The sequence below is a fragment of the Zalophus californianus genome, chromosome 10, assembly GCF_009762305.2.
Source record: "Zalophus californianus isolate mZalCal1 chromosome 10, mZalCal1.pri.v2, whole genome shotgun sequence".
Classification (NCBI taxonomy): domain Eukaryota; kingdom Metazoa; phylum Chordata; class Mammalia; order Carnivora; family Otariidae; genus Zalophus; species Zalophus californianus.
In genome coordinates, this window is record NC_045604.1 from 112,119,768 (window position 1) to 112,184,818 (window position 65,051).

Genomic DNA, 65,051 nt, shown 5'->3' on the forward strand with positions numbered 1-65,051 from the left:
GCCACGAGGGTAATGCTGTCTCCAGGTTCCTGGCTTGGGACTCAGGGCGAGCAGCTTCATGTTCTGGGCTTTGGTTTCCTTGTGTGTAACATGGGGGAGTGATGACGGTTCCCTCGTGGGCTGCAAAGATGAGCCGTCTGGCTCCGGCCCGGCGTGTTTGTGCGGATGGCTGTGCTGTGTCCTGTATGTAATCTCGCTCCTTGCATGAGGAGAGCCAGTGAACGCAGCTTCCTGCCTTGTTGATGAGCCAGGGTTGCGGTTTGGAACCTCCGTCTTTCCGGCTGTAAAACGGGGACGCAGGGCTTAGCGAGCATAAAGCCCCCGAGGGTGACACGGGTTTCCAAAGGGCTCGTAGTTGGTGGACCAAGCCCGAGAGGAGCCCCAGGTCCCTCCCGTGATTCTTGGCACAATGCTCATTGCAGTGAGACCTCGCTGCCGGGCTGGGCTGAGGGGCTGGGCTGAGGGGCTGTGGGGAAATTCGCCCCACCTCGGGGGGAGGGTGTCTCCGTGATTCCTTTCCATCTGGGTGCCAGTCTTCTCTCATATCAGCCTGGGGCCGGGAGACCAGCCCTGTCAGTGCTGCACACTGGGCACGGAGTAAGGAGGCCCTGAGCAAGACGAGGCTTGTATGCTGGGACGTGGGCCGGGATCCCTGGCTGCCAGAGGCCATGCCTGCTGATGTATCGGTTCCGGGGCTCTCTGGATGGGCAAGGCTGCCAGGGAGGTGGTTCCAGACAAGCGAGGGGTGCTCACCTCCTCACTCTGGCTGGGTCTGTGTTCGGCTCGCTCTGTGGACCCCTCAGGGACCACACCAGCTGGCATCTCTCCACCGGGCCACCTTGAAAGCAGTGCTCCCGAGGCTTTCCCGTGGGCCAGGACCCAGGAGCCAGGTGTCTGCAGGGAGTGGGCGTGGGGCTGGCCATGCAGGGGAGCGTCACCCAGCCACATCACAGCAGGCGCCAGGGAAACCCGGCCGCTGGCTTTCTCTTCTCCCTGCCAGTTCTCATGAGTGCTATCTCCATGGAAAATGTGAACCTCTCGGGAAGGGGTCCAAACGCGGGGGACGCCATTGTTCTGGCTTCCGCCCCAGCATCTGGGGACCCGGCCCTGCCTGGCCTTCCTCCTGGCGCCCACAGGTCTTGGGACAGCCATTCAGGAGCGTCAACCCAGCCACCTTCCTGGCCTGGGACACGGAGCCTGGGGAGTTCTGGCCTGGCCTGGCCTCCCACCCCCTTCCAGATGCCTCTACCAGATGCTTCCAAGCAGCTTTCCCGGTCTCTGTCCTTCACTCACAAACTTGACTTCACCGGAAGGAAGGAAGGAAGGGCGGGAGGGGCGGGAGGGGCGGGAGGGTTGCAGTCGTATTGTGTGCGTGTGTAGGATCTGCATAATGATTCTGACCGTTTTTAAGTGAGCAGTTCAGTGGCGTTCGGTACATTCACAATGTTGTGCAGCCACCACCTCTCTTCCCAAAATATCCCCATCACCCCGAGCAAAAACCCCAACACCCATAACCAGTCACTCCCCGTTCCTCCCATGCCCGCCACCCCAGCCCCTGGCAACCACTCGTCCACTTTCGGTTTCTAGGGGTTTGCTCACTCTGGACGTTTCTTAGAAGCGGAATCACACGAGACGTGGCCTTTGGGGTCTGGCTTCTGTCACTCGGCGTCACGTTCTCGAGGTTCATCCACGTTGTAGAGTGAGTCTGTGCTTCATTCCTTCCATGGCTGGGTAGAATACCCCGCTGGGAGGCTGCACCCCATCTGTCCACCCGCGGATGGACACGTGGGTGGTTTCCGCCTCTCGGCTGTCGAGAACAGTGCTGCTATGCGAGGTCGTCTTACTGGCTTCTCACCGGCCCCTGAGCTACGCATGACTCTGCCCGTTTCAGCCCCGAGAAGGCGAAGCCTCACAGAGGATCGGAGATGGGCGTGTGGGAAAGTTAACTTAGGAACAGGGGAAAGAAGAGATTCAGGGCTTGGAGGTGAAGTCCTGGGAGCCCCAGAATGGTGCCCACTCACGGAGTGCACCCGGGAGCCCGGCTCCTGATGCGGTCTCCAGACACGGCCTCCCCCACGCCTCCTCCGCAGGACATGCGACGGGTGTTAATCCCGTCTCAAATACAGGACACTAAGGCTTATCTGTCTCCCACCTGTGTGGATGAGGAATAAGTGTCTTCATTTCTGAGCCTTGAAACCCCTCTCTCCTGCCCTTTCCCCCTCTGTGATGAGGGCACCTGGCCTTGGGCCGGAGGACACGGTGGGTGTAGACACTCCAGGGGCGCCTGGCTCCGGGCTGCTCAGCTGGGGACTGCCCGCTATCTTCCTCGCCTTCACGGACCGGCCGTGCTGAGGCCTTCGGGGCTCCCGGCCCCGGGCCCCCATGGTAGAGGGGATGGGATGCCCAGCAGCTTATCGCCCCCCGGGGATGCCCCAGCTGTTTTCCTAGCTGGGAGACGACTAGCTGTTTCCTCATCCGCTGCCTTCTCCTGAGCCACTGCTGAGTCACTCAAAGTATGTCCCTTGGCGCCCTGGTCGGTGCCCTGAGTAGCAGACTGAGTCCTCCCTGACCTCTAGGCCCACTAGGACCCTCCTTCAGGTCATTCCATTTCTGGCCAACAGCACAAGGCTGAATCTTTGTTCCTTGGTTGGGTGGTGATTCTCACGCCTCCAGAGCAAGGTTGGGCCCTGGGCCTCACTTTCTCCATCTGTAGAGTGGGGCCAGAGTCTGGCCACAGTCACCTAGGACAGGCAGGAAATACCACTGTCACTCGAGCCAGTGCCACCAGACCCACGGAGGGCGGGGTGGGGACAGGCCTTCCTGTGCCCTTCCCCCCCGACCCCGTATTCTCCCTTTCCCCTTTGCCCTTCTGGGTGCAGGAACCCCATCTCTGCTCCTGTCTTCATACGGTGTTTCCCCCTGTGTCTCTGTATCTCCTAGCTGACGTGTCCAAATTCCCTCTTCTTATGAAGACACCACCATTGCATTGGGGCCCTCCTTAATCTGGTATGACCTCAAAACTTGATCACATTTGCAACGGTCCTATTTCCAGATAAAATCAGTCACAGGCACCAGGAGTTAGGACAGGGACATATCTTTTCTGGGGGGGGGGGCACACAAGCCAACTCAGTACAGCTGCGTTATCATTTCCTATGTTTGGGTCAGGATTTCTGGCCTTATCAGCGGAAAATGCACAATATTTGGAGGCTTCTAGAAACACGGAAAAGAGCTCATAGACTCCATGCCTCTCCAGGGCACCCTGGTGGGCCGGCCACACTGGTGTTGGGGGCATGCGAGTCGGGGTGAAGCAGGGGGTCTGTGGCTGTGTGACCTGCTGCTTATAATCAGAAACTATGCCCTTTAGGGATGGAGAATATGACCTCTCTCTTTCTGCCAGGCCATTATTCCCCAATGGGGTGGTACCTAAATAATCCCGAGGGTAGAAACCACAGTTTTGCAAAGGCCTCTCCTATGCCCACAGGCCTTTGCAGGAGGCTGAGTGAGGCCACCCAGCTTTATTACAAGAAAACAGACAAGTCAGGGCAATCAGGTGAGCAGAGGGACAGGCCTTTTGGGAAGCCACTGCCCAGTTATCTGCAAGAGCCCGGCCCAGCCTGCCGGAAGGGGCCCGTCTGCCCACAGAGCTGGCTGAGCCAGAGCAAAGTAGGTGGCAAAGTCCCAGGTGTAGGGAAGGACCTGTTTCTCAGAATGCAAGAGGTCCAGAAATAATGCCGCAGGGTGGTGACAAGCCAGAGCCAAGATGATATGAACCTACTGCCCTGGGGTGCAGAGAGAGGGGCGAGCCGGGGCCAAGTACTTAGAGCATTTCCAGCCTCCTCTGTTCTTGGGGCTCCCAGCTCGACTTTAATAAGCATGATGATGCCTATTAGGAAGTGCGGCTATGTGGCTCCAAAGTCCACGCTGGGCCCTCCCTGGCCGTTGCCTTCACTTCCAGGCTCAAGGAGGCCAGGACAGAGCACTGTCTTAACAGAAGACGCCACCTTCCCCACAAGGGTTGGCCAGGCAGGGACTGGATCTACGCGTCCACCCCCTTACACACTCTACTGGGTCACGCTTTGATGTCCTGAGCACTTAGACTCATTGTACTTCCCTTTCACAGACAGGGGCATTGATGAACAGAGAGCATATGTAACTTGTTCAAGATCACACAGCCATCGATGACCAAGTCCGGCTGTGAGTCCAGACCATCGTTATTTGACAGACAGGCTTGCGGGCTACACAGGCTGCGTGCGGGGGAGGCCGGCCCAGCCCCTCCAGGCCGACCCCCGCAGAAGCTCAAGGAACGTGCAATGGTCGAGCCAACGAGCGAGCGCCCGGAGAAGCACGGCTAGGCGAGTGGACGTGCTCCCAGGGTTGCAGCTCCCGCCCCCACCTGCGGGTGGAGAGACTGCGCCCCTCGGCCGCGGGAAGGGGCCCCCTTGGTGGGCGGAGCCTCGTCCAGCGAGCCAATGGTGGGACCGGGGGCGGGCGCGCGGGGGGGCGGGGCCAGCGGGCGGTGGGCCGGCGGACAGAGGGGCAGGGCCGGCGGTCGGCGGGCCAATGGCGGAGGGGGGCGGGGCTGGGGGATGGGGCGGGGCCGGCGGGCGGCGGGCCAATGGCGGCGCGAGGGCGGGGCGGCGGGCGGCGGGCGGGGGCGCGAGGAGGCGGCTGCTGCGGCGGCGGCGGCGGCGGCGACGGCGGCGGCGGCGGCGGCGGCGGCGAACAAAGAGGCGGCGGGCGCGGGCGGCCGAGCGGAGCCGAGCGCTGCCGAGACGGGCCGAGCCGGGCCGGGCCGGGCCCAGGAGTGTGCGGGCGATGCGGGCGGCCAGGCGGGGGTTGGCGGACCCCTGAACCCCTCGCCCCCTGGCCAGCGAGGGAGCCCCGCGGCGGCACGCGCCCGAGACGGCCAGCCCGCCATGGCCGGGGTCAGCTACGCGGCGCCCTGGTGGGTGAACCTCCTGCACCGGCTCCCCCACTTCGACCTGCGCTGGGAGACCACCAGCAGCCAGTTCCGGCCCGAGGACACCGACTACCAGCAGGTGACGCGCCCCCCCCCCGGGTCGGGGGTCAGGGCCCTGGGTCACGGCCCCTCCTTTCGAAGGTCTGAAGACTCCCGAAACCCCTCTCCCTAATCGAGGGTCTCGGGGGTCCCCCTCCCCGAGGGTCGCCGTCGCCCCCATCCTCCTGGAGGGTCACGGCCTCTGCCTTCTTGTGAGTCACAGCCCCCTTTCTTCTCCAGGGTCTCCTCCTGCGTCCTGGGGCTCCCCTCCACGAGCGTCTAAAGACCCCCATCCTGCATCGAGGGTCCACGGCCCTCCTGCAGATTCTAGCTTCCTCCTCTGGTGTCACTTAGGCCCTCCTTTCTGGGGTCATGTGCAGCCTCCTCACTTCCCTCCCTGGAGCCCCCTCTGCCAGCTGTCAGCTCCAGCCCAGGCCCCTGCCCAGCACCTGGGGCAGCCCTGAGCTGGGGCCCTGCACAGCCCCCAGCCCAGAGGAGCCCCGGGCTCTGAGACCAAGCTGATACCTGAGAGCACAGGGTGCAGCCGGGAGGGGATTCCTCCCCCCCTCCTCCCCCCCCCAAGCTGGGGAATCCCATGCCCTGCCAAGATTTTGGTGGGTGAGTGAGCTGGGCAGATGCCAGCCCTCTCTGGCCCGCAGTGACCCCCTGCTGGATGGCCAGGTGCAGTGACACCTGGCCTGCCAGGAGCCCCTGAGGAAGGGAGGCCCGGCCACAGGAACCCGAGGTGGGCCTCCGTCAGGGAGGCTGGAAAGGGGCTGAGCCTGGGCAGAGTGGGGAGCAGTGGAAGCCTTTGCAGCCTTCTCCCCAACGGGCCTGCTCCCCCAGCCCTGCTGATCTGTTTCCAAGCAGACTAGAAGGGGGCCAGGGGTTGCCCAGGCATGCCCAGAGACAGCAAGATTTTTATAAAACTCGACGCCCACATTCTAGAAGCCCAGCCTTGGGGTGCTGACCAGTGTGGGAACAGCACCCTTCTGTGCTCCCCGGGGCCTTCCTTATGTCTTGGCTCTGTCACGTCCGTTCCCTGGCACCCGCAGGCCAGGGGCCATGCTTTACTTTAGGAAGTTCTCTGCCAGTTATCAGTTGGGAAGCTCTGGGGCTGCCCCTGGGGCCACCTGGGGTGTCTGGGATCCGCACAGAGCTGGCCTGCGGGCTGCACCTGCCATGCTGCCAACCTCGGTTGGGCCGGCTGCTTGCCCCCCCTGCCCTCTGGGGCTCCTGGGATACGTTGTGGGGAGTGAGTGAGGGGCGGATGCCTACAGCCTGTGGAGGCCTCCAGAATGGTGGCTGCCCCCCCCCCCCCCCCCCCCCCGCCACTCAGTCTGACTCCCTGCAGGGCCCTGTGCCGCTGAGAGGTCCCTGGTGTCTGCCCCCAGCTTCTGTGAGTACTGTTCCCTCCTCCGCTGTGGGAGGGCTCTGACTCACTCTCCTGCCTCCTCTCTGCGGAGCAGAATTAGCCACTGAATAATTCACGGCGTGGAAACCAGCCTGTCTCCATCCCCCGCCGCCTCCGCTCCTGGCTGGGGGCTGTAGAATGAGCCAGGCCTGGACATACATCCTGCCCCTGCCCTCCTGTGCTGGTGCTTTTAGGCGAGCACTTGAGCTCTCTGATCCTTCATTGTCACATCCCAAAATCTGGGCTGGCCCACTTTCGTGGGGTCGCAGTGGGGGGTGCAAGGGCCCTGTGCCCCTGCTCCATTTTTGGTTGCAATAGACAGAGCTCCTTTCCTGCATGGCTGGGCAGTGGGTCAGTGCGAGCCATGGCCTGCAGCCCCTTCCTGTCTCCCCTGGTGGAGTATTCCTCGCTGCGGTTGGGGGGCAGCTGTTCCCATCCCATTTCCCTCTGGTGGGTGATAGAGCCCTCAGCCTCCTGACCCAGGCACCCCCTCTTGGCCTGGGAGCCTGTTACGCAGGCCCCCACCTGGGCTACCGGATCTGGCAGCCCTGTACCCCCCCATGTGGGCTGGGTCCAACTGGGGAGGAGGCCTTCTGCCTTCTGGACTACCCAGGGGACGAGTGGGGCCTCAGTCCAGGGAAGAGGGGGTGTGTGTGGCATGAGGAGACCAGCCTTTGCTATTTCCTGCCCCCACCATCCACTGCTGGGAGCCCTGGTAAAATCCACTGGAAAACCCCATGAGCTAGGCCGTTTTGGGACACTGTGTGGGGCTGTCTCTCACCAGCCCTTTCTCACACAAGCCTGGGAGAGGAGGATGATCGTCTCCATTGTACAGATTAGCAAACCGAGGCTCAGAGAGGGGATTGGCTCAGAATCACATAATGAGTAGATGGTAGGAGCCAGAGTCAGTCGTGGGAGGGTGGGGGCCTCCGGGGTCCCCCTCTGCCGGCCCCCTGCAGGGGCTAGGAGCCGACGCAGGGCGATTCTGAGGGCTCCCAGGGTCCTGGCTGGTCCTCCACTGGGGACTTTGGAGCCTCTGCAGGAGCAAGGATGGCATTTCTCTTGGGGCTGAGGGTCTCAGGTTCCCATGTTCCCAAGGCTGCCATCCTGGAGAGGAGGTGCCCCACGGCCTTTGCATCCATCTCTTGGGGGCCCGTGAGGTTTGCTGAATGGACAGATTACAGGGAGGGTGCCACTGTGGTTTGTGTGGGGGCCGATGGGATCTGTGGGAAGGCAGATACTGGAAGGAGGCAGAGAAGCTTCTGGAGTTTGCTCTGTGCTACCCCACCCGCCATCTGCCTGGCAGGAGGGGCTGCTGATCTGGTTCCCCTGGGGCTGGGCCCAGAGCTCCCCGCACCAGGGGTGGCTCAGTGGGGGGGGGGACTCTCATTTTTGGGGGGGGCAGTGAGGAGGATTGCAGGCCCAGAGGAAGGAGGAGACTCCCTAGTGGCCATCACGGCTGAGTGGAGCCGGCTGGGCCCCGTGTGTGGGGCCTGATGTGGCCTGAGGCCAGCCTGCTCTGGTGATGGTAGGGCCTGTCCTGGCTTTGGGCAGGGGTCCCGGAGCCTCCTCTTCAGGCTGGAGAGTGGGGGCCCGGGCACCAGCTCTGTTGCTTCCTACTTGTGTGACCTTGGGTGCGACCAGCCATCTCTCTGGGCTTCCCTCAGGGTGTCTGCCCCATCAGTCCCCACCAGCCCTCATGACTCCCCCTCCCAAGCCTCTCCACACCCCTGCGTCCTGAGACAGAAGTCAACTTCACTCCCTTTGCCCTTAGCCTCTCTTATCGGTGCTTGTTCCCTCTGCCAACTCGGGGTTGGTGGGGGTGGGCTGGAAGCTATGAGGTGCCAGAGGCATCAGGACAGGGCTTTTAGGAGCTCAGTGGTCAGGGAAGGCTTCTTGGAGGAGGTGCTACCAGGCCTGCCGTGGAGGGTGTCAGCTAGGCCGTGAACGTCCTGAGACCCTAAAGATAAGACTGAAGTAGCCACGCATAGACCTTGGGGAAGACAGTTCCTGGCATCAGGAAGAGCACATGCAAAGGCCCTGAGGCAGAGAGAAGCCTGAGCCTCAGCCCCAAATAAAGGAGTCTGAATGTCCTGCCTTGGGATGTAGTGAGCACTCTGTGCCTGGAGGTGCGTGAACCCAGATCTGGTGTCTGCTTAGAGGGCATTTTGAGCTCTGGGTCCTATGACCGTCGGGGGCCAGTGGTCTCCTAGCTATGACCACAGACTCCAGCAAGTTCAGTCGCGTCCCTGACTGCAGGCTGGTGGTGGCATAGCAGCCGTGCCCTGTGGGTGGGCCAGCCCTGTTCTCACCCTCCTCACTGATCCAGAGGTTCAGAAAAGTGTGGGTCGCCTGTCTTCTCATTTACAAAACTGATAAACACTCATGGAACATTTGGAAAATAGGAACAAGCGTGAAAAAAACCCCCAAAAAGCCCCTCTGGCTGGATTCTGTCCATGCAGAGTCCTGTGGGGTGGGTGTCACTTAAAACTACATTCACACCGTGCGCCCTTATTGTCACTGCCTTTTGGACCCTATTGTTGGCCCTTGGTTCTTGACGCTTGGTCAGCGTCCCATGGTGACAGTCAGGATGCTGAGGCTGCAGGTGACAGAAACACACCAAATGAGACAGAGCTTACTGAGGAGTGGGCGGAAGCTTCTAGAGTACCCCGTGCACGGACAGAGCTGAGGAGCTGGACGTTGGGGATGCAGGGGTGGGGGGACAGGGTAGCCCCTGTGGAACAGATGGACTGTTTCCTTGTTGGCGGGGGAGGGGGTTGGGGGCGCGGCCTTTGGTTACCTCTGTGACCAGGTCTGCACCTTGGTGGCAGTGTGGGTGGGGGAGGTCATGGGAAACTTGGCATTGCTGTGGAGTCAGCATCATCGGGCCCCATCCTTCTGCCTGGTTTTCAAGGGTCTGGGGAGGTGGTGAGGAGCCCGTGTCCCCAGTGCTGTAGTGCTCTGCGCAGGGGACGGGCAGGAAGGGACATGAGCTGTTTGGCCCCGGCCAGGGGCCCTTGGGCAGGCTTTGGGCAGGCTGCGCTGTGGCTCTTAGCCCGGGCCGCAGTTGCGCTGCCAGAGGGGCCCCTGCTGTTCTTTTTCCCAGCATTTCTCTGGGCGGCCACACAGTGGCCCTCGGGGTGGGGGTCATGGCCGCTCTAGGCGCAGAGTCTAGGCCACTGGCCAGCCAGCATCGGTGGCTGCTGGTCCAGCCTGCCACCCTCCCTTTCCGTGGACACAGCAGCCCCCGTGCAGAGACTTCCTGGGCCCCCCAGCAGGGGCTGGTTCTGGGGAGCACAGTGGGTGTTGGGACTGGGCCCCCTCCCCCCAGGCAGCTCTGCTGAGTCTTTGGGGAAGAGGAACCAAATCCGCAGCCCAGGGACTGGGTCACAGATATGGGAAGTTCCCCCCATGACCCCCGCCCCAGGACTGGGGCATGTGACCAGGCTGGTGGTAGTTGTGGCAGAACCCCAGGAGTGCCTGCCCTTAGCCCTGTGCTGGGCCAGGACACACACACAGCCCTCGCATGGCTCTGCGGAGCTTCTCGTGGTCTTGGGGAGGGTGAGGACTCAGACCCACAGACAGACCATGGCAGCTCGGTGTGGTGGGGCTCTGATGGGCCATGCTGGGCCCGGTTGCCCAGAGCAGGGAGCCACTCACGCTGTCATTGGTGGGGGCCACCGTCCAGAGGGTGCCCTGAGCTAAGGTCCTAAGGAGGGGCCCATGAATGCCAGGGCCTGCCCTGGGGTCCCTGCCAGAGATGGGATGGCACATGCCCTCCAAATCGGGTCTGCCGTCTGCCCAGCAGGGCTCCTGGGGCGTCCGTGGCACACATCTGCCGAGACAGCGAGTCTGCTTCATGCTCTGGATGGGGCTGTGCGGACTTTGGTGGGTCTCAGTCAAGGCCAGGCCTCCAGGCCAATATCAGGGGCAGGAGGAGGGCTGCAGAGAAGGCACCTGGGTATGGGGTGTGCCCCCAGGAGCAGGACCAGGTGGAGGGCCCAGGCTGCGCCAGGGCCTGCAGGGGGCGGGTGGGTTGTGGGAGAGTGGCTGTGCGGGGCCCCTCGTGAGACTCCCCTTTCCACTGCCCCCCTGCCCAGGGGTTGGGTTGCTAGGTGCCCAGATGGGCTCGTGCACACACACAAACGGCCCCCCTCGGGCCTCAGTTGGCAGGCCCCTTCCACTCCCCAGAGGAAGCTGGCTGAGGCCAGGGTCCCCACAGAAGAGGCAGGTGGGCTGTGAGGGGTAGGTGTCGACCACAGGGGCTCTGTTTTGTCCCACAGGCACCCGTGGTGGTTGGGCCTGTCCCGTACTAGCCGAGGGCGTGGGGTAAGGCCGGCTTGCCCACAGCCTGAGTGGCCACTGCCTTCTTCCTCTGAGGAGGGTACCGGCCCACGGTGCCCCCCACCCAGTTCTGTCTGCTCTGGCCCCGTGCACTCCACTGGGTTCCTGACTACCGTGAGGGCTGCTACGGAAGTTCTGGTGTGCGGTCCAGCCCTGGCCCCCGAGTCTGGGGTTAGGCTGCACCCCCTGAGCCATATCTCCCTGGTTGATGTGTGTCCTGGGACTGGGCTCGGGCTGGCCCAGTGATGGGACAGGGCCCGTCTGGTGGCTCTGGGCTGTCTGTGAGGCCTGTGGCCTGGGTCTCTAGGGGTGGCCGGTGGAGAGGCGCTTACAGACAAGCCTGGGGAGGAGCGGAGGACTTTTCTGGGTGTCATGCTGGGAAATGTGTTCGAACGCCAGGACCAAAACAGACACCCTCGCCGTGGGGAGGGCAGCCCCTGTGCCATGCTCTTGTGTGACCGTTCACTCCATAAGCCTGTGTGGCACGGGCACCCAGAGGGCAGCGGGTGGGGGCTGGGTTGGGGCGTGACCCGCTAGAGCTTCCTCGGGGCCTTCCGCCCAGGTCCGGCCTTGCCACGCCTCTGTCCCCGTGGTTCCTGGAGGACAAGGGCGAGTGTGGTGTGTACCCTGTGGGGACATCGGGGCGCAGCTGCTGCATGTCCATGTGAAGCCTGGTGCTCCAGGTCTCAGACCTCAGCGTGGGGGGACTCGGACGGACAGCTGGGCCCCTTCTGGGCTCCTGCTTGGCCGGGCGCTGGCTGTGCGTTCTCCAGGATGGCCACGAGCTCACCGTCATGGAATTCGTGAAACCCAAGCCCAGCTCAGTGGAAAATCTGTTTTTAATTTCTGGTCGGCATCTGGGAGCTGCAGCCAAGTGTGTTAGAGGCGTGGGGGGCTGCGGGCCGAACAGCCAGCCTGGCGCCCAGCTCCGCTGCACGGCCAGGGCCCTCGGCACCCACTCAGGCTGGCCCGGGAGGTGAGGCGGGCCTTTTCCGGGGCTTTCCTCAGGAGGCCTGTGTGGGCTCAGACACTGCTTCCTGCGTCACTTACGTGCATGGCCTCTGTGTCCCTTCTGGCCTCAGGCCCCTGGCCTGGAAGGTGGGTGCCGCCCCCTCCCCAGGTGGTCGGGGGACCAGCGAGCCGTGTGTGCGGCTGGGCCACAGTGGTTGCTGAGGCCGAGAGCCAGCCGTCAGGGAGCGGTCAGCCCTGTGCGCTGGGAGCCCTTCCCGGCAAGGCACCCCAGACACAGAGGAGCCAGGGCTGCGGCCCAGCCCAGCCCCAGGGCTCCAGCCGACACACACGTGTGCGTTCCTAGATGGTGCCTTGGGGTTTGGGATCCCGCCAGCCTCCTGGACACCCTAACCTGGTCTCTTCCTCTGGAGGAAGGCCCTTGGCCGTTCTGGGGCTGGGGTAGGACGCCCCCCTGCCCCTGGAAGCAGTGGAGGGGCATGCTGCTCCCCTCCCACCGCACCTGTCTGCCCCCGCCCTATCCACCAGTGCCCCTCGGGACACAGGTGGGCAGCCTGGATCCCCTGCCTCCCATGGTGCCCTGATGGTGCGCTCTGACACGTGTTTCTGCACCCCTGGTCATCCGCCTGGCTCCCAGGCCCTCCAAGACTACGGGGCCTGCACTGCCGGGATTCTGGGAGACGCCTGCCCCACGGGGGCTGTGTGTCTTGTGCCCTGTGTCCCCATGTCAGGCCTGGTGCTGAGTCTGGATGCCACACATGCTGATGCGCTTGGTCTCAGGCTGGCCCCGGACCGAGGGCCTCCCCACTCCAGTGAGGCAGGGGTGACCAACATGAGGACGTTGGGGTGTGGGGCAGTGGGGTCCTGGGCCCCTGGAGGAATTTGGACTTGCCTTCTCTTTGGAGCTTTGCCCTTTGCCGCTGGACGAGCTGCCTCAAAGGGAGGGCTGGTGCAGGGAGGAGCGGGGGCAAGCTGAGGGGCAGGCCTGCCGACCACGGCCTTCTGCAGGGGCACCCACCTCTGCAGGCTTTGGGGCCTTGCTGGCCCCTCTCATGCCATGGTGAGAGGGGGAACCTCAGGCACAGAGGCTCCTCTCCAGGGAGGGGGTGTGTGGGGAGATGGTCCACTGGGGGTCCCAACGTGTGGTCCACATGTGACGTGCTCCTGCACAGGCTTGCATGTGGCTGCGACCGGGCTTCCTGTGTGTAGCCGGGGTCCTGTGTGGCTACCCTGGTCTGTTGGCCTCGGGCACATTGGTGTGGCCTGCCCTGGAGCTGAGCCTGACGTTGTGCATGGGTCGGGTGCAGGGGCCCGGCCACTGACAGGCCGTGTCCAGGCCAGTGGTGGGGCGTCAAAGGGACGGGCTCATAGTCCTCAGCTCCTCACACCGTGGTCTCCGTCCATGGATGGGGCCAAGCCTCCCGCTGCAAAGCTCTTAGTAAGGTTTGGTGGCACACTGTGGGCCCTCCCCTCCCGGGGCTAGTTGGGGCCCCCAGTACCCCAACTGCCAGCAAGCCTGGGGCTGAGCCAGGGATCCCCCCCGACCCCGTGCAGGGAACCAGCTTAGGCTCACACGGAAAACAGCTGCTTCCCTGGGCCCGTCTTGCCCCCTGCTCGCCTGCCAAGGCTGGGGTCTTGGGTCCCTCGGGAGACCTCAGACCTGGGCCAGGGGGAGGCTCTAGACCCCAAGCTCTGGCTCGTGGGGTGTTTCCAGAGTGGGTGGGGGCTTTGGGGGGCCTTGGGGCTCACAGGAGAGTGTGTGGGCACAGGCCAGGGCGGGGGCCGTCCTCTGGCAGGGGCTGCAGGGGCCTTGGGGGGGGGGGTGGTCCAGGGCTGAGAAATGAGCTGGAGGGGCGGGAGGGCCACACGAGGCCCCACTGCAGGCGCCCTCACAGAGCCCAGCGTGCTCTTAGCGCTTCAGGTGGCTGGCAGCTGGCACCGTGGCCCGCGGTCAGGATACGGGCCTGAGCATCTCGCCTCGCCTGACCGAGCGCTGACATCACTTCCATCACAGACGGAAAATTCCATTTGGTCAGAGCCCAGATGCTGATCAGACATTTCCCATTCTCTTTCTGAATGGGCCCAGGGGAAGTGAAGGGGACGCCAGCCCCTGGCCAGGGGAGGCGGGGCTGCCATGGGCACGCCGGCCGAAGAGGAGACGGGGCCAGAGGTCACGCTGGGCGCCCCGTGCCCGGCTCGGGCACCCAGCTGGCAACAGGCTCTGCAGCTTCGCCGTGATGGGCTGGACCGCCCCCCCCCCCCCCGCCACCGCCGCCGAGCCCCCCTGTGTGAACCGGGAGGGTGCTGGCACCTGCCCTGGGGCTGAGGGGAGCTGTGGTGGTCCGGGCCCCGGAGCCCGCCGTCCTGCCAGAGACGAAGCTCCCAGCCGCTCAGACCTTGGGGTGGGGAGCCAGGGGGCCAGGTCTGAGTGCCAGAGGGAGCACCGCCCCTGCTAAATTGATGAGCTCAGGAGGCCTTTCCAGCACTCCCCGGGGAAGGTGTGGGCAGACAGACCCCACTCCTGGTCAGGGGGCTTCCTGGAGCTGGGCAGACAGACCAGCAGGGGACGAGGTAGCACCCTGGGTGTGTGGACGCCTGGCTCCCAGTGGGCAGGGTTACAGGGGTGATGTGGGGGTGGCAGCGGGGGCACCCGGGCTTCTGCCTGTCATTGCCTCCAGGGAAGCCTCTGCAAAGTCACTTACCCCCTTGGTACCCAGCTCTGAGCCCCAGGACACAGGATCACCGTCAAGCCTGGCCCTGGGGCTCCCTGGGCAGTGGTCATCCCCTAGCCCCTGCTCCTTGACTAGGCGCCGTGAGGCAGGGCTGGGATGGGAGTGGTGTCCTCCGCGCCTGTGGCCGTGGCGGCTGTGTCCCCAGGCAGGTGGCCGTGTGTGAGGCGGCCTTCCCCTCTTCCCAGTCACAGCAGGTGGCCCAACACCCAGGTGCTTGGGACCCCCCCTCCCTGCCCACGACCCCCAGGAGCTCCAGCCACAGGCTGCTGGGGAGACCACAGGGTGACCGCTCATGTGCACGTGTGAGTGTGAATATGGGCGTGAACGTCTAGGAACGCATGGGTGCGGGAGTGCACGTGTGGGCATAGATGTGGACGTGCTCAGCTTGTCCTGGACCCCCCCCGCCCCAGCAGCCAAGGTGTCCACTTTCTGCCCCCGTGCCGCCCACCGGGCAGCAGCCCTCGAGACCCTGACCTTTCCTGGGGGACCCCCGTGGAGGTGCTGTTCTGAATGTCTCCAGGGACTGGCTCCTGCAGTCCTCACGGACCCCGGCCAGGAGACAGAGGTTCCTGTCTCCACCCTATAGGTGGGGAAACTGAGGCATGGAAGTTGAAGTCACTGACTCACGGTCATGTCTTTGAGCCAGGCTGAGCAGCATTAGAACCTTGGTGCTTTGGTTCCCAGCAGGCTGGACCGCCCCACGTGGGCCTGAGTTTTAGGGTGGCTGGGGGGGCGTGCCTCTGTCTAACTGAAGGCAGTTCTGGGCCTCCTGGTAGCCAGCCAGGGTGTGCCTCTCCTCCACTGTGGCTCCTGGGGGACTGGGCGCCAGCAGGGCCTGTGTGACCACGCCACAGACTGAGAGGGGCCCACCCCACCTCGGCTGCCGGGGGCCTTCTCCTGCAGGACAGCCCCGGGGCCAGGGGACGGTCACATCGCCTCACAAAGGTGAGACCGGGGTGCAGAGTGCAGCAGGGCCCGACTGCGCGGGAACGGTCACGTGGCAGAGCTGGGCTCGGACCAGGGGCCTCCCACGCTCAGCTGGAGAGAGCTACTAACAGGTTTCTGGTTCTGCGTTTTAATTATAAAGTTAGTACAAGTGTGTGGTTTTCAAGCAAAGAAAACCCCAAAAGACCCACAACAACCAAACAAACCAAATCAAAGCTGTAGGAGAGGGCTCAAGGAGGGTACAAGGGGAACTTCTGCCCGCAGGGGTGCGGCCCCTCCCTGACCTTCCGGGCAAGGACGAGCCGGCTCAGAGAGGCGCCTGGCCACGGTCAACCCACAGACTTGTCCCGGCGTGCTCCCGTCCTGCCCTCTGGCTCTGCGTGGCCCAGCTCGCGTCCGGCAGGTGCCGCCCCCCGCCGCCCACCAGCCTGGCAGCTCCGGGGGCTGCGAGCAGTATCTGTCGGGGACCTGTGGGGCCTGGCACCTGCCTTGGCTCCCAGAGGCGCGGTGAGCCCCGCCTGGCTCCAGATGTGAGGGGCCTGCTCGGCCGGCCGTGCTTCTCTTGCCTCAGTTTTCCCATCTGGCACATGGGAGTGGGTGGTCCTGACAGCCCTGAGGCAGTGACTGGGCCTGTCGTCACTGTGAGGGGCCGGGTAGGCTCTCGGGCCCTGTGCCTCTGGCCCCGGCTCCCCCACCTCGGGAGGATGTGCGTCCGTGTGCGGATTTGAACACCCGTTCCGAGCCCGCCCTGTTCTCCGGGGCGGGGGGGGGGGGGGGGGGGAGGGTCCGGGCAGGAGAGGAGGTGGCACGGTGGCAGGGTACGCCGGCTCCAGCCAGGGCCGAGGGAAGGCTGTTAGAACCCTGGGAGCCAGGGTCAGCAGGGCCTTAACGGGAGCTCGATCTGGGTGTGGTGTGGCCTCTGAGGGTGCGGGGCAGGGGCGGAGACCCGGTGGCCGTGTCAGGCCATGGTGACTGGGGGCTGGAGGGTGGCCTTGGTCGGTGTCAGCACAGATGTCCCGAGCGAGCCATGGCCCCAGGGGCCGTGTTGTGTTCTGCCCTTTGCCTCTGCCCGACGAGGTGGGGGGGGGGGCAGGGCCTGTGGCACCTCGGGTCAATGTCCGGCCCGTGCGTGGGAGGCAGACCCAGGGAACCCATTCGACCGTGCTGTTGCAAGCGCTCTAGTGTTTATTGACATCCGGTGCTGGGCAGGGTGAGGGCAGTCCTGATCCCAGGACCGGCGAGGCGAGCCCCTCCCTGGCTGGCCCTTGGCCCCATGACACGCCCGACTCTGGCCTGGAGACCCCTGCCTGCGGCCTGGGTCGTGGGAGCACCTACCCTCTGTGACATGAGCGCCCCTGGCCTCCGGGAGCCTTGGGCTGAGGAGGTGGCCCGAGGCCAGCTCCCCTCCCCCCACCCACGCGTGCGCAGGGGCGGCCAGGGCCCTTCAGGCCTCCTGCCAGTGCAGGGGCGGTGGGCGGCTGCACCCCCGGCCTGCAGGAGGAATGGAGGGCGCCAGCCCCGGATGGCAGCCCTCGGGGCACGGCCGTGGCCTGTGACTGCAGCCCCACGGTGCCACCCTGGTCTCCCCCAAGATGGGGCCCCCACCCTGTGCCTCGTCGTGCCGCCCGGCTCCTCAGTCCGCAGGGCACCAGTGTTGCTTTGAAGCATGGCTGGAGGTGCAGGCCCTGGTCAGGTGGGAGGTGGAAGAGCTCCACCTCAGGTATGGGGGGCTGGCCAGGGATGGTGGGCCTGGTGGGAGACCTCTGGGACCAGCAGGCTCCTGGGGGGGGGGGCGGGGAGTGCCATCCTGCCTCCGCTGCCTGGCAACCATCTCCTGGGAGACGTGCTGGGGGCCAGGGCTGCAAGGTAGCGGTCCCAGGGCCTCTGTGGCTGAGCCTCTCTTCCCAAGGGTCCCTGCCGGGGGGGTGGGGGGCCGGTGGGCGTTCCACCCCCCAGGGCACTCCAGGGACAGCCACGTTGCTGAGCGTTCAGACATGGGGAGGGAGGGTGTTTCCAGGTCCCCCTGAGGCCCAGTGTCTCTGCGGCAGTGCCTGTGAGGGCAGCTGTGGGGTGCCCAGCGGCCACACCACAAATCTGATGGTCCCCGTGGGGTGGGTGCCGCTGTGTGTTGGGCCTTCTGCGTGGCACTTTACCACCCCCCATGCGGTGCACATGGTCAGGCCACCACCCCCACCCCAACACAGGACGTGGTAGAGGTCCCAGCGGGGCCATGATGTGGGCACATGGGTCCTTCCTCCATATCTTCCCTGAAGCCAGTTTCTTTACCAGTGAACGGAGGTGACGCCCTGGGCCAGGCGATAGGGAGAGCGTGGTGCCCAGGGGAGGCAGGCCTGGCCCGTGTTCCAACAGATGGAGGCCCAGCCCACAGTGGGTGTCCCTGCTGGATCAAGTGAACCACTTCCCGTGGGGGGTGCCGACCTCGGTGCCAGGAGGGGGCTGCCGCGGGCACATCCTCCACCCTGGCGACTCCCGGGTTGTGGCTGGAGAATTCGGGGCCCTTCTGGCTTCCCAGGGCCCGGGGCCTCGCAAAGGCGGCCAGGTCCAGAGCAGGGTCCACGCTGAGGGGGGAGGACCCTGGGAGGACCCCACGGCCCTGCCCGCCCGGCCCCTCCGAGTGTGGCTTGGGTGCGGTCCTGGTGGCTAGTGCAGGGTTAAGGACGGGAGTCTGGGGGATCGCAGGCAAGCACCCAGGTGTCCCCAGAGCTGGAGGACGGTTCGGGGGGAGTGCGCCGGCGCGCGGTGTTACAGGTGCGCGGAGCCGGGCGCGCGCCCGCTCCTCCAGCGCCGCGTCCCCACCTCGCACAGGCGCTGCTGCTGCTGGGGGCCGCCGCGCTGGCCTGCCTCGCCCTGGATCTCCTCTTCCTGCTCTTCTACTCCTTCTGGCTGTGCTGCCGACGGCGCAAGAGCGAGGAGCACCTGGACGCCGACTGCTGCTGCACCGCCTGGTGCGTCATCATCGCCACGCTGGTCTGCAGGTGAGCGCGGGGCGGGACGGGGCCGGAGGGAGCTCCCGGCGGGCAGGCGGGCAGGCGGGCAGGCGGGCAGGCGGGCAGGCGAGGGGCCCGGCCGCGCCCTCACACGCCTCCCGCCCGCCCCCGTCTCAGCGCCGGCATCGCCGTGGGGTTCTATGGCAACGGGGAGACCAGTGACGGCATCCATCGGGCCACCTACTCGCTCCGCCACGCCAACCGCACGGTGGCAGGGGTCCAGGACCGCGTGAGTGGCCGTCCAATGGGGAGGGGGGCTCTGTCCCTGCTCCTAAACCCAATGTCTGCGTGTGTGCCCGAGGGGTGGGCATGTGCTGGGGGCGGGTCTGTGCCCGGGCTCACCGGCCCCCGGCCCGGCACAGGTGTGGGACACGGCGGCCGCTCTGAACCGCTCGGCGGAGCCCAGCCTGCAGAGCCTGGAGCGGCAGCTGGCCACACGGCCAGAGCCCCTGCGTGCAGTCCAGCGGCTGCAGGGCCTTCTCCAGACGCTGCTGGGCTACACAGCTGCCATCCCGTTCTGGAGGAACCCCAGCGTGTCGCTCGAGGTGCTGGCGGAGCAGGTGGACCTCTACGACTGGTACAGGTGCGGCTGGCCCTCTTTTCTGCCCGCCCCACCTGGCCCCTAGTGCCCGTGGGAGGGGTGGCCGCAGAGCCCCGGGGCTGAGGTTTTAGGGGTGGGAGGGGCCGAGTTCCCCAGGACCTCTTTTACAAGAAGGCTGATGCCAGCCCCTGTAGTCCCCATATTCCTGAACTGCCCCTGGATGTGCCTCTGGGCCCCAGGTTGTGTCCCTCCGGTCCGCTGGGCCCTGCCTGAGCACCACCCCCATCCCAGGGCGCCACCCACACCCTCTGTGTGCCCACAGGTGGCTGGGCTACCTGGGCCTGCTGCTCCTTGACGTGGCCATCTGCCTGCTGGTGCTGGTCGGCCTCATCCGCAGCTCCAAGGGCATTCTGGTTGGGTGAGTCTGTGGGCCTGAGGGGCGAGGGGGGACAGTGGGGGAGGGCACCCAAAGCACCATCTTCTGAGTCAGCCCCGCTCTCCCTTCCCCGTCTGTGCATCTGGACACTGGTCTGCCCAAGGGTGGGGCCCCACTCTGGCCCTCCTGTGCCCTTGGCCTGTGCCCCCAGTGGTGCGCACATCTGCCCTGGCGGTCCTTGGTTCCTGCTGGGCTCCTCCCCCTTGAGTCCGCACACTGTAACCAGAGACACCTGAGGACCTGTGCGGATCAGCTAATCGTGGGGACGCCAGAAGGTCAAGCTGGAGGCTCTGTCCTTGGCCTGGAGACGGTCTGGATTCAGAGCCCCACTGTGCCGCTCACTCAGCCGGCCACCTTGGGTGGGTGGCCCCCTGACACAGACACTCCGTCTCCTCATCTCAAAGATGAAGACGGAGATGGCTCTTCTGTAGGGTAGTGGTGAGATGTTCTCCTCCCCCGCCCCCAGGACAGTTGAACAGCCGTGTCCTGCCCCCACGCGGGCCAGGCACTGTGGGTGACAGTGCTGCGGGAAAGGGAGAACGGGGTGGGCAGGGCAGTCCGCAGTGCCCTGGAGGCCTGGCGGGGGAGGGGAGACCGGAGCAGAGCCCGGGGGACCCAGGGACGTCTGACCGTCAGCACGTGGCCTGCAGTGGGGAGAGTGTGAGGAGCAGCAGGGAGGCTGGGGGGCTGGACTGCAGGGAACGGGGAGACAGGTGAGGTCAGGCTTCAGGTGAGGCGGGAGCCAGCCAGAACCCTGCCGGGTGGTCCGAGGCAGCACCCTGCAGGGCTTGGGCCCCACGGGGTCTGGCCCAGGCTAACAGGTCCCTCTGGCCACACTCTGGAGAGCCGGGCGAAGGCCAAGACCCGCTGCCTGCCAGGGGGAGGGGGAAGCAGGAAGACCAGCACCCTCCCCCCCCGCCCGGCCCTACTATGAGCCGCACCCCGGCCTGCCCCAGCTGGGAGGGAGGTCTGTCCGTGCCTGGCCTTCGGGTGGCTCTAGCTAAGGAGGAGTCACAGCCCTTGTGTGGGCACACCCCCAGATGTTCCCCAGGGCCCCGGCCCTCTGGCCTGCAGCCACCCCAGCCTTTGGGGGGTGCTGATTGGCTTTCTTTTGCCCCAAGGGTCTGCCTACTGGGGGTCCTGGCCCTGGTCATCAGCTGGGGCGCACTGGGCTTGGAGCTGGCCGTGTCTGTGGTGAGTGGCAGAGGGGATGTGTGATCCCGGTCTGTTGGGCTGAGGCATGGGGAGGGGGGAGGAGATGTCACACGCCTCTCCCCTGGGACGCCGAGGTTCCACGAGGAGTGGGGACCTTTCTGTGGGCACACAGCAAGCCAGTGCCTCCCCACATTTGTATTTTATATATATATATATATATTTTTAAAGATTTTATTTGAGAAAGAGAGAATGAGAGACAGCACGAGAGGAAAGAGGGTCAGAGGGAGAAGCAGACTCCCCGCCGAGCAGGGAGCCTGACGTGGGACTCGATCCCGGGACTCCAGGATCATGACCTGAGCCGAAGGCAGTCGCTTAACCAACTGAGCCACCCAGGCGCCCCTCCCACATTCATATTTTACCTTCTGGAGCCGAGAGCAGACCTGGGGCTCAGGCTCTATCCGGGAGAGCTGAAGGATGGGGGACCTAGCTGGGTCACCCCCTCTTCCTTACCTGCACCTCCCCCCAGGGCTCCAGTGACTTCTGTGTGGACCCCGACACTTATGTGACCAGGATGGTGGAGGAGCACTCGGTGCTGAGTGGGGGTGAGTCTGCAGCTGTGTCTGAGCCGGCAACCCGGTGGCCAGGCTAGGGAGACCCAACTGAGCGAGGCCAAGGCATCCCCTCCCTCGTGGGCCCTCGGTCTGGGGGAGGCAGGACCCACACAGATCAGGAAGCTAGTGAGTGAATAGGAACACCTTCTGTGAGTTGGGGGCTGCTGAGAATATGAGGCTAGGTGCTGTGTGAGGCCAGTGATGGGGGTGGGGTGAGGGTGGAGGCAGGTGACGGGGCCAGGGGGGGCAAGTGGTGACAGACCGCTGCAGAGCAGACAGCGTGGCCTGCTGAGGAGGTGGCATTAAAATTGAACCAGAGGAGGCTGTGTGTCTTGTGCCAAGGCCCTGAGGCAGAAACAAACTTGATATGTTTGTGAGGCAGAAAATAGACCTGTTGTGAGAGGAGAGGGTGGGGAGGCCAGCAGGGCAGGAATTTGGGCTTAATTCTGGGGGATCCGTTGGAGGGTTGGAAGCCCTGAAGAGACATGGTCCACGATTGGATTGCCTTTTCAAAGCTTCCTTCAAAGCTGTTGGAGCGACAAGGAGGTCAAGCAGGAAGGCAGCGAGGCGCCCCTCCAGGCAGGAGATGGAGTGCCTTGAGCCCGCGGGGTGAGAGGTGGATGGGGACGTGCAGCAGGATGGGGCTCCTGGAGAAGCACGGTGTAGGGAGGGAGCAACCGAGGACTCTGCTCTCTGCCTGAGCCACCGTGGTCTCAGGAGCCCTGCACCGAGGCGGGGTGGGTGGGGAGCAGGTCTGGGGTTGGGAGTCCGCAGTGTGCTGCACGTTGGCCATCGCAGGAGGCAGATGCATGTAGGACTCTGGGGCTCGGGTGCAGCCAAGCTTGTGGGTTTGCCCTGCTGCCCTAGTGCTGCGGCTTCCTTGAGAGTAGGGTAGGGGGCTGTTGTAAGTGGCCTTAAGATCCTGGCCTCACGGGACCGTCTTCCCTCTTTGCCTGAGAAAGCCACAGGGGTGAGCACGTGGGCTGGTTTTTAGCTTCTCTGGTTGAAGGAACAGGTTCCACCTAAGCCTGAGGAGCCCCCCCAGGAGGGAGGGTTGTCTGCTCCCCGGCCTCCCCGGCTCCTCACTGCTCAGGACTCGTGGGTCCTTAGCAAGCACGAGCAGCCCCCAGCCTCAAGGGAGCGTGAGCCCCTGCCTGCGAGCTACAGGCCACCCCTCCCAGGGCCAGGCAGTGCCAAGGCCGGCGTGCTGGCTCCATTTACAGGTGGCCAAAGTGAACTGGGTTTCATACGCTCGGTGGGAGCGCAGGCCTGATGTGCGTGCCAGCTCTTGCCCCAGGCCCCGGGGGCCCCCAGAAGGGAGGCCTGGGACTCCAAAGCAGTGTCGCTGCTTCAGGTTAAGGGCCCTGACCCCGCCAAGCGGGCCTGCGGGCGGAGGGCCTCGTGGACATGGGGCCAGGCAGACAGGGTCTGAGTTCCCCCTCAGCTCCAGCCAGGCTCGGGTCTTTTGAGGTTTTCAGAATCAGAATTGTAAGTGAACCCCCATCTTTGAATGTTGGACGCCAAATTGACACACGTGTTTATGGGGAGTAGACAGGCAGGCCACCTGAGTCCTGGGCCCCCCCCAGCTGCCACACCCAGGCCGTGTCCCCTCCTTTGGGGGGCGCTGCTCCAGCCTAAGAACTGTTATCCCAGCTTGCCCCAGCAAGCCAGGAGCAGATGCATCCCCGTGGCTCTTCTGACTCCTTGCCCACCCCTGGTGCCGCGTCTGCTGCCCCAGGGGGAAGGGAGGAACAGGGCTGCGCCCCAAGAGTTGATCGTGCATGCTGTAAGGACCCTGCTTGTAGCAGAAGGGTCTGGGCCCTGGCCCTGGGCTCCCTGCAGGCCACATCTCCTCGCACACGTGCTCGAGCACACACAGGGACAACATACAGACGCGTGCACACACGGGCATGCGTGTCTGTTCACGCACGTGTGCAGAAATGCACACACAGGCACACACGCAGACCTACATGTAGATACACAGTTATGTGCAAGCATGTATACCCACACACGTGCACACGGATGCACACCAGCACACACGTGCTTGTGCACACACAGACGCGCACAGCACATGCACGCGGCAGGCCTCACGCAGCTACCTGGACCTCTCTCTGCAGACATCCTGCAGTACTACCTGGCCTGCTCGCCCCGTGCCACCAACCCCTTCCAGCAGGTGAGTGCTCGGGCTTCTCCTGCCCCTGGGAGGCCGCACAGGTCTTGAGTCCCACAGCCCCGATGTCTGCAGCCCCTTAGCCCCTCGGCCCCTCTCAGACGTCATTAGATTCTGGGACCCGAGGAGCTGTTGGGGGGCAGCTGGATGAATGCCATGTTGACATCACTAACTGCCCCTGGGGTTAGCGCCCTGGTGCCCTCGGCGCAAGTCTTTTGGGGTGGACTGCTTAATGCCGTCCAAATACCTGGGATTCCTTTCAGTTCTTGGGTTGCCCCTGGCCACCCTGCAGGGCAGAGCCAGCCGCCTGGCAGGCGCGGAGGGGCCCAGGGATGCCTCACCGCGGGAGGGGTCCGGGGCCCACTGTGGAATAACTAGGCAGGTGTCATGGTGGAGTTTGGAGGGAAACGCTTTGGCCCACTGCCTGTCGCTGCACATGATTGCATGGCCCTCGGGGGTCCTGAAGAACTACCCCTTTGAAGTCACTGTGCTTTTGGAATCTGTATTACCTCTGCGTGTGTGGGGACAGCCTCACGGGGAAGAGGGAGCAGCTTCCCCGCCCCGGGCCCGCCTGAGCTGGGTGCGCGTGGGGCTGGGGGAGGGGGGGCCGCCCCAGCTGGAATCAGCCAGCCTCTCTGTGGAGCAGAAGCTGTCTGGCAGCCACAAGGCGCTGGTGGAGATGCAGGACGTGGTGGCTGAGCTACTGAAGACAGTCCCCCGGGAGTCCCCGGCCACCAAGGTGAGTGGGCCGCACGGTGAGCAGCGCCTGCCCCGGCGCCCCCAGCTCAGGCAGCCTCCTGCTGGGACCCTGCCAGGGGTCTACCCCTCTCTCCCACCCTTCGGTGGAGAGGCTTCTCCTCCTCTCCTCCACTCGCCCTTCATTGCCCTGGGGGCTTGGGGTAGGTTTCTAAAAATAATTCTGCTCTTTATTTAAAAGTAATACTCTTCGAATTAAAAAAATAAAAAGGGGGGCGCCTGGGTGGCTCAGTCGTTAAGCGTCTGCCTTCAGCTCAGGCCATGGTCCCGGGGTCCTGGGATCGAGCCCCGCATCGGGCTCCCTGCTCGGCGGGAAGCTTGCTTCTCCCTCTCCCGCTCCCCCTGCTTGTGTTCCCTCTCTCGCTGTGTCTCTCTGTCAAATAAATAAAATCTTTAAAAAAATAAATAAATAAAAATAAAAAGGGAAAATGGGGACAGATGTAGGAAAAAAGTAAGGTCTGCCCCCCGCCCTTGGGGGTGTTCCGGGAACTGGGGAAGGGGGGCGGTGGCTTTTCCCCTGCGGTGTTCTGGGGCCTGAGCATTTCGTCCACATGTCTGTTACTGCACTCCTGACCAAGCCCAGCGTCCTGGGGCCGGGGGGGCCAGCCCGTGGGGGTCCTGCCCGTGCGTGCGCCACCACAGAGCGTGGGGGGCCGTCCATGCGCACAGCTGGGCTCAGGCTCCTCTCGTGACCCGCTGGACCTTCTGTAACAAGCTGTTCGCAAAATCCGAGTTAAAAAAAAGATGGACACGTAAACATACATATTAAAATTACTTTCTCTTATTATTTCTGTTTGGGCCAGGGCTCCTCTGGGTACTTTGCGAGTGAGTGGGGAGGTAGCCGGGGCTGCCGCAGCGGAGCTCCGCGTACTGGGGCGACTTAGACAGCAGGGACTCACTCCCTCACGTGCTGGAAGCTGGAAGTCAGCGAGATCGAGGCCAGGCGTGGGCTGGGCTGGCGTCTCCTGAGGCCTCTGTCCAGGGCATGGAGATCTCCCCATGTGTTCTCCCCGTGTCCTCGGGTGGTCATCCCCCTGGGCCTGTGTGTGGCCCCGTCCCCCTCCTCTTACAGGACCCCAGTCCCGTGGGATGGGCCCCCCCCCACCTCGTGACCTTCCTCTCGCCTTAATTACCTCCTGGAAGGCCCCGCCGACAAATACAGCCCCGTTCTGAGGTATTTAGGGTTAGGAACGCAACATAGGAATTTGCTGGGGGGACACAATTCAGCCCCTGTTGGTGAGTTGTTATCCTGGGATCCGCTTCAGAATCACAGGGCGCTCTTTGAACACGCGCCACGTAACACAGTGTTGGGTCTGTAACACAGCGGCTGGTCTAGAGGCAGCCCCGTCAACCCCAAAGGGTTTCTGGGAGGCATCTTTCCGTGGACACGATGTGGGGAGAGGTCCCCGTGTACACGCACACACACACACACACAGGCATGGACGCGCACATGCACAAACACACGCACACTGCAGGACCGGGCTCGCTCTATACAGAGCATTTGGATGACGTTTTGTCATCTAAAATATCATGAAAATTTTCCTTTTAACTGTTCCTTAAAGTAAGATTTTTAAGAGAACCAGGGCCCCATCAGGAGCTACGTGGGTCTTTGCTGTCTCTTCTCTTTTGACAGGCATCCATGGGTCCCACTTTCCCTGTATACTCATGTGCTCAACAGTCCCTCCAAGGCCAGGACACAGACTCTGGCCATCATTTCTAGAAGCCCAGGGTCCTCAGGGTCCGTGCCAAGACCCCAGGGTCAAGGGTGGTCTTGATGGCAGAGTGTGGGTGGATGGGCACCCAGAGGGCTCCCAGAGGACCTATGCCTGCCTTGCCCCCCACCCCCGACCGTGGTACTGACCTTGTGTGCTATGCCCCTCCCCAGGACCCCTTGCTCCGTGTCCAGGAGGTGCTGAACGGCACAGAGGTGAACCTACAGCACCTCACCGCCCTGGTGGACTGCCGCAGCCTGCATCTGGTGAGAACCAGCCTCTGGAGCCAGGGCACGGCAGCTGGGGAGCAGGGTGCAGCTGGGGGAGTTGGGAACAGAAGGGTGCAGCTGGGAGGATGGGGCAGAGGGTGCAGAAGGGGGTCTGGGGGGCAGAGGGAACAGCTGGGGGGGTGGGGACATCACCCATGGGTGGCTGGCCCGAAGCCCGGTCTGGAGCCGGGGTGGTCAGGCCGCTAACGGTGGGCTGGGCTGAGGCTCTGGCATGGCTTGTCTCACCCTGCCTTCCCCGTCTCTCTCCTGGTCTCTGCGGGCCGTGCTGTCCCCGTGCTGTCCCCATGCCCTGTGGCCTCAGGACTACGTGCAGGCCCTGACGGGCTTCTGTTACGACGGCGTTGAGGGCCTCATCTACCTGGCCCTCTTCTCCTTCGTCACGGCCCTCATGTTCAGCTCCATCGTCTGCAGCGTGCCCCATACCTGGCAGCAGAAAAGGTGAGGGGCTCAGAGCTCACCTCAGGCCACACCTCAGGCAGGATGTTTTGGGGACATGCCTTCTGGACACCCATACCCTCGTCCCCAGAGACAGGAGCAAATGCTTCCTCACCTCCTGACGCTCTCTGTAAGCCTCTGCGGTGCTTGGAGGCTGGCGAGTCCGGGGTGAGCAGCCCCATTTCACAGATGGAAAACAAGTCTACAGGAGCTCCAAGCCCAGGTGACATGTGAGGCCAGAGCCGGGGGGTGGAGCCAGGTGTCCCGGCCGCCAGCTCGGGCTCCATGCACCACGCCCTTCCACACCTCTGGCTGGCCTCGGGATGTCTCCTCCGTCTCCCTGCCCCTCAGTGCACATGTGTGGGGCTTGTGCATGGAAAGAGCAGCTGTCCAGCTGTGGGGACTGGGAGCTTCTGCAGGGCTAGAGGGCCCCAGGTGTCTGTGGCCTCCATGGCCCGTTCAGCTGGGTGACCAGGATGGCAGCTCCTACTTCCCATGGGGCTGTTAGGTCCTTATCTTTGAAGTGGGGGTCCTGGCAGCTCCTTCCTCAGTCTCCCTGATCAGTACTGAGTTGAGTGGTGTATTTAGGAGCCAAGCCCCTTCCCTTGCTCGGGCCCTTACACTTCATCTCCCAGACTCACCACCTCCCCTCCCGTTGGGCTGTGGCTGCACCTTGGTTGCCCAGATCAGCTGACAGGTAGCTCAGCTCAGATTTCTTCCCTCTGTCTGGATTTCTGCTCTATTGTTTTCTGTGGTAATGCTGCCAGTGGTGGTGATGGTGGTGGTGATGATGGTGATAATGATGATGATGGTGGTGGTGATGGTGGTGATGGTGATGATGGTGGTGGTGATGGTGGTGATGGTGATGATGGTGGTGATGGTGGTGATGGTGGTGATGATGATGGTGATGGTGGTGATGGTGGTGATGATGGTGGTGGTGACGGTGATGGTGATGGTGGTGATGGTGGTGGTGATGATGGTGGTGGTGATGGTGGTGACGGTGATGGTGGTGGTGATAACAGTGGTGGTGGTGATGATGATACTGATGGTGATGGTGATGGTGGTGATGGTGATGGTCACCATGATGGTGATGATGATACTGATGGTGATGGTGGTGATGGTGGTGGTGGTGATGGTGGTGGTGATGGTGGTGATGATGGTGGTAATGATGGTGGTGGTGATGGTGGTGGTGATGGTAACGGTGGTGGTGGTGATGATGATACTGATGGTGATGGTGATGGTCACCATGATGGTGATGACGATACTGATGGTGATGGTGGTGATGGTGGCAGTAATGATGGTGGTGATGGTGGTGATGGTGGTGGTGGTGATGGTGGTGGTGATGGTGGTGGTGATGGTAATGGTGGTGGTGGTGATGATGATACTGATGGTGATGGTGATGGTGGTGATGGTGATGGTCACCATGATGGTGGTGATGGTGACGGTGGCAGTGGTAATAAAGATGGCAGCTGTAGGTAAGTGGTCAAGAGGATAGACCTCGAACCGTGTTGCCTGGATTTCAGATTTCTGTTTATCGGCTGACCATGGGCAAGTCACTGAATCTGTCTGGGCCTCCATTTCCCTAACTGAGAAATGGGAGTTGTAAGAGCACACCCCTCTGGGGGTCGGGTAGGCACTAGGTTAACCATTGCGTGTAAGGGCTTAGCCCTGGGTTTGGCTGGTCATTGATGCTCAGCCAGTTGCTACCTCTGTCCTGCCTGTCTCACTGACAAGGGCACAGAGAGGAAGCCCTCTGCTCAAGGTCACCCAGCTGGTGGTCAGGAGGTGGGACGTGAGCCCAGGCCTGGCAGACCTGTGCCGTCACCACCAGGCAGCCTGGCCCTAAGGCTGATCTGGGAACAGGCAGGACATGATGAGCCTGGAGCGCGCCCGAGGCCCGGCCCCTGGCTCCCTTGCCTCACCCTGCAGCAGCCTGAACGGAGCGGACAGAAAGCCGGAGCGCAGCAGAGCAGGTTGGGCTCAGGCCTCCTGGGACAGACAGTCCCTGTGGGCTCAGGCCCCGTAAAGTGCAGGCTGGGACCTGCCGGGCCGGAAGAGCGCGTCTCCATTTCCAGGCCCCCAGCCCTCTCTGCCCCGCCCGAGGAGGGGCCATGCCCCCTTCCCCTGAAGGCAGACAGCCTCCCTGTGTACAGGCTGAGGGTCAGGGCCCCTGGCACCCCTGTCTCACAGGGCACGAAACCAGGGTGACTTGCCCACGGTGCCGTAGGCCATCCGTGACCAAGCCAGGATCAGCACGAGGTGCGTCTGCCTCCGAGCTGGCCCCGCACGGGCCTCGTGGCTGGCTGCCGTGGGCCAGGGTGTAACCTGGGCTGGGGGTCCCTCCCTGCAGAGGCCCCGACGAGGATGGGGAGGAGGCGGCCCCAGGGCCGAGGCAGACACACGACAGCCTCTACCGTGTGCACATGCCCAGTCTGTACAGCTGTGGGAGTAGCTACAGCAGTGAGACCAGCCTCCCAGCCGCGGCCCACACCGTCAGCAACGCCCCAGTCACCGAGTACATGTGAGCTGTGCCCTGAGCTGGGGGCGGGGGGCGGCTCAAGACCGCGGGGTCATGCTAGAGCGCGCTCCCCACCCCCTGGGGCTGCCGGGGCTGCCGGCGCGGTCGTCCAGGCAAACCCGGGTCGTGGCCCCCGTAAGGCCGCTCTGTCAGAGGGCGGCTGGGTCTAGGGTGCAGGGATGCCGTGGCTGGGGCTGGGGGCGGGCCGCGTGCGGGCCGGTGATGAGGAGGCCCGGGGTCGGAGGTGGGTGGCAGAGCAGGGGGGTGCCTGGCTCCGGAGCGGCCTTGGACGGGCGCTGGGCCTGCCGAGGCTGGCCGCCACTCACGGCCCTCTCTCCTCACTGTGCAGGAGCCAGAATGCCAACTTCCAGAACCCCCGCTGTGAGAACACCCCCCTCATCGGGCGCGAGTCCCCGCCGCCCTCAGTAAGTCTCAGGCCTGGGGGGAGGGGGAGCGGCTGTGAGCCTCCAGCGCCGGGGTGAGGGCTCTCCCCAGCCGGGGCTCTCCGGTGGCCATCTGGCCCGAGGACACAGTGCCGACTGGGCCCACAGGCTGGCCTGGAGGTACCCTGGGGCCCGAGTGGGCAGCCGGGGGCCAGCTGCCTGGTGGGTCAGCTTGAGTCCAAGGGGCCCTGGCTTCTCCTTTCCCAGTCTGGTCCACTCTCCTTTCGTTTCCCTCATTGACTTCCTGCGCTCAACCCAGGACTCAGCCTCGGGCTCTTCCAGCTGCTGTCCCTTCTGGCCTCAGGGATGAGACAGAAAAGAGGGGACAGGGCAGTTTGGTGCCAAAGAGAAGGAGCGTGCTGACTGACAGGGGCCCCGGGGGCCTTCCTGGAGGTGGTGGCCTGCAAAGGACAGGGCCAGAGAAGCCGAGGGCCACTTGCCTTGAGAAATGTGTGCCTGGGCAGGAGCCCTGCGGTGCCCTAGGCCCGGACCAGGGTCAGTGTGGGCACACAAGCCATCCGTCATGCCTCAGCGGCACTGTGCTCCGGCCCCCTGCAGCCTGGCGTTCAGGCGGCTCTCTCTCTCTCTCTCTCTCTCTCTCCTGCGCCCCCGCCCCCACCCCGGGCCCTCCTAGCGCTATCTGGCGGCCCTGGACTCTGACAGCCATGCAGGCTGGCAGTTTAAGCCCATGGATAGTGCCCGAACGCTGTGGTGGCCGTGCCCTCAGAGTGACAGGTACTGACCCCCCAGGTGGCCCGCCCTGCACCACCTGCCCACCGTGCCTCTGTACCTCATGCTCTCCGCTCACGGCTGCCCCCTCACCAGGGCCGGCTTCAGGGCTCTCTCAGCTCGGCCCCTGCTGGCCAGCTCTGGGTCATCACAAGCCTGTAGACTCGTCAGCCCCCGGCCCAGCCAGAGCCCCTGTGCTGGCCTTGGGCCCGCCACCCTCCCCTCAGGGGCAGTCAGCCCCTTCCCCACTCCTGGCCCAGCTGCAGGCCGTCCCAGTCGGCCTTGTCACCTCCCAGCAAGGAGACCATCTCTGCAGGCCCGAGGGTGTGCCTGCGCCTGGCGCCTAGGCTCGGTGAGCTCGCTCCCTGGGGTGTGGCCAGCAGGCCCGGCCCTTGAGGTGTCACCCTGCATGTTTGGAGGTGCACACAGGTGCATGCAGGCAAGCCGTCCCCCACGTCTGCGCGCGCCTGCTTGGGCTCCTTCAGGGTCTGGGGTGCTGCCCCCGCCCCCTGCTGCATGTCCGTGGAATGACATGGCTCCCGGGTGCCACGGCGCCTCCTCCGCACAGCGTCTTGGCCGCCCGACCTGGCACTCACAAGCTTCTCCCCACACCCCAGGAGTTCCAGGAGGGCTGTCGGGGCCCGGGAACAGTGTCCTTCCTCATCTGGGGGTGGCGGTGTGGGCACTCAGGTGTGGGCTCAGCCTGCCACGCTCCCCTCCTCTGTGGTGACGCTTGGCACACGCCTTGGCCTTTGTTCACACCCCCTCGTAGCACACGCCTCCTCCCTGTGTGTGCCTCACGAGGACACCCGCACACACGTGTGCACCCAGCGCCTCGTGCTTTGGGTGGGATGAGGGTAGAAGAGGGTGTGCCGTCCGTGCCCTTCTCCCCGCTGCTTCCATCCCTGCGTCCGGGAGCCGGCGGAGGAGCCCACGCTTTGTTCCCGACCTGAGCAGGCGGCAGCGTCCCCCAGCCTGAGGGGCCTGTGGGACTTTTGGAGCCCCCCCCCCGCCCCGTCCGCAGGGTCTGGGGCAGAGTGGCCGTGGGGCCTCCTCGTTCCCGGGGCCTGTGGGCCATCAGGGACCCCCTGACCTTTTCTCGAACCCAGCCTGATTCCGCCTTTGCACGATGCTCTCCTCCTGGCTCCTCGATCAGGATCCCGCGGCGGGAGGAAGCCTCCCCGCGTCCCCTGAGCCCAGCCCTTGAGGGCAGCCTGCGTGTGGCCTGTAGGTCCTGCGCACGTGGGGTGCGGCTGGGGAGCCTCCAAATGCTGGCCTTTTGTAGGGCAGAGCTCTGCCTGGCCCGGTGCCCAAGTGCCTGAGTGCGCTCCCATCCCTGGAAGAGGCGGCTGGTCCCCATCCTGAGCCTGGGGCGCGGGGGCCGGCCCTCTGCTCGTGGAGCCCCTCCGCTGGGGCCCCGCCAACCGTGCCACCGCCGCCCCGTCCTGCCCGCAGGGGTGCTTCCGGCTCACCTCGCCAGGGCCCGCGTGGCCGCGCCCAGCGCCCCACTGACCCCCTCTCCCCCCCTGTCTCCCTCCAGTACACCTCCAGCATGAGAGCCAAATACCTCGCCACCAGCCAGCCTCGCCCCGACTCCAGCGGCAGCGGCCACTAGACAGCCCCGGCCGGCCACCCGCCCACGTGCCAATCGCCCTACCCCCTCCCCGTGCCAGCACTGCCGCTCCCGCCCGTGACCACCCGCCGGACACTCTGCACGCCCACCGGGCCCGCTGCAGGCACCCTCGCCCCTGCCCTCCCCTTCCTGCAGGGGCTCCCCTTGGGTCATGCACCTGGACACGGGAGCGGTTCCACCAACACGGGGCCCCCCAGCTCCCCCCCACGCCCCTCTGCCTCTGAGGAGGGGGATTCGCAGAGCCCCGCTCTGGGCCGGACTCGGTGCTGTGTCCCTGACGCTTACTCCGCAGCAGGCCGACCCACGGACCCGTCTTCTCCTCCGCTCGCGCCCAGCCTGCTCTCTCCCGCCCGCAGCTCCGATGGCTCGCCCGCACCCTCCAGGCTTCCCCGCGTCACTTCTTGCATTCACAGGCCGTGCAGCGCCCGCTCTGGGCTCGGCACGTGTGCGCTCACCGCTAGGCTCCTGCACAGAAAGTTCCCGGGGAGCTCCTTCTCTCAGTCCACCTGACCACAGGCCCCCTCCTGCCGGTTGCCAGAAGCCTCCTGCCCAGCACCGCTCTCTCCCCCAGCACCCACCCTGCCCGTGGAGCCCAGCCCTGCACGGCGGCAGGGGGACGGCAAGTGCCGCGCCGAGCCCAGGCTGCTCACCCAGTGCTGGCCGCCTTCTTGGTGCCAAACCCTCTCCCCCGCCCCAAGACTTGGCAGCTCGTCTGGTTCATTTTTGCACTAACCACATTTGTCATCCTAGGGCAGGCGGGGCTGCCGGCCAAGCAGCACACTCCCCTTCCCGGTTCCCTCTCTGTCCAGGACAGGCACACGTCCCGAGCCCGGCCGGGGGCTGGACCCGAGCTGGCTGTGAATGTGCCCTCGGCCCCTGCCGCCCCCCCCTTGGGACTAACCACTAACCTCACCCAGCCTCCGCGGGCACCCCTGGCCGACCCAGAGCCAACAAGTCTCACCCCAAGTCCAGGCCAGAGATGAGGCCTAGGCCGGCCGGCTGGGAATCAGGCTGGAGTAGCCGTTTCTTCTTGGGGTGCTGCTGGGGAAAGGTTATAGACCGACAGGCGGCCTGAGAGCCTGCAGACCTGTCCCTGGGCAGGTGCTGCCCCAGACGACTGTGTCCTCGGGGACGAATGTCCCTTGGGCTGTAGGACTGAGGTCCGTGCGGCCTCAGTCTCCCTACCTGTGAAGTGGGAACAAGGCTTCCCTAAGGTGCTTTGGCTTTAGTGTACAATGTTTGCTGTGTTTCCTGCCGTGGAGGGTGTGCCACCCCCAGATCAGGATGGGAAGGAAGCCCCCTGCCAGTCTCAGCCCTGGCCTGGCCACCCTGCGACAGAGGGTCAGGCCAGGGGCTACAGAGCACCAGGCAGCAGCCGCGTGGGAGGGCCCGGGCCGGGGTCCTGCAGCAGAAGGCAGGTAGCCGACCCAGCCTCGTTCGGCGTTGTGGGCTCTTCCTTCCAGAGCGGGGCGGTGCCCTTCCCTGGGACAGGCCTGGGGAGATGCCGCCCACCCTTCCTCCACCATCCTTTCTCTGTGCTGGTGTCTGGGACCAAAAGGGCACGTGGGCTGGGGGCCAGGCCACATCTGCCCGGCTTCTGGAACACCGGGGTGCCCCAGGTGGGCCCCGGGGCCCTGAGCCTGGCCAAACCTCACTGCAGGGCCCCGTGTGCTCTAGGCCCCGCCTGGCCGTCATTCTGGGCCCCCACAGCCGACCTGCCCAGTTTTTCCTCTGGGCTCCTCCAGTGGCGAGAGCGGTCCTGGCCCAGTGTCAGGAGGGAGGCCCCAGCCGTCCTGCCTGGGTGCCTGCCGTGCGCTCAGCCACTGCTCAGAAGCACAAGCAGCCGCCCGCGGCCCTGGGAGGCCGCCCGCAATGTGAATGTACATAGCATGAGAGCCCGGCGCCGCCGGACGGGCTGTGGACCTCGGCTGTCTTGCGAGTGCCCACCGTGCGGCGCGTGCGCGTGCGCGTGCCCCGTCTGTGACTGCGTCGAGCTCCTCCTGCTCACCGAGGTTGAATAAAGGAAAAGGAGAATCATCCGAAGGGGTTCAAACCCCAGCCTCAGTCTGTGGAGGGGAGCAGGTCCTGCCATTGGTTTTCTTTCTGTTCTGAGTTTTCAGGGTCCCCTTCCTAACCACCACCCATCCAGTGACCTCTCCACATCCCTTCCCGGCCTTGCTCCCCAAAAGCCCTGCAGCATCTGGGGCCGGGGGGGGGGGGCGGGGAGTGTGGCCCTTGACAAAGTGGGTGGCCGGTGGGAGGGAGGAGCCTTGAAGCCCCACAGGGTCCAGCTGGCTCCCGGGCCCTGCCAGGCTGGGCCAGCAGGAGGTGGGGTCCAGGTGGGGCATCTGGCCCACGGGGCTCCCCTGCCATGCCCACCCACCCCATCTCACTATGCAATTCCCGCCCAAGCACCATTCCCTACCTGTCCGGGACCCCTGCCCAGCCCCCGGGGGGTGGGTAGCCTCCCTGGGCTCCAGCCGGGGGGCGGGCAGGGGCCAGGGCCTTCTGTGTGGGACTTTTTGTTTAACCATAATGGTTGTGCGCTGTGCCACTTTGTTATATATAACATATCGCTCAATATAATTTTGTCAAGACTCTGACCCTCCCAGTTCCCCTCCTGGCCCTCGCCCCCTCCCCCCCCCCCAGTGTGATTTAGGGCCCTGAGCGGGAAGGGGGAACTTGGGCCCGAACCACTCAGCATCTTCCTCCGGCACCTTCCTCCAACCTCCGTAGGGCCATGGCTGTCTGTGCTGTCGCTGTGTTTTTTTATTTTTGTTTTTGTTTTTTAACTGGGTTTGGGGTTTGATTTTTATTTCTTTGGGGGCTTTATTTTTCTTGGCAGATAACTAAAAATCTCGTCAATGTAATTTCTGTGGTTTCTATTCAGCTTGGGTTTCACGTTTTAAAATAAACAAATTTTAAAAAACAGGGCTCTTTCTCTGAGTTGATTTGGCCCTTACCCGAGTGTGTGGGCAGTGTGGTCGCGTGCTGGGGAGCCAAGGGGGGTGGGTGGGGGGCAGCGCAGTTCGCAGCAGGAGGGGGTGGGGGTAGGAGCGGGGAGCCGACCCAGGAGTGGGGGAGTGGGTTGCCGGAGGGGCCGGAGCGGTTGTCTTGACACCCTGAAAGCCTCACTTTGCAGGCTGGACATGCCCTGGGGCGGCCCAGGGTGCCTGCGCGGAGTGCCCTCCGGCCACCTGGGGAGGGGACAGGTCTGGGATGGAGGGGGCCACGTGGGAGCAATGGTGGGTGCCCGGGAGGGGCATTTCCTGAGCCCCACTGTGGGGGCATCTCCAGTCCCTGGCCTCCCCGGAGCCCTTCCCCCACCCCAGGCGGGATGGTGGTGGGAAAAGGAGGAAAGGAGCCCCGGTGTGCGCTCGGAGGCCAGCAGGGACCCACCTGCCTCCAATCACGCACCCAATTGCCCACCCAAAGCCAAGACACAGGTGTCTCCTCGCCCAGCAACAGCCCGGCCAATGAGAAGCCGCCACCCGGGTCTCCTCCAATGGGCTCCTGTCCAGAGCAGCCCCGCCTCCCCTTCCCGCTATAGAGGCAGGCTCCGCCCCTTTACTCTCGTGGCGTTTGTGCATCGAGTGCAGGCCGGGGCTCCGAATTGCGGCGCCCGTTCCCAGCGAAGCTCGTTTTGCCCCCGAGATAACTGGCTGCTTTGTTTTGAAGGTTAACAGTCATTCTTGTTCTCATCTGAGAAGTGGGCCCCGGAAGGTGCCACATACTACAGCGCGGAGCCCTGGAGCGTTGCTGGGGAGCTCACTTTCCGCACAGGGGGCTCAGAGCCCCATGGAACTAGGGGGAGGCGCCCTTTGACCAGGAAAGCCTTGGTCTCCCGTGCCTGGGGCGCAGGTGGGCGAGGCACCTGCAAGGCCCAGTGGAGGACCCCAGGCTCTCCGGTGGCATTGCTGTGAGTGTGGGGGTGGGCAGGGGCGCGCTGGGGTCCCCCAGTCCCCGATTTGACCCGTGGCGGGGAGGGGAAGGGGGACCAGAACTGGTCAGCTCTGAAGAGGGGTGGACGCATTGGAAGCTTCTGAGGTGCCGTGTGGTAAGGAGAGTGAACTGGGGACATGGGGCCAAGGAACCCAAAACGCTGGAGAGCCCAGGCACTTGGACCTCAGTCTCCCTGTATGTCAGGGAGGGCACAGTGACATCCTGGTTCTCCAAGCGGCCACATTCCGTGGTTCACAGCCCCTCCATCTTGTAAGCCGGCAGTGGAGCACCTTTGGGTCCCTCGGTCTGACCCTGACTCTCCTGCCTCCCTCTCCCAAGGACCTCTGTGATTGCATCGGAACCACCTGGATAGTTCAGGATAATAATCTCCTCATCTCGAGGTTCTTAACTACGAAGTTCCCTTTGCCATGAAGGTAACATATTCATCGGTTAGGGAGATGATGCGGACATCTTTGGGGGCCTCTCTTCTGCCCCACAGGGGAAGCTGGTCTTGAGGATATCTGGGCAGCGAGGACAGCCTGTGCAAAGGTCCTGAGGCAGATTCACGCCTGGTGTGTTCACGCAAGGAAGCGAGGGTCATTGGAATTGAGAGCAGAGGAAGGGTGGTCCGAGAGGAAGCAGAGGTGTGAGGATCTCAAAGGCCCTGTGGGGTTCATAAGGCCCTGGAGACTGGCTCTGCAGGAGGGGAAGACGTGGAGCATCCGAGCGGACCGACACCACCTCTCGTTCGTTTTAACAGGACGGCCTTAGCTGGCGAGTTGGGAAGGGAGCCAGGGCAGAAGCAGGAGAGCAGAGAGGAAGCTCTGGCCACGGTGCAGGCCAGAGCTGAGGGCAGCCCAGGCAGGGTGCTGGCCAGCCGAGCAGTGGTGGGGAGGCCCAGGGTTCTGGAAGGAACACCAACAGTACTTTCTGGCACGCTGTGTGGGGGTGGGCGTGAGGTTTGGACGGAGCTGTGGCAGGTGGGGGTCTGTGGTGTCAAACGGAGATGGGCAGCTGGGGAGGAAGCAGGTTTGCGACCAGGGGGTCAGTGGTCCACTTTTGGACATGTTGAGCCTAAGATGTCTATTGGGTCCCCCCGGGGGAGATGTGGAGAGCAGGGGGGACAGTGAATCGTGGGGGGTCAGGGGAGAGCACCGGGCGGCGACGGTCAGCTGGAGTGTTTGTCTTGGGTACTGTGTTGAAAGCCATGAGCCAGGGTGACGTCCCCCAGGGAATGGGTGCCAAAGAGGAGACAGCAGAGCCCGTGTTTGAGGTCGGGAGTGGGGAGGAGCAAGGCAGGGAGAGTCCAGGACAGGGGGCATCCTGAGAGCCGCACGAAGACAGTGTGGAGGAGAGACAAGGGACCCTGTCGCATGCTGCCGATGGCCAGGTTCCACGAGCACAGGAAGTGACCCGTGTGTTCAGCCACCTGGACACCACTGGGGGCTTGGACGAGAGCAGGTGGGATGAAGTCTGATGGCTGGCTCGGGAGAGCCTGGGGAAGGTCACGGGGGTAGCTCGTCAGTGGAGTGGCCTTCCTGAGTCACCAAGAAGGGTGGGACCCAAGTCCATAGACAGGAGTGTGGCCCCCCCTGCTGGCCTAGTGGTCAGAGCATTTGGGCAGCGGGTAGGGGGGCTGGCGGGGTCTCATGAAGTAGGGGGGCCAGAGGAAGTGGTGGGGGCTGGGGGCAAAGAAGGTACAGCCCCCCCCCCACCCTGGGGCTGTGGGAGAGCCAGAGAGGAGGGACAGAGCGGGGACAGGAGATTCCCCAAGGGCCCGAGGCTCCATCTGGAACTCAGGGTGAGACTCCCCGGAGGGCAGTGTTTGCGTCCAGCTGAGCGGGCGCGGAGGGCGGGTGCAGGAGGTCAGACACCAGAGGCTTGGCTGAGAGAGGGCGCGGAAGCAGGAGGCCAAGGGAGGTGAAGGTGAGTTCACGGGCCTGAGTGGAGCCGGGACTTCGAGCAGGGTAGGACGAGCCCATGAGGTGTGAGGGGGCTGGGGGTCCAGCAGGGTCGGGAAATGGGAGGGAGGGAGCTGGACCGACAAGAGGTGGAGGCAGAGTGGGGTTGCAGGGCAGGCAAGGTCTGGGGAGTGATGCAGGAATGGACGCAGGAGCAGGGTGGGGGAGAGAGCCTGTGTGAGCCAGGAGCCAACCTTTTCCGGAAGGAGGGGTCTGCGGATCCCCACAGTGGGCGGCAGGCGTGGTGATCCCACCACCGCTGAGGCCGGGAACGAGGAGGGTCTGTCGGTGGTGGAAAGAGCGTCTCTCCAGGAGTGAGCCAGGTATGTCCAGCAGGGGGCGCTGGGCCCTCAGAGGACGGGAGACTGCGGGGGGACCTGTCCAGGAGCTCGGGACATTCTGCATTCCCTGCCAGTCCCCCTGACCACGGCGCGGCGGGTCTGGGGCTCACTGTGGCTCTGCTGAGGGGACAACCCAAAGACCCCGCCAGGACGGGCCACAAGGACATGCAGCGAGCAGCCCCGCATCAGAGCCAGGGCGCCGGACGGCGGCCGGGGTGGCTGGCTGGAGCTTGCCTCTCGGCCTTACACGTGCTACACGAACCACATACTGGTAAGAACTTCCAGGTTCGTGATGTGAACTTCGAAGGGCAAGGATGGGGCGTGCCCCGGGGGTGCTGGGGGGTCCTGGGGAAGGTGGGTTTGGGCAGGGAGAGAAACCACCGGCTCTCACCACCAGCTGGTACCCAAGGACCGAGGTGGATTGCACCCTGAGGCTGGGGGTCCCAGAAGCCTTCCCCGGGGCCAGTAGGGGGCACGTGGAGGGGGGTAGCACAGCTCTCAGCCCTAACTCAGTATGCTGACAGAACCTCGACCACCGTGAGGGGGCTCAGACAGGAGCCCCTCCCCCCGCCCCAGGCCCCTGGGTTCCTCCTAGTGATGGACCGAGTGCCGGGCTCAGAAAGGGCTTGGGAAGCGGTCACCCCCAAGAACGTTCGGCCAGGCCGGGGCTGGGGTGGGCAGCAGCTGGACGGGCCCGTTGGTCTGACAGAAAGATGGGGCTGGCTCTGGTCATCCCCCGACCCCCAGCCCAGGCCCAGAAGGGGCAGGACTGGCTGAAGCCCCCAGCAGGGAACGGAGCCTTACGGCGACCCAGTCCACTGCCTGTCCTCCCTCCCAGCCTTCCAGGCACCCTGAGCAGTGCCCCCTCCGCACCTCTGCCGGGCCGTGCCGAGGCCCCGACGGCCACCTCTCCCACCCCACCTCTGGAAAGCCCTCCTTTCTGTCCGGGCTCAGACGCACCTCTGGGGCCAGTGGGCGGGGATGGCCCCAGGTGAAGGGTTGAAACTGAGCAGGGGCGGGCCCGGCCCCGCCCGGACCTGGACCACGGAAGCCGGGGGCTGGGGGGGGGGGGGGGCACCCAGCAGCCCTCATGGTCGCAGTGTTATCTTGCAAACCCACAAATGACGGGCAGTTTGGGGAGAGCAGGACACTCCTCAGTCCTGCCCTGGGGGAGGGGGAGGTCAGCACTTTTCCTGTGTGACTCATCTTGGGGGAGGGCCCCTTCCTCACACCCCTGAGGGCAGCAGATGGGAGCAATCTGCCCCTGCTGGACCTGCTTCCCCTTCTGAAGAGGAACCAACCTCCCCCCTCCCCCGCCCCAGCTTTTCCTTGAGAAGAGGGAAGGGCCCCAGGGCTTGAGCCCCCCCGGATGCCTCCCAGACCCCGGAGGACATGTATCCCCGTTCTCAGACGAAGGCCTCAGCTCCCAGGGCCTCCTCCCCACACAGGACAGTTTGGACCAGCTGTGACGACCACGTGACCAGGTACGTCCCCAGCTCTGGGGCAGGCTCCACCTGTCCCCGCGAGGGCTGCATGGCCACGTGTGTCCCAGGGCCCCGCCAGCTCTGCGGGGAGGCTCCTGCCAGTCGCTGGGCCCTGGGTTGACACTGGGGCCAGGGCAGGGGGCTCCTCTGACTCCCCCCAGGGTGTTGGGGGGCAGGAAGGAGGCCCTTGGCATCTGCCTGCAGGTGGTTGCCCGCCAGAACCTGAGCAGCCCCCTTTCCCCAGCATGTCCGCGAGAGAGTACCCTCCAGACAGGGATTAGGCTGTGATGCTGAGGTCCCCTCATGCCCCCCCCCCCCGTCCCCGTCCCTGCCCACACCCCCGGGACAGCTGCCCCTCCAGCCCTTCTGCAAACCCCACTCCACTGACTCAGGGCTCCACAAAGCCAAGGTGGGGTCAGGCCCTGGCCAGTTGCCCCCAGGCCCGAGGAGCTGCCAGCAAACCTTGTGAGGAAGGGGGGGGCCTCCTGGGCCACACGCTGCACGTGGGGGTGCTAGGTGAGCATGGGGTTACCAGGATGGGCCTGGCATCGGCAGGTCAGGGGTGGGGACAGGAGGCGCTTTGCAAACACTTGTCTTTATTCTGACATGTTGAGAAGGTTAACTGTGGAGCAGAGCGGCCAACGTGGAGGACCCGGGGGGCAGCGGGGGCTCCGTGTGAGGAAGAGGGAGTGCCGGCTGCCCCCCCCCACCCCCCGCAAGGCTGCATGTGATGAAGAGCGAGCCACAGGGAGCGGGCAGAAAACAAGATCGGTGTGAATGCTCGTCCAGCCTCCGTCCGGCTGGCCTGGGGGCCCAGCGCCAGGACCAGTCCAGGCATGGAGCCCCTTCACAGAGGCGAGGTTGAGTGTGGGGTCCCCGGCCCAAGGGGAGGCCAGGATCCAAGACCACCAGGCCTCTGAGTTTCAGCTCTTTACCACCCCCGCCCGCTCAGTTGCCTGACCTTGGCTGTCACTGGCCCTGAGGCTTAGTTTTGCCATCTGCAAAATGGGACAATATGGCCTCTTGTGGGTTTGGGATGGGGATGAAGCCAGATAAGGAGGTCCCAGGCTGGGCCCCCGCGAGCCCCCTCCCTCCTCCAGGGCAGGCTAGGCCCACACAGGCCGGAGCTACAGAGCCTACAGGCTGCTCCTCTGGGTGAGACCTGCCGATCCAGCCACCCCACGACCACTTCCACGGTGCCCTGGGCTGGCCGCGCCTCTCCGGCACCTGCAAGTGGCTCTTGGGAGTCCCTTCTAATCCACCTCCCCCACAGGAGCGCAAACAAGCCCCCAGGCCCCCTGGAGCCCCTCCGACAGACCTGTGACAGACCTGTGTCTCTGGCCCAACTTCCAGCAAGACCAGGACCCCCCGGGGTTGCCCCAAAGAGCACCTTTATTCACAGCAAAGGGCGTCACCATAGCAACCACACTTCAATTCCCTGAGAACTTTTCCATTATTGTTCACTTTCCTAGCTATGTGTTTGCGGAAAGAAAAACAGAAGACAACACACTCCACAGGCCTGGTGGGCCAAGCTGGGCCTGCGGGAGACAGGCCCTGTGCAGGACGGGGCGCGGGCAGTCCGGAGGCTGGGACATATAAATACGTGGAGTGGCAGACATTTTCCTCCGTTTAAACAACAAAGATTATCTCAAGTTTGGCTTCTGCTTTTTCTGATCCACAGAAAAGATAAAATAACCCCACCCCCCACCCCCCCAAAAAACCCCACAAACACCCTACCGTTTACCCACCCCCTTATGATAAACAAGCACAGTAAAAAAATACTGTCACAAATATTTACAGGCACGCCCACTATGGGCGACGTTCTCTCAGCTTCGGAGAGGAGATAAAATGCTCAGCTCTGTCTCCCCAGCACGGGGAGACAAAGAGACGTTGGTGAGGGAGGGCTGGGAGGGGAGCCCCTGTTCCCCTAGCCACATGGCCACTAGGGGCTTCCGGGGGGGGGGGGGGGCGCCGAACCAGGTGCTGGCTGGTAGTCCTCTAAGTCCAGAGCTCAGCGGGAGAAGGGGGCTCGGGCCGCTCCTCCCAAACCCAGCTTCCTTGCACTGAGCCTGGCTCAGCTGTGCTGGGGGCTCTGAGGCCCCCCCCCCCCAGCACAGGGCCCGCACCCGACAGGGAGGGAAAGGCACCTGCATATCCCTGCAGAGCAGCCCCTGATCCCCACGCTGCCGAAAGACCCCGCAGTAATAAGAAAACTGCCCTCAGAGTGACCTCTGATACACATCCTCTGGGATGGGGCTCTGGAGCCCGCGGCCCCACGGGGCAGACAAGTGGCCCTTGTGCTTGCTTCTCGGCAGAACAGAACTGCCCAGCAGCCTGCTCCATGGACGGGCGCGCATGCGCGCACACACACACGTAGGCACAGCCCTGGGGGAGCCTCGAATGCCAAGGCCAGGGCGGCACAACACAGGTCCCCGGGCCCTTTGGATACCAGGGGCGCCCGAGGACAGGGTCTCAACCACGGCTGCTAGAAGACGGCGCTGTGGGGACACCACGGTGTGTCCGGGTACAGGTGGCAGTGGATGGAGCGGAACCTGTGGGGACAGAGTAGGGGCAGGTCTGTGGGGGGGGGGGCAGGGGGGCAGAGGGTGCTGAGCACCTATCTTCAGACCCACAGCAGCAGAGGGGCCCTGGTCCACCCTAAGCAAGGCTCCTGGGGGGCTGTAGTCCTGCAGCTTCAGCGTACCAGCCCCAGCAGACCCCCCCCCCCAGGGCACCCCTCCAGCCCCAGCCGTTGCCCCAGCAGACACCCCCCAGAGAACCCCTCCAGCCCCAGCAGGCCCCCCCAGGCACCCTTCCGGCCCTAGCAAATCCCCTAGGGTGCCCCCCAGCCCCAGCAGACACCCCAGGGTACCTCTCCAGCCCCAGCAGACCCCCTCAGGGCACCCCTCCAGGCCCAGCAGACCCCCCCCGAGAACCCCTCTAGCCCCAGCAGACCCCCAGCGTAAGGCCCAGCCTCTATCTGGACCTGCTTCCTCACCTGGACGGGTCAGCCTCCACCGAGAAAGGCCCCTTCATGTGGATGGCGTTCCGCTTACTCTCAAACATGCCGTAGCTGAGGGTCACCTGTCGGGGGGGAAGGGAGGGCCCGGCTGAGACCAGGAGAGGCCCCCATGTCCCCGGCTTTAGCCGCGGCTGCCCACTGGGTTCTGTGAGAGGGGACAGCCTTGCCTTCTGCCCTCCCTCGGACCAAGAAGGCAGGCCTGTGAGTCCCACTGTACCACGCCCCTCCTGCTCTGCACAACCCAGGAATGAAGTCTAGAGTGGAGGCCTCAGCAAAGGCTAGCGGAATGCCTGGCCAGGGCCAAGAGAACCCCCAAACAGCACAGAGTAGGTGTCCCAGGATTCGAGCAGGGTCCCGCTGGTGGGGGGTGTGGGGGGTGGGTGCCCGAGGGGCAGCCAACAGTGGGGCCCTTCCTGACTTCCCTGTTTAAATCAGTGACTCCACCCTCCCCCCACCATACCACTTCGTTTGGTTGGATTTTCCCCTTCCCTCCTGGGCCTGGGAGGTGCACCTGCTCATGGAGCTCCGAGGCGGGCACCTGCTGCAGGTTCTCCAGGTGGGAGTGGAAGAGCCCGCTGCGGATGAGGGGCACACCCAGCAGGGCCTCCACGATGTAGCCGATGGTGCAGTCATCCGGCAGGCGGATCCGCTCGGCTGTGCTCATGAAATGGCCCCTGCTGCAGGAGGACAGGGCCCGACCCATGAGCAAAGGCGGGAGCTGGAGGCCTACCGGGAGCTCAGTCAGACCCAGCCAGCCAGAAGCCAGCCAGGGATGAAGCAGCCAGACCCGGGAGGAGAGGAAGGGAACACGCCCCCGGCGGAGCAGGATGTGGGTCAGAACGCTGACCAGCTGGCCGGTCAGCAGCTCCGTCCCTCCCAGAGCCCCCGCACAGCACCCTCCTCTCAACCGGCTAGATAACTCCGAGTCGGGGTTACCGGGCGAGCAGAGGAAGGAGTCCTGCCCGATGGCAGTGACCGGTGGGGTGCGTGCGGGGTGGGGTCGTGACTCAGCCCACCCGTGCACGTGAGGTGGGGGACACCCACTGCTGGGAAGGCCTTGGGACCCAGGGCAGGCTCACCCTGGGGCCCAAGGGCACTCACCTGGCCCACGGGCTCATCTTCAGGGCCAGCCCACGGCTGATGCAGAAGCCTGCCCCACCAGTGGCAAACCAGAAGTGGACAGGGCGCTGCGGGAGGGGAGCGTGGTGAGAGACCCTCACCCCGAGCTCCAGGGACCCCTCAGGCGTCCTGGCCACCCAGCTCGGGCCCACGAGGGCGGCGCGCTCACCATCTTGTTCTCGCTGACCCTCTCTGTGGCCTGGATGGGCCTGTCCAGGCTGGGCTTGCCGATGTACACGTCCTGCGTGTGCGGGTAGCCCGCCAGCAGCCGCAGCAAAGCCCTGACGTTGACGTAGTTGTCGTCGTCCACGTGGCAGAACCACCTGCGGAGAAGCCACCGGGAGAGCGCGCGCACATGTCAAGGGCTGTGGACCGCCAGCGCGGGGACCCGCAGGGGACGGGGCGCGCTCCTCGGGACACTCACTTCCTCCCCGATTCGATGAAGTGGTCGTACTCCACCGCCATCTTGCAGGACAGCGCCTGGCGGCTGTGGGCAGCTGAGCAGTTGGTGTTGACCACGTTGCCTGGGAGCAAGGGAGGGGGCTGTAAGCGGGTCTGAGCCGGCTCCGAGGGGTCAGCGACCAACACCCCCGCCTCCCGCCATGAGAGCGGAGCGGAATGGAGCGGGTGACCGTCCTAGGGCGCCCGGGGTTCAAGCCGTGCCCTGCGGCGGCCTCCTCCTGCTGCCCACTCCCCAGCACAGGGCTCACGCCCGGTGATCACGCTCCCCACCCCCCCAGCCCAACCCCCTCCGGGCAACCCCGGCCCGCCCCGGCCCGCCCCTGCCCATTCAGGCGGCTTTTTCCCAGCACCGGCCACCTGTTGCCGCCACATCAGCTCAAAGGGCCCTGGGAGCTGAAAGGACCTCATTTGCATGAGAATTGGGTGCCCCCCCCACCCCCCGTGATGGGGCGGGGCATTGAGCAAACCAGTTGAGTAAACTGCTCTCTCTGGCCCGTGGCCTCCGTGACCTCTCCGGAGGGGAGGGGGGAGGGGCTAGTTCCTTCCAGGAGTGGAGCCCCCCCCCCCCCCGGCCTCCCCACGTCCAGGGCTCACCCGTGCGCCTGGCCAGGGCTTCATCGTCCCCATCGGTGAAAATGAACGTCTGGAAGGAGAAACGTGGCCTTGAACAGGCGGCTCTGTGTCCCCCAGCCCCGGGCCACTGAGGGGGTGCAGGGCCGGGCACCCTGAGGCTTCAGCAGCTACAGCTCAGTCACACCCACTCTCCACCCTTCCACGGGCCTCAGTTTCCCCACATGCACCCACGTAGGTGGTCTCAAGTGTCCAGCCTAAATAGAAGCGGGGCTGGGACTCCTGCAGACCCCACCCCCCCCATGTCGACAGCTGGGCCCAAGGTCGCCTGGCGGCTGTGCCGGCACGAGCCAGGTGGGGCGCCCCGCCCACCCGCCAGGTAACCAGCTCCTCGCCCGCCCCGCACACCTGGCAGGGCACACACCCTTATTGACACAGCGCCCAGCCTGCGGGAGGGGGCAGAGGGCTGCGGGGGGGGGGGGGGCAGGCGGAGGAGGTCGGCTTTGGGAAGCCAAGTCTCAATCAGTCAGGGACAAAGGCCTCTGCTGGGCGGCTGCCAAGCCCTGGCGGACAAAGGGCCCGGAGGGAGGATGAATCACCAGGCATTGTCCGCCAGCTTTGTCCTGGGCCGCACGACGAGGGGTGCCGGGCTGGCCTTAACTCGGCCGCGTTAAGCGGGAGTGGCCGCGCTGCCCATTACCATACAGCTGGCCTGGTTAACTGGGCTGGGCGAGAGGTCCGCCGGGCAGGGGTGCGGCCACAGCACTGCAGTCCTCGGGGCTGGGCCTTCAAGGCCGGACCCCCACGCCCCGGCCGGTGCGATTAGCCGGCCAGGTCACCTTCTCTGAGACTAAGAAGGCACCACTGTGCTCTGGAAACTCCGACGGTCAGGAGGGTTGAGGTGGGAAACGGCGGGTGCGCCAGCCTGCAGATCAGTACCCCCCCCCGCTCAGGCAAGGAAATCCAGGCTGGCAGACAGGCTTTGCCCAAGGCCACATCAAGGCTCTACCTGGGCCAACACAGCACCACCCCTGCCAGGATCGCTCCGAGGAAGTGGGGGGGGGGGGCACCAGGGCGGAGCCAGGAGCTGCCGGCACCCGCCTGGGCCCGTCAGCACACGGGGAGGAATGTTCCTTCCTCTGCCCGGCCCGCCCAGCGCGTGCCGCCCAGCGCACCCAGGCCTGGCTGAATGCAAAGTCTGGGGCCTGGTGGGGGCGGGTGCTCTGAGCACAGGAAGCAGGAGACCCCCCCCCACCTCCATGCCCACCAGACCTCAGTTTCTTTGCATGGGTCCAAGGGAGGATCTAGCATGTGCAAGCCCAGAGAACAGTACATATCCAGCAACCTGGGAGACCCAGCTGGGGTCCCCACCCTCCTTTGGGCGGCCCCAGCTGCTTGCTGAGCCTGACCCCAGACTGGAGCCCAGACTCAGGTGAAGCCACAAGGTGCCGATCACAGGCTTAGAGCTGGGGAAGGGGCAAGCCCCGCGGACACCCTCTCCATACACGCACCCCCTCCTTCCAGAGCCCTGCAGGCACCCCAAGGCAGCCCGCACGCACAGACTCGCACCCAGCCCCCCACCCACTCCCCAGCATCGCAGCCCAGGAATGCTGTGGGAGGCTGAGGCCGGCCAGTGCAGACGCGCCACTGCCGTCTCCGGATTAAAAGGAAAATGCTTTCTTAATGAGATCAAGCGGGGCCTGTTCTCCCGCGCTCTGGTGCTGCCCTAAAAACCCAGCCCAAGGCTACGGAGATTAAAGTCACCTTTGTTCAGCTGGGGGGAGAGCAAGGCGGGAGGCCTGGAGAGGAGTAAAGGGAGGGTGGGGCTGTGGGGGGTGTGAGGGTGCCAGGCCTCCCGTCTCCCCACATCAGAGCAATCAGCAGAGGAGGGGACACGCTGCCTGGCGGTTCAGAGCCTCAGGATCCTCCTCTGTCAAATGGGCACAACAAGAGCTCACCTGTACCCAGAGCGAAGCACGGACACTGACTCCCTTCTTTGGTCTCCCTAACGGCCCTGAGAAGTGGGCACTGTCACTACCTGAGTGGACCCGGGACGCTGAGGACCAGAGAGGGGCAGCCGCCCGCCTGTGGTCATACGCTGGGGCAGACGTGGTGCCGGCCTAGCCCCAAGTGCCCCCAAGTGCCTTCCGGGGACTGAGCCCCTCCCCCCTGCCCGGCCAGGCCTCCTCCCCACTTCCCCGACGATGGGGCTGGAGGAGGAAGAGCAGGGCAGCAAGGGCGGCAGGGCTGGCCCAGAGCGGGCGGGGGGACACCCACAGGAAGCGGCATTGTTCCTGGAGCTGCGATTCAAAGAAACACAGGATGCCAAGCTCTCCCCCAGCAATTGTGGCCGCTGTGGTGGCAGCCGCCGCAGCCTGGCCCACTCCTGGGAGGGGTGGGGGAGGGACGTGGGGGCCGAAGGTCCAGCCCCTCATCCTGGACTTTGAGGACTGTCTCAGTGTGGCCCCTGCTGACCAACCCCCACCCCCCATCACTCCAGTTGCTGGAAGTTTCTTACACATGCTCCATGCTGGTCCTGTCGGTCTAACTCAAATGGCACCTCCTCCAGGAAGTCCTCCAACCCTCCACGTGGATCAGATGCCCACTCTCAGCTCGCACAGCCTCTCTGGGTTTCCCCCACCAAAGCCCTGATTTCTCTGCGTCTCCCCCATCAAACTGGGCCTGATTCACCATCCACAGGACTGGAAGAGGAGGGCCCTGGGTCATGAGAGTTTCAAGGACCCCCTCCCCCACAACGCGATGTGCAGCCTCTGGCTTGCTGTGACACATGAGCCGATGCTGGGGGCAGATGCGCAGCCTCTCCTGGGTGGGTTCAGCCAGGAAGAAGGAAACCTGAGTGGCCCTTCAACGGGGACCTCAGGGCCCGGGGGGAGTGACGGCCCCCACCCCCGACCCTGGGTAACTGTTGAGCTCATTCCCTCTGCCTCCAGGTTTTGCCAGTCCCCTTCCAGAGATGAGGCGACGGAGGGACAGAGAGGCCTCAGGTCTTGCCCAAGATTACCCACCTGGGCTGGGACTGGTACCCAAGACCCTTCGACCGCATCCCCTCTGCTGGAGAAAGCCCCCCAAGTCCAAGACGAGAGCTCGGAGCTGGTGGCGGCCCAGCGGGAGCCGAATGCTGCCAAAGGTCACCCAGCAGGGAGGCAGGGTCCTGGGGGGTAGGGTGCCTGGCTCAGGGATGGTGCCCCACAAGGGCTGTCAGTCAGGGATGGAGGGGGGGCCCGGCGGCCCTCTCATCACCAAGCAACCTGAGTGGCCAGCACGCCAGTGGCGGTTCCCATGGAGCGCAGAGCTGCGCACAAGAGGCCGGACGCCTTTCTCCGCTGGAGAAAGGGGCTTTGTTACCTTGCCCAAGCGGCCGGCGTGAGAGCCGCCGGGCGCTGGGAATCCTAACGGCCCGGCCGCCAAACAAAACCCACGGCCCCCGCCGCCCCCTCCCGCCAGCCCGCTGAGCCCCTGGGAAAGGGGTTGCTGCTTTCCCAGGAGGCTGCCATGGGGCTCCCAGGGCCCCCTCCCCACACTGGAACCAGAAAGAACCCTTCCCCACCCCCACCCCCCGGACCCCATCATGACCTCACCAGAACCCTGTCCCAAAACAGGGCTCAGCCACGCCAGAAGATCCCAGGCCTTGAGATTTAAACAGGGAGGAAGGGGTGTGGGGTCCTCTCTGAGCCCTCACCCCGGTCAAGGGTCCCTCAGCTTCACCCCAAATGCCCACTTAGTCCCTTGAATCTCCCAGCCCACGGCTGTTCCCTCACTACCCCTCCCCTGGCAGAGCCCACAATGCCCTGTCCCGCCCCAACCCAACCGTTCTGCTGCAGCCTCGAGGGAGATTTTCAAAGTGGGGTGTGTCTTTATTATGTGTAGGAAGCCAATGCTCAACTAGGGTGCAGTAAGCACAAAGTTCAAGGCTCCAAAGACTCCTGCGCTCTAGGGACAGGGTTTCTGCACAAGATCCCCAAAACCCAGTGCTCTCTTTGGAAATGGATTCTCCAGGGCACACCAACACATACCCCAACTCCAAATTATCTTTAACAATGACTTGTCCCCCATCCCATAGAAAAGACTCATATGAGAGAGAGGACCAGCCCTATACCGGGGGTTCTAACCCCCTACTCCACCACTCAGGAAAAAGTCTTCCTCCCCAGGGCAGGGTCTGAGCCCAGGTGGATGCCGCACGAAGACTCTGCCTTCGGGAGGTTTGGGGACAACAGCACCTTATTAATGCACTCCAATGCTTGGGTGGGGGGGGGGGAGAAACATCACAGAGCACCAACCCCAAGCAATGGCAGCTGGTAGGATCGATTCACACTATCCAGGGCTCTGGAAGTTGGATGGGGTCGGGTCCCCCTCTGACACTTGCACAACTCAACGGGGAGAGTGGCCCCATCAGGCAGACCGGGCTGGAAAGGGATGGACTGGCGTCACTACCACCACATAGTCCCGGTAGCTGGACAGATGTGCAGCCTGGCGCCCATCGGATACTGCCACCGGCTGCACAAAACGGCACCCCCCTACCCCGGCCAGGCCGTGGGGGCTCACCATCTCCTTGTGGCGCGAGATCCAGGTCTCCAGCAGCAGATCGAGGCGCGCGCGGTGAAACTTTCTGGTGGTCTTGACCGCGATGAAAACGTCGTGGGGCGCCAACGACTCGGCCGGCGGCTGCCGGTGGCCGTCGGCGGGGCGGGGAGCGCCCCCGGGCGGTGGGCGCGCGTCTCTGCGCGCGCGAGTCAGTAAGCTGAAGTACTCGGACAGACTGTGCACCTCGCGAGCGAGCGCAGCGGGCGCCGCCGCCGCCGCCGCCGCCGCCGCCGCCTCCAGCCCGGGCGCCGGGGCCGCCCCCGCGGGGCCCGCCAGGCTGCGCAGCGCTCGCCGGCCGCGCTCTGCGGGCACAGGGGGCGGCGGCGGGTCGGCCGTGAGCACCAGCAGGCAGGCGAGCAGCGCGCCCGCCAGCGCCAGCAGCAGGCGTCGGCCGCATCGCTTGAGCATGGTGGGGTGGCGGCCGCCGGCGCGCCCTGCCCGGTGCGCCCTGCCCTGCCCCGCCCCGCACACCGGCGCCGAGGATCCCGGGTCCCGCGGCGCGTTCAGCTGTCCACTGCCCGCGCGCCGCGCTCTTAAACCTCCCCGCCGGACTCCGCCCTCTGGGGGCGTGGTCCTCCGCGAGGCCCCGCCCCTACCGCGCTCTCACTGGCTCCGGGGCCCTGGGGCGGGACCTCGCGCGGGTCGCCCCCCGAGAGTCGCAGCGCCCACGTGGGGCCGCGGCGGGGGTCTGGGAAAGGCCCGGCGGGCACTGCCGCCCCGCCCCCTGTGAGCACGTGCACGCCCCGCCCAGGTCGTCCCCCGCGGGCGGCCGAGGGGCGTGGGGCCTTGGGCCCGGCCCGCCCCGGTGGCCCCGAAGGGGAAGCCAGGCTGGCCAGCGCCGGCGGGGGCCGCATGGGGCGTCTGGCACGCGGAAGGGCGCGCCCTCGGCGCGGTGACCGGTGCTCTGGCACGGGGGCTTCAGGCTCCGCAATCCTGCGGTGCACTGCCCCGCCCCAAGCCCGGCGTCCTCCCCTTGCGGTGGTGCGTGCCAAGAATAGGGGGCGGCGCCTAACTGGACCTGAGCGCACCTAAGGCAGCGGTGATTAATGCTGAGGAGTTGTTGAGCCCCCCTCCCCCCCGCCGAGCCACGGGCAGGGACACGTGTTTCCACCGAGAAAGCACCTGTATTAAATTCCACCTTCAGCGCCCTAACCCCCGCCCCCGCCCCGAGCTAATTTCCTCGAATTCCAGCCCGGCGGCGGGGGTGCGGAGCCGGTCCCCGAAGTCCTCCGGACGCCCCGTGGCGAGAAGAAACTGAAGTCGCCCCGCCCCTCGCGGGATGAAAGGCTGCTTTCTGTCCCATTTGGTCCCTCTGCGCTCAGGCCAGATGTGGCCCAGCTGTGCCCCCGCCCCGCCTCCCCGGCACACGGCGGCCCCCACCCCCAGGCCTTCCCACGGGCCGGGCCGGCCCACCGCACGAGCAGGGGCGGCAGGAATGCGCGCCAGCAGCCGGGGTGAGGGTGAGGGGCGAGGGGCCCGGAAGTGACCAGGGGGCCCCCTGGCGCGGGATCAGGGTCTGAGCTCCCTGCCCTCAGCATCTTCCGGAAGCGCAGCTGGGGGCGGCTCTCCGCTTGGCTGAGCCTCCTTCCCCTCCCTCTCGGCTGTGGCATCCCCTCCTCGGGAGGCCCTTTGCGACCACCAGGGCCCGGCGGCCCATTCAGCGCTCACTCTGCCCACAGGCCAGTTCTCCTCACAGCCCTTAGCCCTCTGCCTGCAATGGGTCCCCCTTCCTGCACTGAAGGTCAAGTTCAGGAGAACAGGGCGTAGTAGGTGCTCTGTATGGATTTACTGGGTAGAGATGTCTGCCCCCCGCAAAGGTCAAGTGCAGAACAGGGCTGGAACGTAGTAGGTGCTCTGTAAGGAGTTACTGCGTAGATGTCTGCCCAACCCCACCCGGGAGCAGGGAGGCTGTGGCCCATTTGCTCCTAGGGTCCTGGGGCCCTCCTCCAGCCCCTCTGTCATGGGGTGTGATGGAGGATAGTGGTTCCCAGGCCTCTTCCTGCTCCCCCCCACCCCAGGTAATTAGCAGGCACCACCTCAGGCAGGCAGATGCCTGAGCAGATGGTCCTGGCTGTGCCCAAGTGATAAGTCTCCCGTGGTGTCACCTCCTGCCATAAACCCCTCCCCCATCAGCCCAGCCTCAGGGCCTGGAGGCAGCTGGAGGGGTGGGGGTGGGCAGGGGAGAAAAATTCCCTATGGCTGCATGGGCTGCCCCCAAACAGTAGGCTGAGCCCCAGCCCAGCCTCAAGTCTGAAGTCCCCATGTCCCTTGCCCCACCACCAACTCCCATCTATCTCAGATCTGGGCTATTGTTAGAAGGAGGCCCCTCCACCACCTTCATCTCTCCTCTGGACGTCTTGGGCAGTCTCCACCCTGGTCTCCCTGTCGCCCATCTACCTGCTGTTTTATTCTGCACTCTGCAACCAGACGGTTCTAATCATACCCCACTCCCTACACACACACACACACACACATAATCAGAATCTTCCATGGCTCCCCATTGCTCTGAGTTCAAATCCTGGCCTGGTGTCTACCTATTCCCAGCCCCATTTCTTGTTGAACCCTGCAATCCTCCCCATTCCCCAGCAGCCCGAGCACCATTGTGCCCCAAAATCTTTGCATGAGCTGTGCGCCGCACCTGGGATTCAGGTCAGTGGCATCCATACTTGGTACCCCCTAGATGCTGACTGTTCTCTGAGAGGTCAAGGGGGAGCAGCACACCGCCGTGGTACCCCACACACCCACCTGACAAGGCCCTGCCGAGGACGTGGCACTCCTTGCTTTCCCTGACTTGTGGCCCGGCTCCAGGCTGCCCATTGTACAGAAAGCAAGGTGAAGCTCGGTGCACTGCTGCCTTGCACGCGGGGAGCGAGGAGAGGGAGCACCTGTACAGAGCGGGACCAGTCCAGCCTGGGGGGGGGGGCTTTCCTGCGCCTCTCTGCAGCCAGGCTCGGGGAGCGGGGGGTCCCGGGTGTGGCTGCCTGTCTGGGAACAGCCGGACAAAGCTTTACAGCATTCTTGTGGGGGCCGTGGGCTTTGGCAAGAGTGATTCAGTTTCTTTGCTGTCAGGAGAATGGAATTTCGTGGTGACTCCTTGAGGTCTAAAAACTGTAAGGGGGTGGCCGGCTTAGCTCCCCTCTCCCCCTTCCCCAAGCCTAGGGCACTCTCCTCCCCTGCCCTTGCCCTAGGCCCAAAGGCTCCCCCCACCAGGGACCCACTGAGCCAAAAAGCCAGCCAGCGAGCCCTGGGGGAAGGGGAGGTGCTGGGCTCAGGACAGGAAATGGGGAGCTCAGAGGGGATGGGGAGGGCTGACCAGGTTGCCAGGAAGCTCCTGGGGGGCCTTAGGGTCCTGGGGAAGGGGGCTGGGAGCGCGGGCTGCAGGCAGGCCCCAGCACAGCACAGGGGCTGGGGACCCCTCTGGAGCCAGCCCACCAGCCTTACAAACCCAGAGGGGCCCCTTCTCTGCTCCCAGACCTCAGACCTGGGATGTTCCTGCTGTGAGCCTCAGTTTTCCTCCCGTAGCACGAGGATAACACTGCCGTCCACTTTACAAGGTGCTCATGGGCAAATCGTCACACAAGCAGGCACGTGGGTCCGTGGGGCTCCTGGGCAGCAGGTGGCTGAACGGCTTCAGAGCTGTCCATTGAAGGTGTATAGAGAGGTGGCCAAGGAAAGGGGGCCCACATGACCATGAGGCCCTACTCTGCCCCCCCCCATCAGGCTCGGAGGCAGTATGGTGCCCCCACTTGAGTTCGGGCCTGCTTTTCCTGCCGGGGCTCAGCCTGGGGCCTCCTGTGGATGGAGTCGGTCCTACCAGTTTCTGGAAGCTGCTTCTCCAGAAGCTCCTGGGGACATTGAGGCTGGCTTCGTCTGGACTGTCTCTTTTCTGGGAAGATCCCGGAGACACAACGGGTGACTGGTTAACTCGCAGGAAGTCATCCGAAGCAGGCCTGTTCCACGTTCCCAGAGCAAGCCTTCTCCAACCCAGCGGCCGAGCCCAGAGACCGAAGCCTCTGCCTCTATGAGAGCTGATGGCAGGAAAAGCTGGGCCTCGCGGAGCCCCACCGGACAGACGGACATGAGGGTGCCTGCCCCCCACCCCCCACCCCGTGCTGCCTGGAGGGTGTGGGAGGGTACCTGGCAGTAACAGAGCCTTCTAGATGCCAGGGTGCCCGTGAGCCCCCTCGCAGGCAATGAGTGGCCTGGCCACAGAGGCCCCGAAGCTTCTGGACAAAGAGTCCTGCTGGCAAGAGGCAAGGTAACGAAGAGGGCTTGGCTCAGAAGCCCAGTGCAGCCGGCCCCATGGCAGGAGGGAGAGGGTGCAGCCGGCGGCGGCGGCAGCTGATTCCCATTACTGCAGCTGGGGCGGGCGCTGCCCCCACGAGAAGAATAGACAGCCTGCAGCTGTGAATGGAGCCCCCGGCCGGCCCGCCTGCACGCCAGCTCTGCCCGGAGCCCCTCACCCCCAGGCCACGCTTTGTGTGGTCTTGGGCCAGTTCCCTCTCTCTGTGGAGCTCAGCACTTCACTTGACTTTGTAATAGGGTGTGGCTGCTGCCTGCCCTGCCCTACCCACCCCGGGCTGGTACTCTGCAGGCATGGAGAGCCAATGGCCCACTGGTGGCCTGGCCCTTTGGCTTGAACCCCGGGGCCTGGCGTGGTCGGAGTGGCCAGGGCCCTTGGCCTTGGTGGCCGAGTAAGGCTTCAGGGGATACCCTTCAAGGTCAGCTAAGTGCTACCTCTTCCAGGAAGTCCTCCCGAAGCCCCAGTGGTATCCACCCCCATCCTAGTGCTGACCACATGAGATTATAACTGCCCATGTCCTTGCCTGCCTCCCCAGCTAGCCTGGGAGCCCTGTAAGGACAGCGGCCACACCGTGATCCTCATTGGTGCCTGTCCCAAAGTAGGTGCTCAGTAAACACTGGCTGAACAGATGAGTAAAGGGAATGGACAGATAGATGGAAAGACAAAAAGACAGAGGGATGTCTATGGATGGCTGGGAAGGTGCTAAGATGCTGGCTACATGAGGGCAGAAACACTGTGTCATCTGGGACTGTGCCCCAGTGCTTAGAAAAGTACATGGCACGTGTTAGGTACTTGAGAAACATTTGTTAGATCACGGATGGATGGATGGATGGATGGATGGATGGATGGATGGATGAACAGACTGGGTGGGTGGGTAGATGGACAGATGGATGGACGAATGGATGGATGGATGGGTGGGTGGATGGATGGATGGTGGATGGATGGATGGACGAATGGATGGATGGATGGATGGATGAACAGACTGGGTGGGTGGGTAGATGGACAGATGGATGGACGAATGGGTGGATGGATGGATGGGTGGGTGGATGGGTGGGTGAACAGACTGGGTGGGTGGATGGATGGGTGAACAGACTGGGTGGGTGGATGAATGGATGAACAGACTGGGTGGGTGGGTAGATGGACAGATGGATGGACGAATGGGTGGATGGATGGATGGGTGGGTGGATGGGTGGGTGAACAGACTGGGTGGGTGGAGGGATGGACAGATGGGTGGAGGGATGGAGAGATGTAGATATTTAGACATACAGAGGCTCGAGGGAACACCGCTGCCTCTTTCCCCCGAGCACCCAGCCTCGGGGAATGTGGGTTTCAGGGTAAGGAGGCATGGCTGCCCACTGCACTCCGGGCTGGAACGGGGATGAGGCCAGAAGGCAGAGCTGTGGTGGGTGGCAGGGGCTGATGCCCCTTGAAGTTCTCAGTGACCATATACTGTGTGCCCACCCTGCATTGGGGCGTTTCCAAACACCACTGCCTGAAGGCTTCTAAAGGTCTCACTCAAACTCCTGATCTTGCATTTTGGACATGGGGGTCCAGAGAATAGAAAAGGCATGTCCTTGACCCCACAGCCAGTCGAGGAGGGGGCGTCTTTCGACCATGGGGCAGCTGCGTCTCTTCCTGGTGGCTCTGCGCAGGGGCCAGATGGGGCTAATCTGATTTGCAGCCCCCAGAAGCAGGGCCCTGGCCATGAGCACACATGACTGACATCCTACAGAGGCCAGGCACCCACGGGGGAGATACCAGAGCCACTTTGCCCCAGGCAGCCTTTGTCTTGCCAAGAATGGCTAGCTTGTGCTGTGGCCACGGGGTGGGGCGTGGCTGTCCTGGTGCCTGCCAGGCCCCAGGCGTGACCCCTCGCCCCAGTCCTGACCCTGCCCATGTCAGCGGGACCAGAGCCTGGGGGCGGTGGAAGGAGGGGCTCCTGACCGGATGGAGGTAGTGGGCCTCTGAGTCTTGGCTCAGAGGGCGCCCTGCTCACTGCATGATCCTGGCCTCATCTCCGTAGCTCCCTGACCTCAGGCTCCTTCTCTGCAACAGGACTGTTGCTGAGTCAGGAGTAAGTCTCCCCACACACGGGGTGGAGAAGGACATGGCATTGACATCTATTTTCGGCTGCCCTGGAAGTGAGGCCTGGGCAAAGTTATATGCCCAGGAGTGGCCATCACATCCACAAAGAGATAAGCCAGCACCACGGGACCTACCTTCCACCTGTCCATCTGTCCGTCCATCTGTCCACTTCACCCAACCGTTCAACAGGAAACGGGGCAATTTCTCCACCCCCGGCTCTGCTCGGCTCTCGGGTAGTTGAGGGGGTGACTCAGACAGAGGCCCTGGCCGCAGGGAGCTCACAGTCTTCCTCAGGCTCTCGGGTGTCCTCCAAACAGGTAGAGCGTGGTCGGGGTTGGAAGATGGGTCAAGCTCAAGCGTGCCCGGGGCCTGGGCCAGGGGTAATCCATTGTGTGCTGGGGCTGGGAGTAGAGCACTTCAGGCAAGGATTCCAGGGAAAGAGGGTGACCATCGATCGGTAGCTCGAAGGCTCAGCAGGCAGAGGTGGGTGGGAAGGCGGGGGAGGGGTGCCGCCCAGAGGGGTCTGGAGAGGTGGTGCACTTTGGTGGTAGGGTGGTTCCCAGAGCGGTGGGACATGAAGCTGGGGAGCAGGAGCCTCCAAGTCCAGGCTCCGGGTCAGGCGGGGGAGGCCATGGGGAGCCACCAAGGGTCTGTGAACAAAAATGATGTGGTTCGAGCGGCCTTATAGAAGGTCCAGCTGAGACAACGGGCGTCCATCCCTCCAGGCCTTGTGTCCTGCGGCCAGGGCTTTGCTTTCGCTCCTCGTTTCTTCGCGTGGCTCCCAACAGGAAAGCTAGTCCAGGGAGGGGTCCTGCAGGAGGGCAGGGCAAGGGTCCTCAAGGGTAGGTGGGCCCTGGCGGGGCAGGAGAGAGGGGGCTGCGGCCGCTTCCGGGCCGTCTAAGACAGGCCCCAGACAAAGAACTTCCCAGCCCGCCGTGTCCGGTGGGCCAAGGGGAAGAACGCCCGGCGAGGTGATGGGCCTCGCTCCTGTGGCACGGGCCCCTGTGGGGCGCCCGGGGTGGCTCTCCTGCGGTGCCCCCGCCCCCGGGGAGGCCTGTGCCCGGCGGTGAGGGCCCAAGGAGCAGCTTGCTCTCCAGCTCCTGCAGGAGGTTATGTGAGGGCAGAGGATGCCGTGGGCAGGGCTGTTGGGACAGAGCGCCAGCCCGGGAGCGGAAGGATGACACAGGGGGCATCTGGTGCGGTGGCCTCGGAGAGCTCAGTGGGGGCGGGGGGCTGGGCGGGGCCGCCTGCCCTGTGGCCCTGGGCCGGGGGTTGGGGACGGCCGAGCTGGACCCTGTCACCCCCCCTCCCCCCGCCCAGCCTCCAGGTGGTTCTAGCTCTGGCCTGGCCTGGGTTTGGGAAGGTGGCAGGGAGGGGCCTCCTTGAAAGCTGTTTGCTCAGCCGAGGTTTAATCTCCAAAACAGGAAGGCTCGTATTGACAGAAGCAGCAGACGGAACTGCTGAAGCGCCTGCCAGGTTAAGCTCCCGGGGGGGCCCCCCTCCTCCTGCCCCCACACTGGGGGGCCTCCCCAAAGCTCCTGCCCTCAAATACACAGGCTCCCACCCCTCTCCCACAGCCCCTAAGCTGTGCCACCCTGTGCCGACCAGGCCTTGGAGAGAGGGCACCCCAGCCGGCTCTGCCAACTGCAGGGGGGGGTTTGGGGGGGCAGGAAAGTGGAGGGGAAGGGGGGCCCAGGGTGACAGGCTTAGCAGGGCGTGTCTCCCGCTCTCATTTTGCAAATGAGGAAGTTGAGGCTCAGGGAGGGAAGTGAGCTGGCCTGGGTCACACAGCGGTGGGGGGGGTTGTCCGCCTGGGGGGCCCCCACCCCAGTTCTGGAACATGCTTGGGTCAGTACTGACAAGCAAAAGGCCCAAGTGGACTCCCAAGCACCGTCCTGTCTGGCACCCAACCCTCCCCGGGGCACCCAGGGTCGGGGGGGGGACCTGGCTCCAGGCCGCCCAGGCCGTAAATCTCCCCATGGCCACAGGAAGTTGCAGGAACGGGCAGCGTAGGCATGCCCCAGGCCGCTCTGGGGTCAGTCTGGGTGGCCACTGCACCTGACAGCGACATCAGGCAGCGAGAGCCCAGCGGCCCCTTTCTTCTCCTAGGCAGCTTTTTCCATGAGGCCAATGTCCAGCAGGCAGGGCTAAAGCCGGCCGGCCCTCTAGACCATCTTGAAGGCCAGATTCCGTGGCCGCCTGAGGTGGGAGGTGAATCATAATTCTAGGCCTATTCTATGCCCGGGAACCGCGGGCTCACTGAGGAGTGGGCCCTGCGGTCCTGGATGCACACGAGGGCTGGCCCCCTAATCCTGGAAACGGGCTCCTGGTCTGACAGCATCCCTGCCTCCCCGCTCCCCTCCTGGGAGGGCTGGCCCTGCCCCTGGCATTCCCTGCCCACCAGCCCCCAACTTCCTCGCCTGGAAGGCTCAGCCCCTCTGTCCCAGCCTCTCCCCACTCAGTGGCCACCTCCTGGGAGAAGCCTCCCAGATTCACTCCCTCTTATCTATTCCTGGGTCCCTCCCAGCCCCCCCGCACACACCCAGAACAGAGCTAAGAACTTGCTAGACCTACGAAGGGGCATTAAGGGCTAAGGCCATCTCACAGGTAGGAGGCAGGGTCCTGCCCAAGGCCACGCAGCAGTGAGCATGCATCTCCAGCCACCCCCGGAGAGCAAGAATCTGCAGGCTCAAACCTCCTGTGGATCCCCAGCAGCGCCGAGCTCCAGGACCCCCAGGCGGGGTCTGCAGGAGGGTGCGGTGCTTGGCTCAGAGGCAGGGTGGTGATGCTGAATGGACCACAGCCAGCAAAGGACTGGCTGTCTGCTCCCAGAAGTAGCTCCTGGCCAGGCCTGACACTGAAGGCCGGGAAACCAAGCAGGAGCTGGGCATACCCCAGGGGAGGGGGGGGAAGGGTGGGGAGGGGGGCAGCATGGCTGGCTGGCTAGCCTGCTCCAGGAGGGGCGGGGAGCAGGGTGGCCTATGGGCCCCTCTCGATGTGGGGGAAGGGAGGGTCCCCAGTCTCAGCTCCATCCCCAACACAATGTGCTGGTCTTAGGCAGGCAGTTTCTCATCTCTGCTGTTCCCCCCAAACTTTAGGCCCTCTGTGGGGCTCTGAGGGCACTCTCCCCGGCCCCCCGAGGGCCGGGTGCCCTGGGGCAGCTCCTCAGGCCTGGAGCATCCTCAGGGGCTGGCCCTCGCCCCCACTCCAGTGTCATCCCTGCCGGCCACTGTTGTCACTCTATCCCGGTGACCCAGTTTCCCTCCCTGTCCAAGCCAGGGGGGCGGGGGGCCCTGGGGAGACAGTGTCCTTTGAGGCGAGGGTGGCGGTGGATCAGATGTCCCGGGCGGGGCCGTCTGCGGGCTAGGGGCAGGGGCCATGGCTTTTAGGTCTTCAATAGCCCGAGATTAGGTTCCATCCCTGGGGGCCCTGTTGTGTGGCCATTGTGACAGCACGGGAACCGAGGGGAACCGTGAGCCAGACAGGGATGCGCCTCCCTGCCCACAGGAGCCCTGGCCTGGGGGTCGACCCGGCACCCTCTAGGGCCAGAGCACGTGCAGGTACATATGACCGCGCGTCCCCACAGGGTGTTGGGGAAGCGGGGACTCCGGCCAGGCAGGCTGGGTCCTCAGACCCTGCCAGGCACCTCGTGCCCTGCTTGGGGAAAGGCGCAGTCTGGTGAGCAGAGCGCGGGCTGAGCTCAGGCGCTTCCCCTGGGTCGGTGCCCCATCCGCACGCACACATGTGCCCGGCGGCCCTCCCGCTTCCCCGGCTGCCCACCACCTCTCCGGAGGCTTTCTTCCGCCCCTTTCTAGTCCCGTTGGCAAAGTGCTGCCCAGCTCCCAGCTCAGATTGCAAGGCTGTCCTCTGCTGGCAGAGCCACAGTCCAGGCCCTGCTGGTGTGATGAGAAAGCAGAGGTGGGGCAGGGAGAGAGGGCAGCAGGCTGCCACTTTCAGGAGCTGACCTCCAGGCCCGGCATTTCTTCCCTGAGGGATCCAGTGTGGGAATGAGGAGGGCGGGTAGCATGCCCCCGGCTGCCCGGGCCTGAGCATGCCGCCTCTCCATCACCCTCCCCTTCCTCAGCAGCAGTCGCGAGGACCTGCAGATCGGGGCCACCGTGCAAGTCTGCAAGGCTGAGGCCAGCCCGGCAGAGAGAGGCCCCGAGTACTGTCTCGGTGCCCCAGACTCAAGTCCTCCAGTGTGAGGCTATGTGCACACCTTCACACGTGCGGGGAAGCCTGCGTGCAGGGGTGAGGTGCTGCAGGCGTGAGCCGGAGAGCACACGTGAGCGTGTGCAGAGGACGCGTGGGTGAGTGTGTGCACACACACGCACAGCGGGCCCTGGGGCCCGAGCCGGCTCCTTCCCTCCGGCACAGCTGCAGGCCTGGAAACGGGGAGTCAGCTGGGCTGGCCTCAGCCTTGTTCCCCAGAGAGGCGGCCCGGCCAAGGTGGGAGGCCGAGGCCAGGGCGCGCCCCGCCACGCACTTCCTGTCCGGCTGGTGGCGGCAATTTGGACGGAAGATTGGCCCCACCAGGAAGGCGCTGCCGGAGAAGTGGGGCTTGTGGAGGCTGAGTCAGCTTCCCCCAGAGTTCATCCCAACCCTCTCCCAGCACTTCCTCCAGGGCCTTCCCTGGCCTCTGAGGCTCCTGCTGTCCCCAGAGCGAGCTGAAGATCTGGGGTCTCCCTCCACCTGCCCCACGGGCCTGAGTGTGGCACCCAGGGGCAGGCTGAGACCCTCTTGGGGTCCCCGGCACCCCCGGGCAGAGTCCCTACTTCCCTGATGCAGTCCCCATGTCCTCATTGTCTTCAGGAGGGGCTGGGGGCTGCGAGATGGCAGGGTGTGCTTAAGGGCACACGGCCAGCCCTGGAGAGAGAGGGCAGGATGCTGGGGAACCTTCCTCCTGTCCAGCACCCTCCTGATTTGGGCAGCCACAGACCCTCCCTGGACCACTGATTCCAGAGCATCCTTCTATCTGGGCAGCGACTCTGGGCCCTGCTGAGCCTGGTTCTGGGACTCAGGGCTGGTGCATCCTCCAGGTGGGGCCAGGCCTGGCAAACCCTCCAGACACACAGAGAGAGGTTAGGGGCCCAGAGGTAGCCCATACTGAGGTTGCCAAGAGGCGGGCATTGGGCAGACAGCTGGGGGCTCCTGCTGGGGAATCCTCAGGTCACCCCACCTTCACAGTCCTCCTGAGCAGCCTCCAAATCCTCCCCTTCAGGTAGCTGGCAGCATATGGAGGCTGCAGGCCTTATGATGGACCCTGGAGATAGAACGGGAGCAAGACAGACCCAGGCTTACCCTCTGGGTTCATGGTATTCTGGGGACCAACAGAGAGTAAACGAGCCGATGTAGCTCACATCAGGATCAGCAGGGTAAAATATAGGAAAGGGACGGAGATTGAGCTGACCAGGGAACACGCCTGGGCTGGACAGTCAAGGAGAGAATGGGGGAGGCGACATGTGGGCAGATGCCAGAGGAAACAGCAGGTACAAAGGCACTGGGGCCGACCAAGGCCCCCTGACCAACTGCCCACCTGTCATGGGGCATTCATGCGGCATATCCCATGAGCCGGAGCTGTGTGGGCAACGGATCGGGTCTCAGACGGAGGTCATGTTAGGGATGGCCTGTCCGGGGTGGATGGGTGAGGGCTGGGCCGGCCACAGGGAGATGTCTGTCCTGGAGGAGCTAGAACTTGAGGAGAGAGAAGGAAGAAGGCTCCCTATCAGGGGGACCAGTCTGTGGGAAGGTAGCCGTTGGGAGGGACCCGTGGTTGGGCTTCGGGAGGAGCTCCAGGCCGGTCCTGTGGGCCCAGGAGGCCCGGTCTGCTGTGAGCCTCACCTGGGCCAATGGGCTGTGGACCCAAGTTGGGGCAGGGGTCTGTGGGACTCGTGTCCCCAGAGGCTGTTGGGGGAGGGCCGGCCCAAGCCGTGCCCCCTGCTGGGCCCCTGCTCCTCCCCCAGCCACCCGGGTTTGGGAGATGAGCCTTTTCACACCCCCTTTCCCCCGACATTAGTGTCCTGGGGCTGCTGTAACAAATTACTGCAAACTTGCCTTAAAATAGATACTTACTGTCCTTCAGTTCTGGAGGCCAGAAGTCCGCAATCAAGGTGCAGGCAGGGGGTGTTCCCTCCAGAGGCCCCTTTCCCAGCCCCCGGGAGCTGCTGGCCCTGCTGGCCTTCCCTCTGTACCTCTGTGTCCTCCCCTCTTCTTAGATAGACACCTGTCATTGCATTCAGGGCCCGCCCTAAACCCAGGATGACCCCATCTTGAGACCGTTGATTTAATTATATCTGCAAAGATCTTTTCTCCAAAGAAGGTCCCTTTGCACGTTCTAGAGAGTAGGACTTGAACCTATCTTTGTTGGGGGGGGGGCCACCATTCAACCCGATACACCCTAAATGCCAGTGATCTGGGAGGCCGCACCTTCCCTCTGCCCTTCATCAGAGCAGCCTCAGGCCATGGGGGCCCCCCTGACATGGGTGAGTTAGGAGGGGCAGAGAGCCTGCCTGACGGTGGACGTGGGGGTGGCCGCATCGAGAGTGGGCAGCCTGTGGCCCCCTCCTCTGCACGGGATGGACGGACAGACAGGTGGCCTGCCTCTGTGCCCCCGGCCTGTTCTGGGGGCCCCAGGCACCTGCCTGGCACAAGGATAGGGGGCCAGCACCCCCCAACACCCAGTGCTCTGCTGGGCCTTCTCACTAGAAGCACATCTCTGTCTCAGCCTCAGGTCTGGGCATGAGCAGCGGGCAAGTGGCCACCAGGCCCCGGGCCAGCAAGGCCCAGTACTTGCCCCACCGTGATTGCTCCAACGACCGGAAGGCGCCTTCCGTCTGGCACTCACCTGTGCCAAGACACGGGCTCACCTGATCCTCCAACACACCTTGTACACGATGTGGAAGCCTGGTGTGGCCTCACCCGGCGGGGGGGTGACACAGCCCGGACCAAAGCCGGGTCCCCGGGCCCCCATGCGGAGGGTGGCATCCTTGGCCCCAAGCACTGGCCCGTGGGGCCTGCTCCGGGTCTCTGCCGCCCATGTGTGCAGATGGTCCTGCGTGCCTGCCTTGTTCCCAGGGACCCCGGGAGGGGACAGCGCCCCTGGTCACAGACTCAGAAACTGAGGCCAGAAGGTGCCCAGCCTTGTCTTCCGTGCCTCGCAGCAGCGGGTTGGGGGCAGACCCAGCTCCAGCTGGCCCACCACCGACTGACCTGCTTCCTCCCGGGCCCTCAGGGGGCAGGCGGTGGGAACGAGCCGCGGCTCTGCCTCCCAGCCCCCTGGCGGCTGCCCCCTGGGAGGCCTGGTCATTGGGCTCAGGTGTCCCGCACAGCCGGTTCCTCTGTCTCTGCCCGTCCTCATCTCTGTGGAGCCAGAGGGAGGGCCACTCCCCAGGGGCCACCGGTGAGGCCGGCGGGCAGGTGGGGTGGCCGTCTGGCTGCGGGGGTGGCTGGGCCGGCTTGGCTCTGATGCCAGCTCCTCATCTCCCAGGGGGCGGGGCCGCACTGTGTCCGCAGCGAACCCCCCACTGCCCCTTCCCAGGACCCCGGGGCCCACCCCCTGGGCCGGCCCCACACCCCCCGGCCTGCCATGGTTGGGGGCCTGCGGCTGGCCAGTTGGGTGCTGAAAACACTCCCCCAGTGAGGGGCCTGCCCTCCTCAGCTGCCGGGTCAAGACCCCGTTTTGCCCGAACTGGAAGGGAAGCTTGATGAAGTGGGGGCCCCACAGCCCACACTAGGTGCTCCAGCAGCCACTTCCCGCTTCTATGTTACACCTGCCCTCCGTCTGTCTCCGGCCGGTTAGTGTGGGAAACTGAGGCTGGGAGGGGCTAGATGCTTTGCTCAAGGAGACTCCGCGTGTTTACCGCGCCTGGGAGCCCGCTACAAGGCATTTACATCTTGGCTCTGCTTAGTATTAGCCGGGTGACCTCCGGTGAGTTGCATAACCGCTCTGTGCCTCAGTTTCCCCACTGTAAACTGGAATACTTAGAGGGCCCGCTCCACAGGGCGTGGTGAGGGCCGTGTGAGCCACCGCACACGGCCTGGCGTGCAACGGGGTTGTTGCCACGGTGGCTGCCAGCCCTGCCGGCCCTTCCTGCTGCACCATGGACCCCAGAGCCCCAGTCGCTGGGCCCAGACATGGAGTCACGCTCGGTAGATGTTTTTAAACCAGGAGCAGAAGTTTGAGCCCAGACCTGCCTCATTCCAGAGCCGTGGCCTCCCCAGCTCTGGTTCTCCAGCGAGACACCCCCCACCGGCCCTGCACCCCTCATGGGGTTTCCCTCTCGGTCCCCACAGCCACGCCGTAAGGGGGTTGCCTCGACCTGCATGATGCCAGTTGGGAAACTGAGGCAGGGAGGGCAAACCTCAGAACGAAGCCCCCAGGTTTGGTTGGTGCTAAGGAGCCGTCGGGTGGGCCAGGCTTTGTGGGGGGGGGGGGCGCTAAGGCTGGGGGTTAGGAAGACAGGAAGGCAGAGTGACAGGCAGGGGGCCTCCCGCCCTGCAGGCACGGAGCTGAGCCTGCTCCCAGGTGGGCGGGCCTGCCCCGACTCGCACCGACCGGCACTGCTCCGGGCCTGGGCGCCCACACAGCGGCAGACCTGTGTGCCCCCCGAGGGGCCCCTGCCGGCCTCCGTGAGCGGCCCTGCAGGACGGCTGTCTTGGCCACCTCCACCCCAAGCCCGAACTGGGGGCAGGGGACGCCACCACCGCTGGTGCGTGCCCCCCACTGCAGCCGCCGGGGCAGCGGGAAGGCCTGCCCGTGCCCACGCCTTGCCCTCCGCCAGGGCGCTCCAGCAGGACCGTCATTCACTCCTGCGCTCACTCATTCACTCTGCGGACGGTCCCGGGTTCTCGCCGGATGGCGCTGGGTAGGTCTCCTGTCCTCTCTGGGCTGTGATGTCTCCCAGATGGCAGGAGGGGCCCGACGCTCATGCCGTGTCCGCTGAGGGCCCCTGGCAGGAGGGGGGCAGGAAGTACAGGGTGGGGACAGCCATAGTCCCAACGGTGCAGCCGCAAGGCTGGATCTTCCTCGGCCTCCCTGGGGAGTTCTGGAATCTTGCTCTCGCCCACGCGCATGGCGGACAGAGGCTTCCCCGCCGGTCCTCCCCACCTCCACTTCCCTTCCTTCTCACAGGACCCCAGCAGTCCCTCCCCACATGGAGGGGCCCCTTGCTGCCCTGTGAGGCGGGGGCTGCCCTCCTGGTCGGCGCAGCCTCTCCTGTCCCTGCCTGGAGGCTGGCGGGCCCCCCGCGCCCCGTCCTCCCCTGCTGGCCTCTCTCACTGCGCCCCCCACAATGCACCTCCGTGCCCTCCGCGCTTCGGCC

The 65,051-nt window shown here is 64.6% G+C and overlaps 2 protein-coding genes across 8 annotated transcripts; one reads left to right on the top strand and one right to left on the bottom strand.

Moving 5' to 3' along the window:
* Nucleotides 1-4,709: 4,709 nt before the first annotated feature.
* Nucleotides 4,710-34,765, top strand: TTYH3 (tweety family member 3). Of its 2 annotated transcripts, XM_027613121.2 has the most exons (14): nt 4,710-5,039; nt 18,230-18,399; nt 18,529-18,640; nt 18,774-18,994; nt 19,275-19,370; nt 20,510-20,582; nt 21,070-21,145; nt 23,272-23,327; nt 23,971-24,063; nt 25,966-26,058; nt 26,384-26,520; nt 28,868-29,038; nt 29,385-29,460; nt 31,748-34,765. In XM_027613121.2, exons 1-14 carry the CDS (start codon nt 4,917-4,919, stop codon nt 31,820-31,822), a joined length of 1,572 nt encoding a protein of 523 aa, XP_027468922.1. In that variant the 5' UTR covers nt 4,710-4,916; the 3' UTR covers nt 31,823-34,765. The 2 variants fall into 2 exon arrangements, with proteins under 2 accessions (XP_027468922.1, XP_027468923.1); XM_027613122.2 differs by lacking the exon at nt 28,868-29,038.
* Nucleotides 34,766-40,071: 5,306 nt separating this feature from the next.
* On the bottom strand, nt 40,072-56,989 carry LFNG (LFNG O-fucosylpeptide 3-beta-N-acetylglucosaminyltransferase). 6 transcript variants are annotated; one of them, XM_027613115.2, is made up of 11 exons: nt 55,866-56,983; nt 53,481-53,586; nt 49,305-53,229; nt 49,040-49,165; nt 44,766-44,814; nt 44,134-44,233; nt 43,879-44,032; nt 43,692-43,777; nt 43,102-43,267; nt 42,567-42,652; nt 40,126-42,120 (listed from the first exon to the last, which is right to left on the bottom strand). In XM_027613115.2, the coding sequence occupies exons 3-11, from the start codon at nt 49,749-49,751 to the stop codon at nt 42,054-42,056; spliced, it is 1,281 nt and encodes a 426-aa protein (XP_027468916.2). In that variant the 5' UTR covers nt 49,752-53,229; nt 53,481-53,586; nt 55,866-56,983; the 3' UTR covers nt 40,126-42,053. The 6 variants fall into 6 exon arrangements, with proteins under 6 accessions (XP_027468917.2, XP_027468916.2, XP_027468915.2 ...); XM_027613116.2 differs by lacking the exon at nt 53,481-53,586 and having other exon boundaries at nt 40,072-42,120; nt 43,102-43,264; nt 55,866-56,989; XM_027613114.2 differs by lacking the exon at nt 53,481-53,586 and having other exon boundaries at nt 49,305-53,371.
* Nucleotides 56,990-65,051: the final 8,062 nt, after the last annotated feature.

Bases quoted from the DNA above. Each gene is read 5' to 3' on its own strand.
- TTYH3 (XM_027613121.2), top strand. From the start codon at position 4,917: ATGGCCGGGGTCAGCTACGCGGCGCCCTGGTGGGTGAACCTCCTGCAC. The intron at 24,064-25,965 runs GTGAGTGGGCCG...GCCCCTCCCCAG, and splicing joins GGGAGTCCCCGGCCACCAAG to GACCCCTTGCTCCGTGTCCA. The intron at 26,521-28,867 runs GTGAGGGGCTCA...CCCTCCCTGCAG, and splicing joins CATACCTGGCAGCAGAAAAG to AGGCCCCGACGAGGATGGGG.
- LFNG (XM_027613114.2), bottom strand. From the start codon at position 49,751: ATGCTCAAGCGATGCGGCCGACGCCTGCTGCTGGCGCTGGCGGGCGCG. The intron at 49,166-49,304 runs GTGAGCCCCCAC...ATCCCTTTCCAG, and splicing joins TCTCGCGCCACAAGGAGATG to CCCGGTCTGCCTGATGGGGC. The intron at 44,234-44,765 runs GTGAGCCCTGGA...CCTTGCTCCCAG, and splicing joins AGCCCTGGCCAGGCGCACGG to GCAACGTGGTCAACACCAAC.